General features: G+C 43.0%; 1 protein-coding gene across 6 annotated transcripts; it reads left to right on the top strand.

The window, feature by feature from the left end:
• The first annotated feature begins 35,607 nt into the window (after nucleotides 1-35,607).
• On the top strand, nucleotides 35,608-51,273 carry LOC121003394 (oocyte zinc finger protein XlCOF22-like). 6 transcript variants are annotated; one of them, XM_040435226.1, is made up of 8 exons: nucleotides 35,629-35,644; nucleotides 36,878-37,006; nucleotides 37,558-37,680; nucleotides 37,804-37,965; nucleotides 40,054-40,171; nucleotides 41,548-41,642; nucleotides 44,543-44,654; nucleotides 49,840-51,273. In XM_040435226.1, exons 3-8 carry the CDS (start codon nucleotides 37,603-37,605, stop codon nucleotides 51,255-51,257), a joined length of 1,983 nt encoding a protein of 660 aa, XP_040291160.1. In that variant the 5' UTR covers nucleotides 35,629-35,644; nucleotides 36,878-37,006; nucleotides 37,558-37,602; the 3' UTR covers nucleotides 51,258-51,273. The 6 variants fall into 6 exon arrangements, with proteins under 6 accessions (XP_040291158.1, XP_040291160.1, XP_040291159.1 ...); XM_040435225.1 differs by having other exon boundaries at nucleotides 49,786-51,273; XM_040435222.1 differs by having other exon boundaries at nucleotides 49,783-51,273.
• Nucleotides 51,274-72,089: the final 20,816 nt, after the last annotated feature.

The raw sequence follows: 72,089 nt of genomic DNA, 5'->3' as shown, positions 1-72,089 counted from the left end.
GTTGGCCTGTATTTGACTGAAATGGGTGGTTAAGGGGTTGTCCAAGTTATATTTATTGATGACCTACCCTCAGGATAGGTCATCAATATCAGATCGGCGGGGGTCCGACACCCGGCACCCCCGACGATCAGCTGTTTGAAATGAATGGGACGGCTTGGGTGTAATTACACCTGCTCACCACTGCAGATGCAACGGCGAGAAGGTAAACAGTGAAGAGGAGGCAGCACTGGCACGGCGCGCGCCTCCTCTTCAAACAGCTGATCGGCGGGGGTGCCGGGTGTCAGACCCCTGCCGATCTGATATTAATGACCTATCCTGAGGATAGGTCATCAATAAATATAACTCGGACAACCCCTGTAAGTCCGCCTGATTTTTTTATACACAGTGATCTTAATAAAATATTCATAATTTTGTTTCTTTTTAACGTTCTACGAGGCTGTGAATTAATACTAATCGTTGAGCGTATACTTTCTAACGTGATTTTGGAGTGTTACTGAGTAGAGTATGTGTGCATAATTATTGGGCAACTATTTGTGTGCAGAATTATTATGGAACTAAAGGAAAATCTTCCATCTCACTTTTTTTTTATCTGTTAAAGTAACAATACTAAACAAAGAACTCAAAATTTACAAATAAACATTTCTGACATTTCTGAAAATAAATCAGTGTATAATACAGCCTCCCTTTTTTGTGCAGCAGCAACCACAACCTCCCAGACCCTGTTCAGTGCGCACGTGCCGTCTTCTTTCCTCTTCACTGCTTTTTCCTGTACCACTGCTTTAAGAAAGTGTCTTCTAAAAACTGGCAGTTGGTTTGGAAGTTGATTTTGAGTCCATCTTTAATATGGAAAAGTCCAAATAGCTCATCTTTAATAATACCAGCCCACAGCAGTGCCCCACCTCCACTGTGCTGTTGTCTCAGTCGAAGTGGAGCTCTGTGCTCATTACTGATCCAGCCACAGGCCTATCCTTCTGGTCTGTCAAGAGTCACATCAAGAGTTTGATTCTTCTCAAAGCTTTAGCAGTTAATTTGCGTTTTTCTTCTCTACACATTTCTTGCAACCCCATTGGCTATTTGCAACAATATCTTAGCAATTTCTGGACTGCTACAATTTCAGGACTTTTTAGAGTCCGTTAAATATCTTTCCCCAGTCGTCTCCACAACCGCACCCCTGAGATCACCCTGCCCTGCCAGGGACTGGAAAAACATGCAAAAGATGTTAAAAACCCCTCCCCTCCCCCCACCTTCGGTGTTTTTCCTGTCCCTGTGCCGGACAGATGTGCAGAGAGGTCTTTTTAGATAATGTGATCTACAGCATGAGGTCTGGCATAGCTAACTGCTCCCTGCCTTTCCTTACAGGTACCTGCTATGTCGGCGATACTTGTCATAAGTAAGCCCTCGGATCCATTGTCAACAGCGCCAGCTGGTTCGTAAGTAGAAACCTGGGCATCGGTTAGAAATTGGGACGCGGGAGACAGGGGCTAGTGTCACTTTCGATGACACGCTTCTGGTATACTGTGGAGCGCATCAGTGCAACAGAATGCACACGGAGTACCTTTATTTTTTTTTGCGGACCCATTGAAATGAATGGTTTTGTAAACGGTTCGCAAAAAAACGGAACGTACAAGAAAATACGTTAGTGTGCATGAGCCTGTATGGAGATATCTTTTTCTCTTTACTCCTATTTTTTATGTTTTCTTTTCTCTTTTTGCTCATTCAGTTTGAGCAAGAGATGGGCCCAAAGTGTAAGCCTGCTGCATCTAAATGTGCCATATGTGGAAAGAAGCAGGATTCATTATATAAGAAGCCGCTTTGTCCTGGGTGTATTCTAAAAGTGGTTCAGGATGAGACTCCAGTGTTTATGAATTACATTAATTTTTGGTTAAAGATGAGATTCAGTCAGCCATGTCTGGATTATCTGCATCTTTAGCACCTAAAAAGAGAAATAAGAAATCTAAAGAGCATGTATCGTCTGATTCTACTATTTCCTCTGAGTCGGATATTTGGGAAGAAAGAGAGGAGGGAGAACAGGAGGATTCTTCCTCGGATGAAGAAGAAAATAAGTATTTTTTTCTCTTCAGACAATATAGAGCAGTTACTTAAGGCTGTTAGTAGCACTCTGAAGATGTTAGAAAACCCAGATCAGTACAAGATACTATGTTTGGGAGGAAAGCAAAATTATTAAATGCGTACTACAATAATATGGATGGAATATACTAATCTATGAATTTATGGACTTACTGCTACAGGGCTACATTGTTTTTTAATAATTATTTAGAAGAGAAGTACTACTAACTATTTACTAATTGCTTAGAGTGTCCTGAATATCCATTCATCCAATATATAGCACATCATATATTTATTATAGTGGTCCGGGCCTATTATGTGCTTTTACTTATAAAAATCGCTGCTATACCAATTGTCCAGAACTGCTGGTTTTGCCAATTCAGCTAGGAGAGTATTATGGCTTAGATCAGGGGTGGCCAACCTTACAGGCACAAAGAGCCAGAAAAAAAAATCGTATGACTGCCAGGAGCCACAAGCTTTCCGTTTACACAAATATGCGTGCACATAACAGTATTACTGCAATTGAGTTATCAAACATTTAAAAGTGCATTTAAACCACCTTTCCTACCTGTAGTGTAGACAGCTTTAGTGAGACTTCTGGCAATCTTTGTTTTTCACAATGTGTTTCAAGATTTCTCAGATGATACCCCATGCTCAGATGACCGCCACATACTCAGATGACCGCCCCTTGCTCAGATGACCGCCCCATGCTCAGATGACAGCCCCATACTCAGATGACCGCCCCATGCTCAGATGACCGCCCCATGCTCAGATGACTGCCCCATGCTCAGATGACCGCCCCATGCTCAGATGACCGGCCTATGCTCAGATGACCGCCCTATGCTCAGATGACCGCTCTATGCTCAGATGATCGCCCCATGCTCAGATGACCGCCCCATGTTCAGATGACCGCCCCATGCTCAGATGACCGCCCCATGCTCAGATGACCGCCCCATGCTCAGATGACCGCCCCATGCTCAGATGACCGCTCTATGCTCAGATGATCGCCCCATGCTCAGGTGACCGCCCCATGCTCAGGTGACCGCCCCATGCTCAGGTGACCGCCCCATGCTCAGGTGACCGCCCCATGCTCACGTGACCGCCCCATGCTCAGATGACCGCTCTATGCTCAGATGACCGCCCCATGCTCAGATGACCACCCATGCTTAGACTACCACCCATATGCTCAAACACCCTTGGTGTGCTGGGCAGTGGCACCTGTGAAAAAAAGGCAGAGCAGCAGTGGCAGAGAGACTGAGGCCAGCAGCAGCCATTTCAGTCAAATTAGAGCCAAAGCTGCAGAGTGGCTGTAATCGGACTAAAATGGCTGCTGCTGGCCTCAGTGAGTCTCTCTGCCACTGCTGCTCTGAGTGCCCACTGACCTGCTGTCCACCATTAACATTCATTAAAATTTACTATGGAGCTGGAAGCAGGTCCTCCTTGCTTGCTGCGCCACTTCTTGCCGCCCCCATAGCCCCAGCCCGCGGTCTGATGAATCTGGCTGCTGGGCTGGCACTGAGAAGACTGGGGGCAGGCATTAGGTCACACACAAACACACTCACAGATGGGGGTGTGGGGCCGTGGGCAGGCACATCGGTGGCTGGTGGCTGGTGGCGGGGTTAAGCACTGCAGCTTCGCCTTCTCTGCCGGAGGAGGGGGCGGAGCTGCAGTGAGTGACTGAGTCACGTGCCCGCTCTCGGCGCTCTGAGTCCTCTCCACTCTTCCACCTCATTCCAGCGCTTGAAGTTCACTTACACGCTGCAGAGAGGAGACTGTAATCTCTGGCCGCACCGCTCCCCTGTGAGCCGCAAATTAAGGCTCAAGGAGCCGCATGCGGCTCGTGAGCCGCGGGTTGGCCACCCCTGGCTTAGATCATAGAAAGGTGATATGGCATTTAAAAATAAAAATCTGCTCTATCCCTTTTCATGGTCAATATGTTTTCGGACCAGATCGAGATAAAATTCTAGAAACAGCGTCAGACAAGAATAGAGGTTTTCCTGAACAGAAGGATCAAATGGATAGGCCTAATAAGAGATTTAAATTTCAGCCGCAATATAGATCTGATAGAGGTAAGTTAGGCAGATGGAGTTTCAAAAAAGGGGGTAAGAGTAGACATTCTCTTTGTGGTTGCTCCCAACCATCCACATCCAAATTACACCATCAGAGTACTGGGAATATTGAGATAATTTGTGCCAGCTTGGAGGAACATTACAAAAAAATCTGTGGATCCTCCAGACTTTAGAATCAGGTTACAGAATAGATTTTCTTTCTCCTCCCCCCGTAAGATTCAGGTTAACAAATCTCCCATTTACTCTTCAAAACAAAAAGTTACAGGAGGGTGTTCAGAAACTTCTTCAATAAGGAGCAATTTAGCCAGTTCCGTTAAAGGAGCTATTTGCGTTACATTATTCGACCCTTTTTCTTGTGCGGAAACCAAACGGATCATTTCAGACAATCATAAATCTAAAATATCTGAATAGATTTATTGTATAGAAAAGGTTTAAAATGGACTCATTGAAAACCGCAATTCCTCTGATAAGAAGAAACTCGGAGATGGTCACGATAGATCTGAAGGATGCGTACTTTCACATACCCATACATCAAAGTCATTGGAAGTACCTTTGCTTTTCTATCAAGGTAGGACAAAAGATTTGTCATTACCAATTTGTGTGCCTACTGTTCGGGATGTCTTCAGCACCCCGTCTGTTCACAAAAATTATGGCAGAGGTGTCTGCGTATCTGAGATTGGAAGGTATCAAGCTGGTCCTGTATCTGGACAACCTGCTGATTATTCAATCTCACCCTGTTTCACTCTCCAACCAGGTCCTTTTAGTGTTAAAAACTTTACAGGATTTGGGTTGGGTAGTGAATTATGATAAATCAAATCTAGTTCCCTCTTCCAAGATAAAGTTCCTGGGGATGTTTCTGGACTCTCGGTTACAAAAGGCTTTTCTTCCTTCAGAAAAAATACAAAATCTGAACTCTCTTATAACGACCAGATTTACCAAAAGGAAAGTAACCATCAGATTGGTAATGAAACTATTGGGACATATGACATCATATTCCAGCTGTTCCGTGGGCCCAATCCCATTCAAGGCCATTCCAACATCTGATTCTAAGCCAATGGAATAGATCCATGCAACATCTGGACCACAGCATAGTATTACCGCATGTAGTAAAGACATCACTAAATTGGTGGTTAGTCAGGAATCACCTTCAAAAAGGCGGAGATGTGCTTAGGGGATTACCTAGAGTTACCTTTGCTTCCGGATCTGCTCAGGCAAGGTCCAGTTTTTCACCCAGACGTAAAAACCTTAAGATTGACAGCTTGGTTGCTGAACGGACAATCTTGAAAGTGAAAGGGCTTTCAGATAAGGTAATTTATTCCCATAGTTCTCAGCCATAAACGGTCAACAAATAAGATTTATTTTATGGTGTTCTGAAAATGGTGAACATTGTGTCAGCCCTTCTGTTCCAGATATCTTAGAATTTCTACAGAATGGATTAGATTTGGGTCTAAGCCCTAGTACCTTAAGAGTTCAGATGGCCACATTAAGTACATTTTTTGACATTCAGCTATCAGATCACTAATCACAAATAGAAATAACCCCAAATATTTAATCTGGTCCCTCCTTGGAACTTAAATCTGGTTCTCAGAGCATTAATGGCACCTCTTTTATGGTTCATTCCTACCTAAAGTGTCCTCTTCCTTCCATAGGTCTCAGAACATAGTTATCTCCTCTTTTTGTGAAAATCCGAAAAATGATAGGGAAAAAGAGTTCCACCATTTAGATGTTTGGAGGGCCGTACTTAGCCAGTTTGCTGGCACAAATAAAGGGAAGAGAGATTCTAAGGCTTCCATATTAAGATGGATTAAACAGGCTATTTCCAGATGTTACATCTCTATGCAGAAAGAGGATCCGTCCGAGCTTAGGGCTCACTCCAAAAGATCTTTTTCGTTTTTTTGGGCAGAGAGGGCATCAGCATCTAAAGAACAGATCTGTAAGGCAGCCACTTGGAAGAGAGTCCGCAAAGCATTATAGGGTTCATGTTTCAGACACTAAGGATTTGGCCTTTGGACGTAAGGTCCTGTCCTCAGTGGTCCTTCCCCTAAAAACTATTCCTTTGTTAGTTCTTAGGGGTGCCGTCGTGAAGACGACTGGGGAAAAGTGTTATTACACTTACCGGTAATAGGTTTCCGGAAGTCTCCACGACTGCACCCAGGAATTGTGTGGTATAGTATTTGTTTGAACCTAAATCTACTTTTTTGATATGGGTCTCCTACCGGTTCTTGGGAAATCACTGAAGGTGGTGGGGGGAGGGGTTTGTAAATGTTTTTTCTGTCCCTAGCAGGGCGGGGTCATCTCAGGGGTGCTGTCGTGGAGACTTCTGGAAACCTATTACCGGCAAGTGTAATAACACTTGTTTTGGCCCATTTTGCCAGAGGAAAATAATAATTATGCACACCTTGATATAGGGTTTTTATCTCCTTAGGCCACACCCTCCGTCATTACACAAATACACATCACCTGATATTCTGCAGTCCAATAAGCATTACAGTTTATACAGCTTGAGTTGGAGATTCTGCATAAAAATTCAGATATGGTGAAATACTCACTTGCACACAGTGTATTTCTGAGCCATAGCGTAGGCACCAGAAGACAGGGTGTCTAGCCCTGTCAACCAAAACAGTAGTGGTGCTCCAAGAGCTACGGCCGGCTCCTCTGTGCTCAAAACTTGCAATTTGCCTAAATATAAAAAGTATTAGATCTTGGCCACAATGATGCTTGGTTTAGTAGGGTAGATCATGCTGACAGAGGGTCTTTATTGAGGACGTTTCATTGGATTTATTTTTAAACAAATAACTTGGTAAGCAAGAGAGTTTAGACTGGCACATCCAAAAAGGCTCATTAAGGTTTGGTCCCGCATCCGAGCCGCATTTATTGCGGCTTGGGTGCGGACCCATTCACTTCCGTGGGGCTGCAAAAGATGCAGACAGCACTCCGTGTGCTGTAAAACTCGAGGGCCACAGCAGCATATCCAACCAGAATCTTCTTTATTGTTCAAAAACTCCCAAGTACAGTGTAAAAAATAGCAACGTTTCGGCTATATCTAGCCTTTGTCAAGCATATGTTCCACGGTGGTCGGCCTGTAGCAGTCATTATCTCCATTTTTATGACATGTGCCTCTCCTTACCTATAAATATATAACACACTCTGGAGGTCTCTATCTGCATAATGTATTAATGTAGTACTGTTATGTTATAGCAACATAGCGCGGCTCATAATAGGATACATATTTACAGCGGTCATGTGACGGAGCTTCTCTGGTCACGTGACTTGCACGTCGGCTATGACGCCGTTGGTGCAGGCGTATTTCGCCGCTGGTCTAATCTCGCGCGACGCTGCTATACCTTGCATAGTCGCGGACAAATGACGTTGCTTGGACATGCGCAGTCGCTGTAGCGGGACGCTGAGTACCATGCTAGTTGCGATTATGGAATATCTTATGCAGGTGAGATAGATAGGCGTATCTTTAGTAATTAGAAACTGCTGTGGGATTTGATTGTTATTGGTCACAATTTGATCTGTGTTCGCTGACCTAGTTGTTAATTGGGCTACTAATATTGTGGGTGTGTCTTTACTACTTATATGTGAGTACTAACATTTGGAACATATGCTTGACAAAGGCTAGATATAGCCGAAACGTTGCTATTTTTTACACTGTACTTGGGAGTTTTTGAACAATAAAGAAGATTCTGGTTGGATATGCTGCTGTGGCCCTCAATTTTTACTGCTTATCTTTCAACCACCTTGGATCTGGGGTCTCCTGCCCAGCTGTTGCATTCATACCACCACAGCTCTGTAAAAGCCGAGTGAAGTGCTGCTCCTACCTCCTTTCTTCCTTAGCACTCCGTGTGCTGTCCACATCCGTTGCCCTGTTCCGTGGCCCTGTTTTGCGGACAAGAATAGGCATTTCTATAAAGGGCCACCCGTTCCGTAAATTGCGGAAGGCACATGCAATCAAGAAGACAAAATAACCTATAGGGTATGAATATAATCAATAATCAAACTGGTATCTTGGTAATAACTGACACAAAAGAAAACTTGATATTGACACTTGATTTTTCACAGAGAACAAATTTTCCTGTTTCAAAGTAAAGTTAGGCTTTCACCATGTTATATAATATATATCCATTCAATTAGACCATCTGACTAGAACTACAGTCAGTTCTCTGGAGATTACACAACTGTGTATATATATATATATATATCAATAGTATAGATTAATCTCCCTAGATTGATGCTGCAGGTACAATTATCTCTAATCAATCTAGATCCTACAACGAACAATATGGTCTATTTAAAAAAAAAAATATATATATATATATATATATATATGTATATATATATATATATGGGTATGTGGCAATCAGTTGCCTAATATAAAGTCAAAAATGTATACTATACTAAAGAATCTGTCTGGAAGTTATCAGCGTCAATGTTCAAATTCAAAGTTCAAGGTTGTGGTTTTCCTGGATTGATCTGAGGGATGGATCGATCTGATATGATGATGTCTGCTGGCTCCTACCAACTTTATCTCTGTGACGGCCTGAATCGTCACTGGGGCTGCTGGAGAGGCCTGAGGGCTAGCCTCCTTCCTACGGACTATGGACCCAGAATTATGGAGCCCCCCTTTGACCTTTTGAGGTTACAAGGAACTATAAACCCTGATTTATGTGTGGAATTTATATGCCACATATTTCCTATTGCCCACTAAAGGTGCAGTGTGTGAATCCAGCAACACAAAAAAGGTGAACTCTGCACTAAGACTCCCACTGATTGTGTTAGTGATGGGATTAAGATAGCTGACTCTAGGAGTAGCCGACTCCAGTGTAGATGAGTATCTCACCCTATGATACACTCAGGAGATAATCCCATCACATGTGTATCCTCTCTCCCTTTTCATTCATTAAGATACTGGGGGGAGGGGTTGTGATGTCTGTTTGCATGTTGTTCATGGTTGATTGATTTATGTTGTTAGACTTCTTGAACTGTATATATACTGAGTTAGTCTTAAATAAAGTCAGTTCCTGTTTTACCCTCAACATAGAGCCTTGTCTCATGTGTGGGGGGAACAGCTATATTTACTTGGGGATTGCTATCAGTATTATACTCCCCTGGGCTTACAACACGGGTTTACCTACTGGACACTGGATCCTGGTCTTGGGCCCAGGGTGGGTGGAGGACAGCGAGACCCCAACCAAGCTGTAACACTGGAAGTGGGGACTACAGTGCTGATGGTGTCCGGTGGAGTGCTTGGAAGTACTCGGTGAGCACTAGGAAGCATCGATTGGCGGAGGCACCCAGTCGGGGTGCCAAGCGGACTGTCACATTGGTGGCAGCAGTGGGATGGCTTCCTAGGAGTATAGAAGCATCCTGGAGACACCGTTCATAGATTTATATTTGGGGCAACGCTAGTACCCGTACAGCGCCCCTGGCTACAGCAGTATGGAATCAGCTAGTTCCCGAACAGCGTTCCACTACGAGGAGGAGGATGACCCGGACTGGAGGAATGCAGTCCGGAAAGGCATCTGGCACGAGTCCCTGGAAGATGTACAGCATCGGCGGGGCAAGAGTCTCCCCAGTGAAGAGCATCGGTTGCAGATGCGAGTGGCCCTGCAAATGCCCCTTCTGGGAGAGCAGCCCCTGGATGAGTGGGTGACAGAACTCGAGAGCCTGGTATGGAAGGAGCTTTGGCTAGACAACGCCAACCAGGCACTCTACTAGTACTCGATTCGGCACTCCCCCTGGATGGCTGAGCACAACAGGCCTGAGGGTAAGGATTACGAGGGCCCTGGCCTGTTGTTTGAGGCCTTTGCAGAACCAGAGTTCGGAGATGCTGGAGAGTCCCGGTTCTGGGATATCTGTGACTACAGGGATGGTATGCATGATTGGGCTACAGCGAGAGAGGTGAGACAAGACCTGGCATCTTTAGTGACAATGGAATGGGAACCGGTAGCAGGATTACCAATGCCTCCTCAGCTCAATTCGGCCCAATATACACTGCAGGATAGCTGGGTGGCAGTCCCAGACCTACAACCCTATAGCTGGGAAGAGCAGACTGAGGTATTCCCTGCTTCACTACCAGCTGCGGAGGTCAGGGACCTCATAGGCTGGTCCTGGGAGGACCCCCAGTCAGCAGGTGGAGATGAGACTGAGATCTCTCTACCAGCCCTTCAGGGATGCTGGGCAGCCGGCCCACATCCCCAACTACAGCCAGAGTTCCCGAGAGTAGGGACAGTTGGTCCTACTCCCCAGCGGCCAAGTATGTTATTGGGAGAGCAGACAACCAGTCTCTCTCCCCAGCGGCAGTCAGCGTCACAGGGAGAGGACATTGTAGGTCCCTCGTCTCCGCACCAACAAGCATCACTGAGAGTGAGACGGTCGGTCCCACTACCCAGCAACAGGTCGCATTACTGGGAGTCGAGACAGTCGATCTGACTCCCCAGCGGCAGCTTACCCTACATGGAGAGGAGACAACCGGTCTCTCTCCCCAGCGGCAGCCTGAAATTGCGGAAGAGGAGACAGCTCGTTCTTCTTCTCAATTACAGAGGGACCTCCTAGACTGGTCCTGGATGGAACCCCAACTAGCAGGTGGAGATGGGACCGAGGTTTCTTTACCGGCCCTTCAGGGATGCTGGGCAGCCAGCCCAGATACCCAACTGCAGCTGGAAGTATTAGGAGGGAGGACAGTCGGTCCTACTCCTCAGCAGCAGCTGCTCAACTGGATCCTGGGGGTATTGGAGGAGACAGCAATACCCACTGACCCCATCCCAGTGGAAAAGCTAGCATCCGGGCAGAGAGCAGTTGGCCTATGCCCACCAAGTACCCACAGTTCCAAGCTAGAGAACAACAATGCAGCTGTAACGGGGTTCCGAAGGTGCACTCGGTCCCCCATTACCCGCAGACCTGTTGCTTAGCTTTGGGAATGAGGATCTGTGTTTGACCTCATTCCCAGGGCGGCTTTACTAGCTGGGTGGCTCCCTGCTCCTAGTCTGCCTTGAGTGCCGAGCTGATCACTCGGTGCATGACTGGTTGGTCTGTCGGTCATGTGACGCTGGCCACGTCACATGACCCTCACTCCCCACTATAAATACAGGCAGCCTGCTGGCCACAGGTTGCCTGTTAATTTAGGTTCCACCTGTGATTTGGTCTTTCCTGGCGTACTTACCTCCTGCTGAATTCCTGACGATCCTCTGCCTGCTCTTTGTGTACTTTGCTGCTATCCTGGTATTCTGACCCCGGCCTCCTCCTGATGTTCCTCTGCTGACTCCTTTGGTACTTCACGTCTCTCCTGGTATTTATGACCCCGGCTTCTCCTGACAATTCTCTGCTTGCTCCATTTGTACTTTGTAGCTTTCCTGGTATTGACTCGGTCCGTTCACGTCCTGTTGTTTGTCTGTCTGTCATCCCTGCACTTATTCCAAGTTAGGGATTGCCGTCCAGTTGTCCCCTGTCATTAGGACTCGCGAGGCAAGTAGGCAGGGCCAGGGGTAAGGGTGGAGCGCAGTGGTCACTTCCCTCTTCCCTGTGTGTGTGTGTACGCGACCGTTACAGCAGCGAGGAGTAGCAGACGCCCACTCAACAGCTGGGGACATACAGAACAGAGCCAGGCCCCAGAGTTCAACAGGACCAGTGTTTGTTTATGGGTGGGCTACTCGACTAACTCAGGCACCGACCGACAGGAGATCAGGTACCTGGTTAGTCTACTGTTGGGAGGGGAGAAATATGATGGACTGAATCGTCACTGGGGCTGCTGGAGAGGCCTGAGGGCTAGCCTCCTTCCTACGGACTATGGACCCAGAACTATGTAGACCCCGTCAGACCTTTTGGGGTTACAAGGAACTATGAACCCTGATTTATGTGTGGAATTTATATGCCACATATTTCCTATTGCCCACTAAAGGTGCAGTGTGTGAATCCAGCAACAAAAGAAGGGTTAACTCTGCACTGAGACTCCTACTGATTGTGTTAGTGATGGGATTAAGATAACTGATTCTAGAAGTAGATGAATATCTCACCCTATAATACACTCAGGAGATAATCCCATCACATGTGTCTCCTCTCTCCCTATGCATTCATTAAGATACTGGGGGGAGAGGGGGATGTCTGTTTGCATGTTGTTCATGGTTGATTGATTTATGTTGTTAGACGTCTTGAACTGTATATATACTGAGTTGGTCTTCAATAAAGTCAGTTCCTGTTTTACCCTCAACATAGAGCCTTGTCTCATGTGTGGGGGGAACAGCTATATTTACTCTGGGGATTGCTATCGGTATTATACTCCCCTGGGATTACAACATGGTTATACCCACTGGAAGCTGGATCCTGGTCTTGGGCCCAGGGTGGGTGGAGGACAGCGAGACCCCAGCCAAGCTGTAACACTGGAAGTGGGGACTACAGTGCAGATGGTGTCCGGTGGAGTGCTTGGAAGTACTCGGTGAGCACTAGGAAGCATCGATTGGCGGAGGCCAAGCGGTCCGTCACAGGGGGCTTGACCTGAATTTTCACGTGACCACTGACATCATCTGTATTTTTTTTCAATACTGTTTCTTACTTATTACCACCACCAGAGGGCACTTGCGTTCTATGTAAGAGTTGGTGTAATTACAAATCAAATCTTCTATTTTCTTCTAATTTCATTAAAGATAACCTCTGACCTAGATCTAGGACCATGTTATAAATATAGATAAGAATGGCATTTAGACTTACTACTGTCAGACATCCAGTCTACTAGAACGATATACGATTTGAAACAACTCTTTCACAGGGCACTTATCTCCTTATCTGTGCATTCTTCAGACATGTGGTAATTAACTTCAACCATTCTTGTTCACATACATAACAAGTCTACATTGGAAACCTCACCTAATTCTATACTCCATGAATATATTTTGATTACCAATAATGAATTCTAACTGATTTCAGTTTCTTAGAATACAATATATATAGGATAAAATATATAATACACAATACAATCACTTTATAGCTACATACTCCATACAATAAATATAAAATTGATCCCCTTCTATTAATTGGGATGGGGGGAAAAAAACTTAGCACATTAGACCATTGTTTTGCAGGGGCCTGCATGTTTTATGGTACATCCTTACCTCCCCCATTCAATTTATGACCTGAGAATTGTTTATGGAAGCATTCCAAATTTTTTAAATTAGTAATTCTCTGTCTTGAGAAAGCTGGAAATCACACTGCCCTTTCAGAAAACAGACAAGGTGGCTACCAGAATGTCCATAGATATTCCCATCTTTAAATATAATCTATATAGAGGCTTTTCTTAATATTGATTCCTTTTCGGCTCAATATATCTGACAAAACACGGCACGTTCGTGTGAACAAGCCCTAACACAGACTTTTCCAGTTTTGCATTCTGCAAAACACGGATACCAGTTGTATGCCCCATAATGGAACTGTCCTATCCTTGGTCGTTGTAAAGACAGAATAGGACATGTTCTATTTTTTTGCAGGTGCCATGAAATGGAGATACAGATGGACAGCACATGGTGAATGAGTCCGCATCCAAACAGCAAAAAATGAGGTTTGGATGGAGACAAAAACCACGTGCACACGAGCTCTAAAGCTAACATGCAGACAACAAACAAACAGTATATGGCACACTGTTATACATGCAAACAATATAACTAGGCATTATTGTGAATTGTACCGCAGCAGACCATTTCACAGCCAGGGAGAAAATGAGCTATTCAAATCTCGCGAGAACAGATTACATATAAGAGATTGGTATAGCATCACAGCCAGGGGAAAGGAGATGCCCACTGAGGAGAGCTGAGGTCTCCTCTCCGCGTACCAATACTGCTAATTAGCATATTCATACCCAGCTGGAGACATAGCGCCGCAACAGAGGGGACTGTCTGGAAAAAAAGCAATGGCATCTGCTGGAACCTACAGAGAAAAAATACAATGGAAATATCTGAGTCTCTTCTGTGTTTTGCATCAATTTCTGGTTTGGGCTTGTGCTAATGAAAAATACTGATAAAAAGTGTAAAAAAAAACAGGGCGGAGTCTAGCAGCCAAGCCGGATGCAGGCTGTGTGAGGAGCTCCGCTGCAGACCGAGTCCCTTTGAGCTATTTTAAGCTACAATTACAGCACAAAAATGGGCAAACCAGTAAAGAAAAGCCCAAAGACACCCCAGGAAAGCTAAAATCGGCAGTTGGCCAGGGTGATTTGGACAGATTCATCAGAAGGACGGACATGCGGTCCGATGCCAAGATGGCGCCAAGCCGACAAGCTGCTCTCATTGATGAGGAAGAGGCCGAGTCAGAGGGAGAAGAAGAGTGTGAATCGGAGGTTAATACACCTGCAGATGACTTACCCCTCACCAGGGACTTTATGAAAGACCTTAATGAAAGCTGCTCTGGAGCCTCTCTCTGAAATAAAGTCAGAAGTACGGCAGTTAAGCGTCAGAGTGGACGAAATTGAAACTGCGCAACACAAGATCATTGACTTCAGTGAACAAGTGTCCGATAACCTGGATAACGCGCAGGCTCATATTAACTATCTTTATTCCCTGGTGGAAGATCAAGACAGAGATATAGGCGGTGTGGAGAGGACAAAGGAAGAAAAGCCCTTCACACCCGTGGAGAAAAAAGTTTGAAACACGTAGAAGATCAAGACAACAGGGGCTGCCGGAACAACATGAGGCTAAAAGGCATACTGGAATTGGTGCCCCTGGAGTCTCTTCAACAAGAAGTCGTACAATTGTTCGCTCGATTAGTCCCAGACAGCCAAGGAGCGATTTTTGAAATGGATCGGATCCACAGAGCCTTGAGGCCGCTACCAAAACCACAGGAACCCCCTAGGGATGTAATCTGCCGTATGGTTAGCTACTCAACAAAAGAAAAGATCATGGCAGCAGCCAGAGCAGACAAGACGGCTGAAATAGAGGGTTCCATAGTAGCGATCTATCGCTCATGACCCTAAAGAAGAGGGGACATCTCAAACCCCTTCTGGAAATCCTCCACCTGAAGAAATTAACATACAGATGGCTGCACCTGTTCGGCCTCTTAATTAATACCCCGCTGCACAAGCAAATAATAAGGAGCCACGTTGACCTTCTGAGAGTCTGTGAAGCCCTAGAGATACAAGATCTGGACATTCCGGACTGGGTCCCAGCTCAAAACCTAGCTATTTTGCCCTCATTTCCTGCAAAGAATGTCTGGCAAGACGTCGTACCCAAACAGAAGAGGCCCAAGAGGTTCCCCCGGCACTCACCCACATGAAAGATGGACTTAGCCTGGTTAAACCCTAGTCTTTTCTGATGTGTGGATCCATCTATAACATCGGCGATGGATCACACCAACTATGTGAGATTAACATTTACCTGTATGCAGTGGCGTACATACAGGGGTCGCAGTTGCGACCGGGCCTGGCACTCCAGGGGGCCCGGCTGCCTGTGGACCCCCCCAGGCCGCTGGCAGGGGCTCCGCTGTACTCACATGTCATGGAGCGCTCTGATGGGGCCCGGCATGAAGTACAGTGTCAATTTCGGGCCCCATCACATGTATAATATGGGGAGGGGGGGGGGGGCGGAGAGTCAAGTAAGAGAGGGGGGGGGGGGGGCGCTCTCACTCACACCCGGCCGGGCAGTTCCGTTTCTACAGGGAGTGCAGAATTATTAGGCAAATGAGTATTTTGACCACATCATCCTCTTTATGCATGTTGTCTTACTCCAAGCTGTATAGGCTCGAAAGCCTACTACCAATTAAGCATATTAGGTGATGTGCATCTCTGTAATGAGAAGGGGTGTGGTCTAATGACATCAACACCCTATATTAGGTGTGTATAATTATTAGGCAACTTCCTTTCCTTTGGCAAAATGGGTCAAAAGAAGGACTTGACAGGCTCAGAAAAGTCAAAAATAGTGAGATATCTTGCAGAGGGATGCAGCACTCTTAAAATTGCAAAGCTTCTGAAGCGTGATCATCGAACAATCAAGCGTTTCATTCAAAATAGTCAACAGGGTCGCAAGAAGCGTGTGGAAAAACCAAGGTGCAAAATAACTGCCCATGAACTGAGAAAAGTCAAGCGTGCAGCTGCCAAGATGCCACTTGCCACCAGTTTGGCCATATTTCAGAGCTGCAACATCACTGGAGTGCCCAAAAGCACAAGGTGTGCAATACTCAGAGACATGGCCAAGGTAAGAAAGGCTGAAAGACGACCACCACTGAACAAGACACACAAGCTGAAACGTCAAGACTGATTTTTCAAAGGTTTTATGGACTATGAAATGAGAGTGAGTCTTGATGGGCCAGATGGATGGGCCTGTGGCTGGATTGGTAAAGGGCAGAGAGCTCCAGTCCGACTCAGACGCCAGCAAGGTGGAGGTGGAGTACTGGTTTGGGCTGGTATCATCAAAGATGAGCTTGTGGGGCCTTTTCGGGTTGAGGATGGAGTCAAGCTCAACTCCCAGTCCTACTGCCAGTTTCTGGAAGACACCTTCTTCAAGCAGTGGTACAGGAAGAAGTCTGCATCCTTTAAGAAAAACATGATTTTCATGCAGGACAATGCTCCATCACACGCGTCCAAGTACTCCACAGCGTGGCTGGCAAGAAAGGGTATAAAAGAAGAAAATCTAATGACATGGCCTCCTTGTTCACCTGATCTGAACCCCATTGAGAACCTGTGGTCCATCATCAAATGTGAGATTTACAAGGAGGGAAAACAGTACACCTCTCTGAACAGTGTCTGGGAGGCTGTGGTTGCTGCTGCACGCAATGTTGATGGTGAACAGATCAAAACACTGACAGAATCCATGGATGGCAGGCTTTTGAGTGTCCTTGCAAAGAAAGGTGGCTATATTGGTCACTGATTTGTTTTTGTTTTGTTTTTGAATGTCAGAAATGTATATTTGTGAATGTTGAGATGTAATATTGGTTTCACTGGTAAAAATAAATAATTGAAAATGGTATATATTTGTTTTTTGTTAAGTTGCCTGATAATTATGCACAGTAATAGTCACCTGCACACACAGATATCCCCCTAAAATAGCTAAAACTAAAAACAAACTAAAAACTACTTCCAAAAAAATTCAGCTTTGATATTAATGAGTTTTTTGGGTTCATTGAGAACATGGTTGTTGTTCAATAATAAAATGAATCCTCAAAAATACAACTTGCCTAATAATTCTGCACTCCCTGTATAGTGAAGCAGGGAAACCTCTCTGCTCCCTGCTTCACTGATCTTCAGAGCGCAGGAGCTCCCCCTGCTGGCCCCAGATCGCACTGCTGGCTGTGGGAGGAGAGCTGAAAGCCCGGCAATCTGCCTCCTGTCATCAGGGAAGAAGGTAAGTATGTGTTTTTTTTTCCCCTAACACTGCAGACTGGGGGCAGGGGGGGTGTTTGATGGGCACAACTAGAGTGAGAGGGCACAAAAGTTGGCATCTCTACTGAGGGGCACCTAATCTGCCATAGCTAATTTGAGGGGGCACCTAATCTGGCATAACTACTGTGAGGGAGGGGGGCACATATGAAAGCATAACTATGAGGGGGCACATATGAAGGCATAACTATGAGGGGGCACATATGAAGGCATAACTACTGTGACAGGGCACGTAATCTGGCATAACCACTGTGAGGGGCACATATGTGGGCATATCTAATGTGAGATGCACATAATCTGGCATAACCACTCTGAGGGGGCACATATATCTGGGCATATCTACTTTGAGGGGGCACATAACTGGGCATAAATACTGTGAAGGGGCACATAATCTGCCATAACTACTGTGAGAGGCACATAATCTGGCATTACTGATGTGAGGGGCACATAATCTGGCATTACTACTGTGAGGGGACACATAATCTGGCATTACTACTATGAGGGGACACATAATCTGGCATAACCACTCTCAGGGGACACATAATCTGGCATTACTACTATGAGGGGGCACATATCTGGGCATAACTACTGTGACAGGAACAAAGGTGGGCATAACTACTGAGAGGGGCCACAAGGTGGGCATTAGTACTGTGTGGTTGCCCTTAGGGGAAATGTCCTAGATTACCCTGCTATAGATTGGCGTGGCTCAGTCTTACAGGGCAGCACAGCGCCCCCTGCTGGTGATTTCACAGGGGCAGTCACCATCTCTTCCTTATTTGATTTTTTTTTTTTTTCTCACCATAGGGACCTTGTTCTGGATCCAGCGGACATCACGCCGATGCCAGCGACACCCTGGATGAGGTAGATTTTATTAGGATTGGGTGAGTGTAGCTATGCATTGGGCTTAGGGCTCTTTAACACGAGCGGATCCCTTGCGGGTAATCCGCTGCGTGAAAGAGTGCCAAGCCCCGTTCCGGACAGCAGAGACACGGAGCATTAACATGATTGATAATGCTCTGCGCCTCTCTGTGATCTTTTTACTACAAAATAACAGTGAGATAAAGTTGTCACCGTGATTTTGTAGTAAAAAGATCACAGTCAATAATGTTACTGCTCCGTGTCTCTGCTGTCCAGAATGGGGCTTGGCTCTCATTCACGCAGCGGATTAGCCGCACGGAAAGAGCTCTTAGTAAGAAAATCTGCCGCTTCTTTGTAAAAATGTTTGCACTGTGGCCCATAACACTATAGTTACACTACTGGTAGGGGAGGTAGTGGGGGGGGGGGGGGGCTTGGAGGCAGGTTGGGGGAGGGCGACGGGGAGGGGGCCCCATAGATCAGTTTCGCACTGGGGCCCCATGGATTGTGTGTACGCCACTGCCTGTATGAGCTGTACTTTGATTCTTGCTCTTTGCTAACTTCCTTGCCCCTTTTATTTGTGTTGCGTCTCCCCCACCCCCAATTTATCATCTTCCGTCCACTAACTACCTTACTACACTACCTGTCCTCATTCCGCGCTGTCATGTACAATTATTCGGACCACCTTCTTCTCGAAATTCTGTCCTCTGAAACCCCGTTATCTATTTTCAAGATCGACGCCAAATGTGGAGATAGGGTGACATCTAGTGGCCAGCACTAGAATTACATCCAACTTCCTTATTTTCCTCTTTCATCTCCACCTATCTATTGTATACGAAGTGTTAATACTGCAATCGTCTTTACCTTTTACTCAGCTAAGTATTGAATGTTGTATATCCCATAGAAGCTAGCTCAAAGGTCTCCTTGGTCACCTGAGTTGACACCTCCCCCAGACTCAGATGTTGACCAATTGGTTTTTGTGTTATTGTTGCATTTATGTTTGTTTCCAGATCCTTTTTTATTTTAGGTCCCTCCCACCCATTCCTTTTCCTTTACTCCCTCCCCAGAATTAATATACAGTACAGACCAAAAGTTTGGACACACCTTCTCATTCAAAGAGTTTTCTTTATTTTCATGACTATGAAAATTGTAGATTCACACTGAAGGCATCAAAACTATGAATTAACACATGTGGAATTATATACATATCAAACAAGTGTGAAACAACTGAAAATATGTCATATTCTAGGTACTTCAAAGTAGCCACCTTTTGCTTTGATTACTGCTTTGCACACTCTTGGCATTCTCTTGATGAGCTTCAAGAGGTAGACCCCTGAAATGGTTTTCACTTCACAGGTGTGCCCTGTCAGGTTTAATAAGTGGGATTTCTTGCCTTATAAATGGGGTTGGGACCATCAGTTGCGTTGAGAAGTCAGGTGGATACACAGCTGATAGTCCTACTGAATAGACTGTTAGAATTTGTATTATGGCAAGAAAAAAGCAGCTAAGTAAAGAAAAACGAGTGGCCATCATTACTTTAAGAAATGAAGGTCAGTCAGTCAGCCGAAAAATTGGGAAAACTTTGAAAGTAAGGGCTATTTGACCATGAAGGAGAGTAATGGGGTGCTGCGCCAGATGACCTGGCCTCCACAGTCACTGGACCTGAACCCAATCGAGATGGTTTGGGGTGAGCTGGACCGCAGAGTGAAGGCAAAAGGGCCAACAAGTGCTAAGCATCTCTGGGAACTCCTTCAAGACTGTTGGAAGACCATTTCAGGGGACTACCTCTTGAAGCTCATCAAGAGTGTGCAAAGCAGTAATCAAAGCAAAAGGTGGCTACTTTGAAGAACCTAGAATATGACATATTTTCAGTTGTTTCACACTTGTTTGTTATGTATATAATTCCACATGTGTTAATTCATAGTTTTGATGCCTTCATAGTCATGAAAATAAAGAAAACTCTTTGAATGAGAAGGTGTCTCGAAACTTTTGGTCTGTACTGTATGTCTTACTAAGACTGATCAGGTGCTTTTTCCAGAATGTATACCTAGCTGAATATGGCTAACCTACAGATCTGTTCCTATAACGTCAAGGGACTGAATGCCCCTACTAAAAGGAGCCAAGTCTGTCATCACCTACACAAACTGAAGGCTCAAGTAGCCCTCCTACAAGAAACCCACTTCCGGAAAAATCACATACCCAAGCTCTCACATCAACTTTATAATCAATGGTGTAATAACCCATCCCCCACAACAGCCACTAAAGGTGTTAGTATTGCCATACATAAAAACACACCATTCATACACCAAGATACATTAAAAGATACGGAAGGCAGATTTATATTTATCAAAGGCACGATAGGACCCCAATTATTCACTCTAGGTAGTATTCACGCCCCCAACACATAACAAGCCGAATGGCTTTCGGATTCTATTGGGCAATTTGGGAATTTTGCAGAAGGCATAGCTTTTCTAGGTGGAGACCTTAACGCTACAATAGTCCCCTCGTTAGATTCCTCAACAGGTTCATCGACATTATCTAAAAAGTCGCTGTATAGAATCAACAAGGCTATATCCCAAATTGGTTTAGTAGACTCTTGGAGAGCTCTGCATGCTAGTGATAGGGACTACACCTTTTTCTCTGCAACTCACCAAACATACCATAGACTTGACTATATTTTCCTGTAGAAGCAGTCCCTCCAAAATTGATTAGCCACAAAAATCGGAAATATACTACTATCAGACCATGCACCAGTTATCCTTTCATTTACTATACCAAATATGCCTAAAGCTGAGTTTAGATGGAGACTTAACGAGACGTTATTACATAGCTCTCAAATACCGAAACTGGCTAGCATACTGGAAGAATATTTCTGATTGAATGAGTCTACAGATATGTCACCGATCTCGTTATGGGACGCCCATAAAGCGGTCATTAGAGGTCTCTTGATCTCACTGGGATCTTTCATAAAAAAAACAAAAGCAAAAGAAAATAAATTAAATTACAACAGAGATCTCAAGACTAGAAATGCAGCATAGAAGATTTCTGAACCCAGAAACACTAGCACATCTGGACACCTTGAGATCAGAATTGAAAAACATTCTTAATGCTAATACGGCCAAACTTTTTTTATCAACTCAATATTACACTCACGGCAATAAAGCTACTAAAGTACTGTTGTCTCAAATCAAGAAAAGGAAAGCAGATCCTATATATCCCAGATAAAAGCATCGGATTCGAGATTAGTTCATAAAACAGATTTAATTGCCGAACAATTCTGCAAATATTATAACCAGCTATACAATTTGAGAGAACCACAGACCGAATCTCAGACAAACCTGAGAACTCTCCAAATACAGAAGTGATTACACAACCTGAAATTACCCTCCCTAGCAACAGCTCAAGTATCCGCATTAAACACCCCTTTTTCAATTATGGAACTGCATACAGCCCTTAAAAATTCCGCTATTAATAAGAGCCCGGGTCCAGATGGCCTTCCCATCTCCTATTACAACAGCTTCAAAGATACACTCTTACCCAGGCTATTAAAGATATGCAACATGACAAGGGAGGGAGTTGCTTTTTCTAGAGATATGTTAATGGCACAAATCACTATCATCCCTAAGCCAAATAAACATCATACATTTTGTTCGAATTACAGACCAATCTCGCTCCTTAATAACGATCTGAAATTATATGCGAAAATGTTAGCTAACAGGTTAAAAATATACTTACCGGAGCTTATATCAGCAGAACAGGTGGGCTTTATACCCGGAAGGGAAGGAAGAACAACATTATTAGAGTTATCCAACTAATGCAACTGAAAAAGAAAACAAAGTCACCGTTAGCTATTCTTAGTATGGATGCTGAAAAAGCTTTTGACAGAGTAGACTGGTTATTTATGACCCTAACTATGACCAAATTCAGCATCCCAGACACGTTTATAAAAGAGGTTATGGCAATGTACAAAGAGCCTACAGTACGTATTTTAGTAAACTGCACCATCTCCCCCAATTTCAATATTTCAAATGGCACACGCAAAGGATGTCCCCTATCCCCGTTGTTGTTTGTTTTAGTAATTTAAACACTTTTACAATCATTTCGACAGCACCATGATATCTCTGGTGTGACAGTTGGCACCACAACCCATCAAACTGCGGCCTTCGCAGATGATGTGTTATTGCTGATCTCGAACCCTAAAGTTGCCTTCCCAACAATTGTTTCTACACTTCAGACATTTAAAACTCTTTCCAACTTTTTGGTAAATTTGTCCAAATCCACGGTCCTGAATGTTTCGCTCCCTCTGAAAGACATGGCTGAAGTGCAGAAACTCACTTCCTTTCAGTGGACCACTCTCTCTGTAACATTTCTAGGAGTGAAGTTCACCCCAGATTGTTCCCAATTGTTTAGAGAAAACCTCCTTCCACTACCCAAAAGGTTAGAAGATCTAATAGGTTCATGGGACATACCATATGTAACGTGGTTTGGTCGCAGAACACTTCTTAAGACCATTCTGATGCCCACCGTACTTTACTATCTTCAGGCTCTACCTATATCAATCCCCAAGTCTTATTTTAAAAAATTACAAAATATCTTCTCAAAATTCCTATGGGCAGGTAGGAAATCCAGATTGCCATTCAAACAAATAGCACAACGCCCTGCCAAAGGTGGGCTTGGGGTACCTGACCTTTACGCTTACCATAAAGCGATAGTATGCTCCAGGTGCTTAGAATGGTTGAGACCAAATGGTAATCGTTTAGATTTATTGGTTGAAAATGATCTGTCATCCATCCCACTTCGTTCCCTGCTTTTTCTAGACCGTACTAAGGCAGATAAACTGCTTCGCACTCATAGTCCGATTACTAGATACACGCTTTACATATAGTTAAGCTCTAACTGGTTGAATCAGCTCTCCCCTAATTATCTTACACCCATGCAAGTAAGAGATGTACTTTTTCAATCTACTACCCATTTTCAAGAGACCCTACCTGAAAGAGTGAAAACTTTCGACAGCCCGGCCTTAGAGTTGTGTCCAGATAATAATGTCCCATCCTTTGCTGTTTTGAAAACTCACCCCTTGATGGGCAGCCTATCTACCTTTCATTTGGCCCACTTTATTCAGACCATCTAAAAAATTGTTAATAAATTTCACTGACCCACAGGAACTGTCACGGGGTTCCGAAGGTGCACTCGGTCCCCCATTGCCCGCAGAACTGTTGCTTAGCTTTTGGAATGAGGTTCTGTGTTTGACCTCATTCCCAGGGCGGCTTTACTAGCTGGGTGGCTCCTTGCTCCTAAGTCTGCCTTGAGCGCCGAGCTGATCACTCGGTGCTCGACTGGTTGGTTTGTCGGTCATGTGACGCTGGCCACGTCACATGACCCTCACTCCCCACTATAAATACAGGCAGCCTGCTGGCTACAGGTTGCCTGTTAATTTCTAGGTTCCTGGTATTTGTTGGACTGCTGAATACTTACCTGATCCTGTTCCTTGACCATCCTTTTGCCTGATCCTCCTGTACTGCGCATCCGTCCTGGTATTGTGACCTCGGCTCCCACCTGACTACTCTCTTAGGACTCCTCTTGTACTTCTCTGCTCTCCTGGTATTTATGACCCCGGCTTCTCCTGACAATTCTCTGCTTGCTCCATTTGTACTTTGCAGCTTTCCTGGTATTGACTCGGTCCGTTCACATCCTGTTGTTTGTCTGTCTGTCATCCCTGCACTTACTCCAAGTTAGGGATTGCCGTCCAGTTGTCCCCTGTCATTAGGACTCGTGAGGCAAGTAGGCAGGGCCAGGGGTAAGGGTGGAGCGCAGTGGTCACTTCCCTCCCCCCTGTGTGTGTGTGTACGCGACCGTTACAGATTAACAGGCCCAATAACCACTGTATTATGAATCCTCTGGTGACCCTGACTGACTATGTCTCTAATCTGACGCAGATGGTGCAGGAGTTAGGGGAAAAACTCAGCTCTTTTGAGTTAGGGCAAGGCTCTTCCACTCCTCAGGCCTCCAGTCCACATTTTGAGCCCCAGATTAAGCTCCCAGAAACCTTTTCTGGAGACCGGAAGAAGTTTCTCTCTTTTAAGGAGAGTTGCAAACTTTACTTCCGTTTGCGCCTCGTGTCCTCTGGCCCCGAGAGTCAACGCGTGGGCATTATCATTTCCCGATTACAGGGTGATCCCCAGGACTGGGCGTTCTCTTTACCTGCTGGCGCCAGTTGTTTATATTCTGTGGAGGGGTTCTTTCAGGCCCTAGGTACCCTCTATGATGAACCAGACAGGGCTCTAGTAGCCGAGACGGCTCTAAAGGCACTGGTTCAGGGCAATTTACCAGCGGAGGATTATTGCACCCAATTCAGAAGGTGGTGTGTCCCCTCAGGATGGAACGAACCAGCCATGAAGAGTCAGTTCAGGTCAGGTCTGTCTGATAAATTAAAGGATCTTCTGGTCAGTTATCAACTTCCAGAGACCTTAGAGGAGATGATGACCCTTGTTGTCCGACTTGACCGACGGGTTAGAGAGAGACGACAGGAACAACAGTTCTCTTCCCAGATGGTGGTCCAGCCAGAGGCCTATCCCAGAGACAATATGGGGTTCAGCGGCACTCCTTGTTGAAGGTTGGGAGGTGCTCAGTGGTAGGGGTACGTGCAAATATTATCAAAAGACCACGGCACTCTGTAAATAGTTTTAGTTGCTTATTTTATTTCATATCTTTTGTATATATATTTTTCTTTTGTATATCCATCCAAAAGTAATAGCCACTGGCCAACGTTTCGGTCTAATGTTAGACCTTGTTCACGGCCTTAGTTCTGTGGAGTAGGGAGAATCGTGGATGGCGTTCACGATTCTCCCTACTCCACAGAACTAAGGCCGTGAACAAGGTCTAACATTAGACCGAAACGTTGGCCAGTGGCTATTACTTTTGGATGGATATACAAAAGAAAAATATATATACAAAAGATATGAAATAAAATAAGCAACTAAAACTATTTACAGAGTTCCGTGGTCTTTTGATAATATCCCAGAGACAATGCTGAGGTCTCCACCGAGGAACCCATGCAGGTTGGCATGACCCGAGGGAATCTTCGCCGCAGACGTGGAGAATGCTTTTACTGTGGAGATTCTGACCATTGGATCAACCAGTGTCCTAAGAAGGTCCTCTCTGTCAAGTCTCCTAAGGCAAGGCAACCTAAAGACCAGGTACACCCTGAATTTTCTAAATGTAAGCTTTCGGTACCCATTACGATTTCTCTGGGAGTAGATAAATGGGCAGGTAAGGCCTTTATTGATTCTGGCTCAGCGGCTAGCTTTATTGACTCTGAGTATGCTGTTAGATTGGGTATTCCTATGTTTGCCTTACCAACTCCTATCCATGTCATGGCTATTGATGCTACTCCTCTTATTGGTGGTACGGTGAGCTTATGTACCTCGGAGATTTCTCTAACCGTGGGTGTGTGCCACTCAGAGAGATGTTCGCTTCTAGTCCTGGAGAACCTACCTGCTGAGGTGGTACTAGGGTTGCCTTGGCTCCGACTACATAACCCCACTATAGATTGGTCCAATGGGGAGTTGGTGAGATGGGGGCCTAAGTGTGACTCGTGCCTGTCCGTGGTACAGGCTGGGGTCTCAGTAAAGTCTGATACTTTACCCTCTGTTGTTAGAGAATATTCTGATGTATTCTCATCACCAACCCCAGAGGTTCTACCCCCCCATAGACCTTATGATTGTACCATAGAGCTAGTAGAGGGGGCCAAGTTTCCTAAAGGACGAATTTATATTCTTTCTATGCCCGAACGCAAGGCCATGGAAGATTATATTAAGGAGAGCCTTGGTAAAGGGCATATTAGACCTTCTGTCTCTCCTATGGGGGCGGGGTTTTTCTTCGTTAAGAAAAAAGATGGTGGTCTTAGGCCATGTATCGATTACCGGAGATTAAATAAAATCACTGTCCAGAATAGATACTCCCTCCCATTGATTCCGGATTTATTTAACCAGGTCCTGGGGGCAACCTGGTTTTCCAAAATTGACCTGAAAGGGGCATACAATCTAATCCAAATCAAGGAGGGAGACGAATGGAAGACGGCATTCAATACTCCGGTAGGACACTTTGAATATCAGGTGATGCCTTTTGGACTCCGCAATGCCCCAGCTGTGTTCCAAAACTTCATGAATGACATTCTTAGGGAATTCTTAGGTAAATTTGTTATTGTCTATCTTGACGACATTTTGATATTCTCTCCTGACTTCGAATCCCATGTGTCTCATGTTAGACAAGTATTAGAGGTGTTGAGGGAGAATCAGCTATCCGCTAAACAAGAGAAATGTGTCTTTGGTGTGCAGGAGATTCTGTTTCTAGGGCATGTTATGACTCCTCACGCCTTCAAGATGGATCCTGGTAAGGTACTAGCGATTAAGGAATGGGTAAGACCTTCATCCTTAAAGGCCTTACAACGGTTCTTAGGTTTCGCCAATTACTATCGTAAATTTATTATGAATTTTTCCGTAATTGCTAAACCGTTGACCGACCTTACTAAGAAAGAGGCGGATTTGGAGAATTGGTCTACTGAGGCCATTTCTTCATTTGAAAAATTAAAAGAGGCATTCAGTAGCGCTCCCATTCTGATCCAGCCTGATCAGGAGAAATCTTTTATTGTGGAGGTGGATGCGTCCGAGGACGGCGCAGGAGCAGTCCTTTCACAAGGTCCTGCCAGCCTCACTAATCTGAGACCATGTGCCTTCTTCTCCAGGAAATTCTCTCCCACGGAGAGAAACTACGACATAGGGAATAGGGAGCTGCTGGCCATTAAATGGGCATTTGAGGAGTGGAGGCATTTTCTGGAGGGGGCAAGGCATTGTGTAACTGTTGTCACTGACCATAAAAACCTTATGTTTCTCGAGTCTGCTAAGAGGTTGAATCCCCGTCAAGCCAGATGGGCTCTGTTTTTTACTCGTTTTGATTTTACCATCACGTTCAGGCCGGGAAGTAAAAATGTGAAGGCGGACGCATTATCTCGGAGCTTCCAGGCTTTTCAACCTACTGAGGTACCACCTGAATCCATCCTACCAGCAAAAATCTTCTTAGCAGCTCTTACCCAGGATATCTCGGCTCGCTTTAGGTCGGAACAACATCTGGCACCGGTATCCACCCCAACAGATAAGTTGTTTGTTCCCGTACAATTTCGTCTCCAGCTGTTGGGTGAGTGTCACGATTCTGCCTTTTGTGGACATCCGGGTGTTGAGGGCACTAAGGATCTGGTTTCTAGATCTTATTGGTGGCCCACTCTAACTAGGGATGTCAAGTCCTATGTGTCAGCCTGTGAGGTTTGTGCCAGGTCCAAGACACCTAAGACTCGCCCTGCTGGTAACCTACGACCCCTACCCATTCCCAGTAGACCCTGGTCCCATATCTCGATGGACTTTATAACTGACCTACCGCTGGCGGAGGGTAAGACTGTAGTGTGGGTAGTGGTGGATACGTTTAGCAAGATGGTCCATTTCATTCCCCTGTCTAAACTCCCGAATGCCAAAACCCTGGCGTCTATTTTTGTGAAAGAAATTGTTCGATTGCATGGTATCCCGGAAAATATTGTTTCGGACAGGGGTGTGCAGTTTGTGTCCAAATTCTGGAGGGCCTTCTGTCAAAGATGTAAAATTTCGTTGTCTTTTTCTTCCGCCTACCATCCTGAGAGTAATGGGCAGACTGAACGCCTTAATCAGTCTGTGGAACAATTCCTGAGGTTGTATGTTGCTGATGACCAGCAATTATGGGTCAAATTCCTTCCGTTGGCTGAATTTGCTCTGAATAACCGTGTCAATTCTTCTGCTGGGGTCTCCCCTTTCTTTTGTAACCATGGTTTTCATCCCCGTTTTCATTCTGGGTCGTCCGTCTCCTCCTCTAACCCTGAAGCTGATAAACTGTCCTCCGAACTGTGCACAGTTTGGGCCCGGGTTCAATCGAACCTAGAAAAGGCTCAATGTTCTCAAAAACTCAAGGCCGATAGGAGACGTTCAAGGGGGGTAAACTTTCAGGTTGGGGATAAAGTATGGTTGTCCTCCAAGAATCTATCTCTCAAGGTAACTTCTAAAAAATTTGCTCCTCGTTTTATTGGACCATATAAGATCACGGAAGTGATTAACCCGGTATCTTTTAGGTTGGAGCTGCCTGAGTCATTCCACATTCATAATGTGTTCCATAAATCTCTGCTTAAAAAATATTTTGAACCGGTAGTACCATCAAAAGCCTCGCCTCCGCCAGTTCTTGTTAATGATGCTGTCGAGTATGTGGTGTCTAAAATAGTGGATGTCAGGAAGGTGCGTAATTCCTTGCAGTACCTGATTCACTGGAAGGGGTATGGACCTGAAGAGAGATCTTGGGTACCTGCCAGGGAGGTTCATGCTCCTAGACTTGTTCGTAAATTTAATTTAGAACACCCTGAAAAGCCATCGCCTGAAGTCTTGGGTCCGGTGGCCCCTCGTAAAAGGGGGGGTACTGTCACGGGGTTCCGAAGGTGCACTCGGTCTCCCATTGCCCGCAGAACTGTTGCTTAGCTTTTGGAATGAGGTTCTGTGTTTGACCTCATTCCCAGGGCGGCTTTACTAGCTGGGTGGCTCCTTGCTCCTAAGTCTGCCTTGAGCGCCGAGCTGATCACTCGGTGCTCGACTGGTTGGTCTGTCGGTCATGTGACGCTGGCCACGTCACATGACCCTCACTCCCCACTATAAATACAGGCAGCCTGCTGGCTACAGGTTGCCTGTTAATTTCTAGGTTCCTGGTATTTGTTGGACTGCTGAATACTTACCTGATCCTGTTCCTTGACCATCCTTTTGCCTGATCCTCCTGTACTGCGCATCCGTCCTGGTATTGTGACCTCGGCTCCCACCTGACTACTCTCTTAGGACTCCTCTTGTACTTCTCTGCTCTCCTGGTATTTATGACCCCGGCTTCTCCTGACAATTCTCTGCTTGCTCCATTTGTACTTTGCAGCTTTCCTGGTATTGACTCGGTCCGTTCACGTCCTGTTGTTTGTCTGTCTGTCAACCCTGCACTTACTCCAAGTTAGGGATTGCCGTCCAGTTGTCCCCTGTCATTAGGACTCGCGAGGCAAGTAGGCAGGGCCAGGGGTAAGGGTGGAGCGCAGTGGTCACTTCCCTCCCCCCTGTGTGTGTGTGTACGCGACCGTTACAGGAACTTTCAGTATTCGAGAAATTAGCTTTACAAACCAAAGAGCCAAAGAGCAAAATATTCAAACTATACAACTTGCTAATGTCACTGACAGAACCCAAAACCCTCCCATGCTTTGAACGGTGGGAGATGGATTTAGATATTTCTTTTACCCCTAATGACTCTAAGCAAGCATTGTTGAACTTCTCAAAGGTGTCCAGATGTGTGAAGTTACAAGAAAATAGCTATAAAGTACTAATGTAATGGTACTATACCCCGCAGCGACTAAGCCGTATATTCCCTGACTGTAGCCCTGAATGCTAGAGATGTAATAATGGCACAGGGACACACAGGCATATATGGTGGACCTGCTCAAAAATTCAACCCTATTGGCAAAAGATATGCAAAACCATCTCGGATGTGTGTAAGGACTCGGTTCCAGTTTCTTTAAAATTATGCCTTTTTGGAATAGTTGGAGAGTTCCAGTGTGCTAAACACACCCGAAACCTGACTAGTACATTGTTAGCGGCGGCCAGACTATTAGTAGTGGTGCACTGGAAGTCTCCAGACCCCCCCAACTTTCTACACTAGATACAGAAATGTATCCCCTGGGATGCCCGCACCGCTTTTCAATTCGAGAGAATCTGGAGCCCTTGGCGATCATACAGACACTTCTCAGATACCTAAATCCCTAATAAAATGATTGTAGCAAGCAGGACCTGGATTGTACAGTCGTGGCCAAAAGTTTTGAGAATGACACAAATATTAGTTTTCACAAAGTTTGCTGCTAAACTGCTTTTAGATCTTTGTTTCAGTTGTTTCTGTGATGTAGTGAAATATAATTACACGCACGTCATACGTTTTAAAGGCTTTTATCGACAATTACATGACATTTATGCAAAGAGTCAGTATTTGCAGTGTTGGCCCTTCTTTTTCAGGACCTCTGCAATTCGACTGGGCATGCTCTCAATCAACTTTTGGGCCAATTCCTGACTGATAGCAACCCATTCTTTCATAATCACTTCTTGGAGTTTGTCAGAATTAGTGCGTTTTTGTTTGTCCACCCGCCTCTTGAGGATTGACCACAAGTTCTCAATGGGATTAATATCTGGGGAGTTTCCAGGCCATGGACCCAAAATGTCAACTGTCCCCGAGCCACTTAGTTATCACTTTTGCCTTATGGCACGGTGCTCCATCGTGCTGGAAAATGCATTGTTCTTCACCAAACTGTTGTTGAATTGTTGGAAGAAGTTGCTGTTGGAGGGTGTTTTGGTACCATTCTTTATTCATGGCTGTGTTTTTGGGCAAAATTGTGAGTGAGCCAACTCCCTTGGATGAGATGCAACCCCACACATGAATGGTCTCAGGATGCTTTACTGTTGGCATGACACAGGACTGATGGTAGCGCTCACCTTTTCTTCTCCGGACAAGCCTTTTTCCAGATGCCCTAAACAATCGGAAAGAGGCTTCATCGGAGACTATGACTTTGCCCCAGTCCTCAGCAGTCCATTCACCATACTTTCTGCAGAAGATCAATCTGTCCCTGATGTTTTTTTTGGAGAGAAGTGGCTTCTTTGCTGGCCTTCTTGACACCAGGCCATCTTCCAAAAGTCTTCGCCTCACTGTGCGTGCAGATGCGCTCACACCTGCCTGCTGCCATTTCTGAGCAAGCTCTGCACTGGTGGCACTCCGATCCCGCAGCTGAATCCTCTTTAGGAGACGATCCTGGCGCTTGCTGGACTTTCTTGAAGCCTTCTTAACAAGAATTGAACCTCTTTCCTTGAAGTTCTTGATGATCCTATAAATTGTTGAATGAGGTGCAATCTTAGTAGCCACAATATCCTTGCCTGTAAAGCAATTTTTATGCAACGCAATGATGGCTGCACACGTTTCTTTGCAGGTCACCATGGTTAACAATGGAAGAACAATGATTTCAAGCATCACCCTCCTTTTAACATGTCAAGTCTGCCATTTTAACCCAATCAGCCTGACATAATGATCTCCAGCCTTGTGCTCGTCAACATTCTCACCTGAGTTAACAAGACGATTACTGAAATGATCTCAGCAGGTCCTTTAATGACAGCAATGAAATGCAGTGGAAAGGTTTTTTTGGGATTAAGTTAATTTTCATGGCAAAGAAGGACTATGCAATTCATCTGATCACTCTTCAAAACATTCTGGAGTATATGCAAATTGCTATTATAAAAACTTAAGCAGCAATTTTTCCAATTTCCAATATTTATCTAATTCTCAAAACTTTTGGCCACGACTGTACATAGGGCCTGGAATCAAATAAGGCAAAGATAGTCCATTAGTGACAATTAGATGATTAATGCAACCGATGTAGGGTTTTGATGTTTCGGCAAGACGGTCAAATTGTGATGATATATAACAGACCTACACCAATCACATCTAACCCCCTCCCCCCCTTTTTTTCCCCTCTGACCTCCCTATATCCCCGGTTATGTTCCTTTAGGACTCATTACTTGTTACCTATATTGAACTGTAAAAATACATTGTCGAGAGGTCAAGCTAACACCTAAGCCATTTGAATATAACTACCTCATTGCCAGTGTATATCTGATATATTCTTATGTCTTAATGGCGCATATTTTTATATACGCTTGTATTTCAATGTATGTTATTTAAGACTTCATGTAAAACCCTTAATAAAAATAATTTTACAACAAAAAGTGTAAAAAAACATGCAACTCCTCTTCCTTTTTTTTTCTTCAGGGCACAAAAATGCACCTACTCAGGTTCTTTCACATCCATTTGGAATCCTCCTTGAAACTCTTTCCTTTGTTGTTAGGGATCACTTACCCTTCAGCACGACACTCCTTCGAATACTTGCAGCTTCAGCATTTTTACTCTTCTCTGCACTTGACCCATTCCTTCTCTCGAGCTTTGTCTCCCTTTAAACAGTTTTGTTTGGCTCCATCGGCGGTGTTTCTAGACATATCATCCATATATAAATTGCTCTTGCATCAACGCTCCTCATTTTCCCCTTCCTTCTGTTAGGCCTGGGAGCGTGACCTGGGTCTCTACCATACACCATCTCATGGGAATTAGTGTTTTCTTCTATCTCATAAAGCTTTGATCTCCACAAAATTTCAAGAAACCTGTTGCACGATTGTCTCACGAAGTGCCATCACTTTTCAACAAGTGGTTTCCAGCGGTCTCAGACAGATGTTGGAGATGTAATACGGAAGAAGGCACACTTCTACATACTTGGTGGCAATGTACCGCTTTACGCCCTTTTGGGGATTCTGTGCACAAGATAATTTGTGAAGTGATGGGCATCCCTATCCCAAACACTCCGGAATCTCTTCTACTGTATGTGTTTGATCTCAACATCCCCGCCTATAAGAACTTGCTTGTGGTGAAAATAACCTCCCCACTGGGTTTTGGAGGGGCCTGGTTGCCAGCCTCTTGCCCCAGGATTATGGGCCCTCTCATCAGCCCATGCAAAACTTAAACCCCATGGCGATTTGACTGTGTTTGTGGCATCTGAGCGCTCAGATCCAAGCCATATGGGGATATGTGGGGTTTTGAGGCGTGTGACAGACCCATCCATATGGACTAAAAATGATACCCAGATAGCTAATTTTATTGTATTTGTGTATTCTGAGTGCCATTCACCTAATGATATGCACTCAGACTTGAGCTATCTGGGAATATGTTAAATGTCTGTGTTTGCTGTGAGGGTGTGACATTGTGTGTTTGGGTGGTGATTCCTGTCCTGTTGTTCCCACATGTGTATTGGTGATTTCCCTTTGTCCTGAGAGATAATTGAATTGCTCCTCGGGTGTCTCCAGGGCAGAGAGGAGGAAACCATGATGTGTTGTGTCTGTGTATCCTGAGTGCTACGTATCTGTCCTGTGTCACAGTCTTCCTTCTGGTCCCCTAGGGGCATGTACACCAGATGGGGACCTGCATAAATACGGGCGGGTAGCCCTCAATAAAGTGTTCCTGTTTTACACTCAACATAGAGCCTCGTCTCATGTGTGTGGGGATTGCTATACTTGTATACTCCCCTGGCTATTACTCCTAGCTCTTGTAAGAGCTGTTCCTGGTTCCTGTGGTGGTATCGGTGTCGAGCGGAGTGCTTGGAGTCCTCGGGAGGCACTGGGAGCATTTATCAACGGAGGTACCCGGTCGGGGTGCTAGGAGATCCGTTACATTGCTTATTGAGTATTTAATTCAAGCGGCAAAAGCGGTTATTCCACAACATTGGAAATACCCTACCTACACTGGATGAATGGTTTGAAGAGGTCACTCTATGCCAGCAGATGGAAGAACTAATTGTTTAAACCCCCCCCTCCCCACACACACAGATTCTTCTCAATTTCTGAGAACTTGGAGTCCATGGGACTCTTTTCGTTCCTCGGAGACGTTTCGTTCTTGCAGTTGTTAACCTTTTGCCCACCCTCCCTTCCCTTTTCCTGCCCTTCTCTATCCCCCCTTTTTTTCTCCCCTCTCTTTCTCCACTGCTTTTACTATTATTGTGTATTATGTGGTGCAGTCTTTACCCATTCGGGCTCTCTGCCTGGTTTCTTAATCATTAACTGATTGTTTTATTTGTCAAAAAACTATATCAAAACCCAATAAAACATTTGAATAAGAAAAAGTGTAAAAACCATAGATTCTATGGTGTCCTAGGTTCAATTAATTGAACTACAGGGAGTCCCATATGGATAATGCAGTCCACAAAACACAGATCTGCAAAAAATGCAGATGACGTCCGTGTGACATCTGGATTGCATCTGTTTGTTTGTTTTTCGGATCCATTGTAACGATGCCTATCCTCGTCTGCAAAACGGACAAGGATAGGACATGTTGTATCTTTTTTGTGGAATGGCCATGCAGACATACGGAAATGGAATGCACACGGAGTCATTTCCGTTTTTTTTTGCGGACCCATTGAAGTGAATAGTTCCGCATACTGGCCACAAAAAAATAACGAATGGACACGAAAAAAAAAAAAAAATGTTTGTGTATTTGCAATTCGTTTATGGGCCAGATTTAATGTACTGGAATCCACTGTTAATAGGGCTATTCACATGGATGTATCATTTCCGCCAGTATTTGTATAATGTCTAAGTTTTGTGGGAATTTGTTTCCAAATACACCCATTATAATCCATGGGAATGCATCAAAAATGCAGAGAGGAAAGAATCCTGATAAAATACTGAAGCAATACGTGAGATAAAATACTGAAGCAATATGTGAGCAAATTGTGGTCCACAATGCACGGGCACCGTCCGTGGGGCAGGCGCATGGGGATTGCAGACCCATTAACTTGAATGGGTCCGCGATCCTTCCGTTCTGCAAAAAGCTAGAGCAAGTTCTGAATAGGTCCGCATCCGTGATGTGGAATGGCCACGGAACGGTTCCCGTGTATTGCGGATCCGCAAATGCGGTCCGCAATACGGCAACGGGCATCACACGTTCGTGTGAACGAGCCCTAACCCAGAGCCAGAATACGGATGGATTTAAATACGCTTGTGTGAAAGCTGCCAAAACCAGGATTGAAGCCTACACAGAAATCAGGTATAAGGCCTAATGCACACGAACGTATTTTCTTTGCGTGTCCGTTCCGTTTTTTTTTTGTTTGTGGACCGTATACGGAACCATTAATTTCAATGGGTCCGTAAAAAAAAAAACGGAAGTTACTCCGTGTGTATTCCGTTTCCGTATGTCCGTTCCGCATTACGGACAAGGATAGGACTGTTCTATTAGGGGCCAGCTGTTCCGTTCCGCAAAATACGGAATGCACACTGACGTCATCCATATTTTTTGCAGATCCGTTTTTTTTGTGGATCGCAAAATACATACAGTCGTGTGCATGAGGCCTAAGGGAAAGATCTGCAACTGTTCTGTGTTTGGAGCCGCGCCTGGTTCTGGAAATCACCTACCAAACACTGACTGTGTGAATAAGGCAGCAGTTATATGGATGCTAAAATGTGTCTGCATTTCAGCTCTCTGAATGCAGCCATCATGTATATAGCACTGCTACAAGCACAGTATCTGCAGCACATAGAACTACAAGAGCCGCACAACCCTGTGCCTGACTCCTCCCATGTAGATCACATGACTGTGACATCATGAAAGGTCCTGCAGTCACTAGGAATTAGTGGTTCGGGTAAGTGTTCCTTGTTTTCATTGTAAATATATACTGGGCTTCTTGGGTATATATATATGGTAATAGCTGTGAATGGAGTATGTGTAGTATATAGTACAGAGAATAGACCTATCTATGCCTATAACATGTAGGGGTGTATGTTGTGCTAGTATTTACATATTTCTAGTGTGTGCGTGCATACAAAGTACAAGGTGGTGTTTAATATTAGGAATTCATATATCTGTGTGTATTATATGTATCTGTCCATTGTGAGACAGGGATGCATACAATGTGAATATCTAGTAACATGTAAAGGCTATATAAAATGTTAGTATTTACTGAAGATATATAATCATATACAGTATTTATAGGCAGGGCTGTGCAGTCAGTTTTGGGTGGAGAAGTAAAATGAATTATACTTCAGACATTTATGAAATTTGGCTTGTGGGTTTATATAGGAATGTAAAAAGATATGCTTTTACATTGCAAATTTTGAACATTTTCTAGGAGGGGTTGTAAAACATTATATTTTTGATGCAAAATATTTTTTATAAAGTATGGCGTCCACAAGGTGGCATAAGGTAAAGTGTCCAGCAAACATTACTGCGGACCCAAAGGTCCATCTGAACAAGGGTATACTCAACTAACAGCATTTACATTGCAGACCATATGACCTAATAAGATGTAACAAACCTAGTGCAAAGCAAAAAGCAGAGTTGCCCATAGTAACCAATCGGTGCGCTGCTTTTATTTTCCAAAGGACCTTCAAAAATGAGAGATGGAATCTGATTGGTTGTCATGGGCAACTACACCACTTTACCTTTGCATCCATTTTGATAAATCTTCCACATTAAGGGCTCATTCAGATGGCCGTATGCTGTCCGAAAAAATGCGGATCTGTTTTTTTGCGGATCAGATGCAGACCTATTCACTTCGATGGGGCCCTTTTCTTCCGTTTTACGGCTCCACAAAACAAATAAAACATGTCTTATACTTGTCTGTGAAAATCAGGATGTGGCCCCATTGACGTCTATGGGTCTGCAAAAATGCGGAATACAATCCAATTTTTTGCAGACATGCTGAACTGTCCGCAAAAAAAAAAACATCCGCATTTTTGCGGACAGCATACGGCCGCCTGAATGATCCCTTAAGCTATTAAAAGTATGTGAATTCACAAGTGATCAGAAAACCCTATAATAAACATATCAAATAACATGAGAACCTTTCATACTAGTATATTTCCTAAATTCAAAGCCAGCTGAAAATAAGCATCCAATGAGAAGAAGGAGAAATGAGGAGTTGGAGCCGCGTCACCAGTGGCATGGCACAGAATCATCTTTAAAGATGAAAGCCTTATTGGTGACAATGAATTTCGGCACTGAACCAGTGCTTTCATCAGGCCATAATAAATAATAATTGGGCGTAAATTTTAGTGTCTCCCCTCCGTAAAGAGGACCTTTCATGGAATTTCTTTTGTTTAATTAAGTACCTTTACTTGCGGGGTACCCTCCGCTGATGCTGCCATCCTTGTTTTTTTTTTTTTTCAAATACCAATCGCATGACCCGCTGTGCCCCCCTGCAGTTTTCGCGCATTGATACAGCGAGGAGAAGATGCCAGGGTTTCTCAGTGGGTATCTCCTCCCTGGCTGTGCCACGGTCCAATTGCAGCAAGGCACAGCTGGATGATCTCTTGTTCATATAGGGTGGTCACTGGACAGAATGAGGGTTTTTTTTTGTTTTTGGTTTCAAGAGGACCTTTGTACATAGATTATGTAATTGCAAATATGTCACAGAAAAATATGTTTGGTGGGGTGCTCTATTTTTGGCCAGTTTGTACAAGTTATCATGCATCTGTTCTTCTATAAGATTGATGGGATATTATAATTCATATAGGATGTTTCTCCAAGTGTTATTTTCACTCTATTTCTTCGCCCTTCAGCTTTCTAAAGCCAAAAAATAGATATTTTTCTAATTGAGGGATGGACAAGGACAGAAAACAGATGTCTGAGAGAATATTAAACCTCACCCTAGAGATCATCTACCTGCTGACTGGAGAGGTGAGGGATTCTGGTGGAAATTATGTCATATATAATGTCTTGTATTTCTAGATAAACCAAGGACATAACTGGAGAGGTGAAGGGAATGTATACAGTGATATCATTGTCTCTCTCCATGCACAGGATTATATAGTAGTGAAGAATGTAACCGAAGAGGGAGAAGAATGGAGCAGGAACCAGGATCCTATCATGATGTCTCCACCTCATTCACTGACACATGAGAGAGACAACTATCAGGAGATCCTGGACCTCACCAACAAGATCACAGAGCTGCTGACTGGAGAGGTGAGCAATTCTGGATCAGTGATTTTTTTATTTGTGTGCGTGTGGAGGTAGTTAAAGAGCTTTTCCTATCTAAGCCATTCATGGCTGAGATTAGAATATCAGTCTTATGTGGCAGTCAGGAGGCCAGAGTTATGGAAACGGGTAAGCAGGCTCTGCTACACGGTTTACTCCACCCACCTTGTCCGCTACATTTGGCAGGTATTCAGATCTCAGCCATCAATGGCTGAGATAAGAAAAGCTTTTGAAAGTTTAACTGCACACCGTCTAGATTATAGCACCAGTGCAGTGTAACTAAAACTATTCGTCCCATTCACTATGTCTCTCATCCTAAAAGGGTGGGCCAAGATTAGGAAAAGTGTTGCATCTGTCCACAGGATGTGTTTGGTATTGCAGCTGAGCCTCATTCACTTCAGTGGAGCTGAGCTGCAATACCAGACATCATAACTAGGGATGAGTGAATCGACTTCAGATGAAACATCCGAAGTCGATTCGCATAAAACTTCGGTCCAATACTGTACGAAGCGAGCGCTCCGTACTGTATTAGAATATATTGGCTCAGATGAGCCGAAATTATTAGTTCGCAAAGTCTCGCGTGACTTCGCGTAATAATTTCACAGATTTAATTTTTACTGTAGAAAAACAATTCCCGAACTCAGGTTCGGTTCCAGTATTGGACCGAAGTTTTATGCGAATCGACTTCGGATGTTTCATCCAAAGTCGATTTGCTCATCCCTAATCATGACCCATGGACAGGTGTGGTCAATAGGAAATAATGAAATGCAGTACAAACAGTGCAGGCTTTTTTTGGGGATATTTTTCTTCACTTGCATTACCTTTTTTTGGACCCATAGTTTTATTTTATTCAAGGGCTTTTCATGCCCTGGGTATGGTGTTTTTTCAGGCATTTCCCATAGACTTCTCTAAGGCTCAGTTCACACCTGAGCGTTCTGAAAGGAGCGCTCTGTATGCGCGATTGTACGGACGTTTACAAGCGCGCATACAGAGACAAGTGTGCACACAGTGTCGCGCGTTCCCGAAAGTCTATGTACGGGAACGCGCGACAAGCGCCCAAAAAAACGCTCCTGTACTTGTGTGAGCGTCGGGCGTTTTACAGCGCGATCGTACGCGCTGTAAAACGCCCAGGTGAGAACCATTCCCATAGGGAAGCATTGGTTTCTCCTTGTTGAGCGTTTTACAGCGCGTAGGAACGCGCTGTAAAACGCTCAGGTGTGAACTGAGCCTAAAAGAAAAAGAAAGTCATGTCAAAATGTATGACCAAAAAATCACTTGTAACAAAAAATAATTTTTTCACAAGTCCAAAGAATGCCACTGAAAAGACTATGGCCCAGATTTACGAATGTGTCTGCACCTAGAATTTGTCTAAAAAGTAGAGCAACTTAGCACAAATAAGGTTTCTACACTTTGACTTGCTCGAAAAGGGTGTGCAGCTTGGTGGAAGGGGAGAAGCAATTCACAGGGAGGGGGCATGACCTAAAATTTGACTATCTGTACCATCAGTCTCTGATTAAGCCAAAACAGTAGCTGGCAAAGAGTTTTTTTTTTTAAAAGTCTCTATACCTGCACCAGATTTACCATCCAGCCTGGGCCATTATGATAAATCTGGTGCAGATCTAGGCAGCCTGTCTAAGCTTAAGTCATCTACGCACTTAGTAAATCTCTGCCTATGTTTGAAGGAAGCCTTAAAGGGGTATTGCATTATATGAAGTTATCCCCTATCCACAGGATAGCGAATAAACTAGATTGGATGCAGTCCGACCACTAGGACTTCCATGATTGCAAGAACAGTCAACTGAATGGAGTAGCTGGTCGAGCATGCACCCTGCAGTAAAGATTGTTCTCATGGTTGTGGGGGTCCCAGTGGTCATACCCCCACTGATCTAATAGTTTTCCCCCATCCTGTGGATAGGGGATTACTTCCTATAATCCCTTTATACTGTAATTCAGAAGTTGATTGTATTATCAGTACATTTGTAGATCAGTAGTATATACAGTATATGGCCTAACAAAACAGTGTGAAGTAAACCACTAAACTATGGGTGTCCTTTTTCCCACTCTGTAATGTTTCAGATTTCCATAAGATGCCAGGATGTCACCGTCTATTTCTCCATGGAGGAGTGGGAGTATTTACAAGAACACAGGGATCTGTACAAGGATATTATGATGGGGAATCACATTGCTTCACCAGGTAAGAAGAGACTTTCCTTGTTCTTAAAATACTGAGTACCTCCAGTTCTGATATGCGGCCCACAGGGACATCGGACATGGACAGATAGTACTACTCCTTGGGTGGTACAGTTTCCATGGCAGTTGTACAATGCTCTGAAAGTACTGTGCATGAGACCTGTTATTTTGCAGATGACCAGTGCGTGACACTTGTTGAGTGTCTCATAGATGCTTAAAGGGGTTATGCCATGATTGATGTAAAAAATTTAAATCAGACATTATATACTACATGACAATACCTTTCTAACAAAGCTGGAACCAGCCTGTACTGCAAAGAGCAAGTATGCTCTCTGATTGGTGAAGGGGGTTTATAACATGCACAGAAGTCTATGTTATCCTCCTCCTGGGGACAGGTACAGGTACACAGGGAGAGACAAGCTATGTCTCTTCACTGTGCAGCCTCTCACCACACTGCCCACTGGCCCTCCTCTCCTCCTTGGCTGGCTCACATCTCAGCTGGCTGAAGAGAGGAAGGGCTGCTTTCTTCTGGCATGTCTCGGGCTGAGTAACATTCTGGTTTTGTTTTAAAGCTGACAATCTCTTAGAACTCAGATTGGGAATGAAAGCTGCAGATATATGCAGCTTTTACTGAGACTCTACTAAGGGCTCTAACTCTGATTTATTGCAGCTAGTCCTGCGATCTTGGGCTTGTTTCAAAGCTTAGATTGTCAGGTTTTGTTAAACAGCCTGAGATCCAGGCATCAGTTGCAAGGAAATGCCTTCTCTGGCTACCGAATTGCCACCCTGCATATGACATATGAGACACACCTTTGGCAGGAAAAGAGTTAATTAGTTTGCCTCCAGATGTATCACAGTCAGGGACATTTATCAAGCCCTATATGCCATAATTGTGGCATAAAAAAGTCACACATTATGGCGCACGGCATATGTGCACCATAATTTGCAACTTTTTAAGCTTCTCAACACAAGTGCTGAGAAAAGGGGGTGTGGCTTATGGAAAGGAAGCATGGCTTTGCGCCGCCACCACATTTGCTATAACTTTCGCCAGAAAGTAGTGGAAGTCATAGCTGAAGTCTACGCATGGCAGGGCTGAGATGAGCCTGATTTGTTAAAAGGCTTCTCCCATCTCACGCCAGCCCAGGGAGATCCATCCGCCTGTCTTGATATATCTCCCCCACTGACTTTTTCTTAAAAGTGGCAATTTCACTCCTATGGGGGGTAGCATGGAAAAATGGAGTAGCATTTCTAGACAAAAGTGTGCCAAGTGTAACAGGCAACGTTTGATACATTTTGACCCATGCAAAAACTGACTTCAAATATTACCCTCATGATATATCCCCTCCATATTTTCAGTCACTATAGGTGTGTCTTTTACAGATGAATCCAGTAAGGAAGAAATGCCACATATATCTCCCAATCTATATTCTGAGGTTTATCCAGAGAGAAATCAGAAACTCTCAAAGCTTGATCAGGTAGATGGAATTACCAAATACTGTCTATGATATGGTGTCAGATTTCAGGTCAGTAAAGGGTCTTGTCGGGCTCCTGATATTGATAACTTACCCACAGGACAGTACTTCCAGGACCAGCTATAGCACTCTAAAATTAGCTGAAGCCTTGAAAATTATTTTATTTATAGTATTATTCTGTGTATATATATATATATATATAGACCAAGGAATGTGGGCAGCACCACTGTCTGAATGGTACAGACGGAGTGCCAGCGGCTGAGTCGGCGATCCACCTCCAAACAATATAGAATAAATGAACTCCGCAGCACATCCGAGTAGTGAAGAAGTAAAAGAAGCTTTAATCACCAAGCATGCGACGTTTCAATCCTCTCAATGGGATTTTTCTCAAGCAGTGACATTGTGGGCAGTGCACAGTACATATTTAAACACATTGACATAATTAAACAATCAATGAGTAAATTACAAGCATTTAAAGTGATATATTAAAAAACTGACAACAACAGTGTTATCATTACAAAATAGCATTTCATGAAATTACATACAGTGTTACAGTGCAAACGATACCTGTATCAAATCCAACGTACAGTGTACAGACAAAATACTTTACTAACAATCATGATTAATTCAGGTGTATGCCATTATAATAACCAAAAATGTGCAGGTGTACCTCAGTAGAATGATGAGTTAGATCACAGGAGTGTGCGATGGAGTCAGAACACATGGGTCACGGCGTCTCAGACATGCCAATGCGCATGTCGCAGGACCTTCCTGGGGATTCCGATCACATGATCACCCATTCTGGTCATTCGATGTAGTGCGCATGTCGCAGGACCTGTGAGCATGTGATCACAGCATGTGATCACTCTTCCGGTCATGTGTTCAGGTAAATCATCAGGTCATGTGATTCAGTGTGTCACATGATCGGAATAAACGAACTTAAAGATTCAAGTGTTCAGTGGTATTCAAAACACATAGGAAAGCATGATTCCACAGCTATATTTCCAAAAATCATTATAGGGGACATATATATAACACCTAAAGTAAGCTATAAATATGCAAAGTATAAAGAAATATGTCATCTTACAAATATACGAATATGTATGCAGGCATAAGCAGTAGCGGAGTACATATGGCAGTGTGGGCACCCGGTATAGGATCATTGCCGACCCAGGCGCATCGAATCACATGGACAGTACCATTTATGAGTCACCCATCAATCTGGGAGAAAAAATAACTGTATACAACTGGAAGTACCATTGTTGTGTACAGGAAAGCTATATGTACTGTGCGGAAGTACCGCCGCTTTCCTTGCTATATAAGGACTTAGTTTATTAGTTGTTGAGTAGCCCCCTAGTCTAAACGAGGAATTCAGTATATGCGACTTATGTGGTTATCACAAAGTCCCAACCTGACTAGTCCCCCCTGTCCGTTGGATACCATCCCTGGAAATCCAACATGGCAGACCCGGGATCATCCTCTAGATTCCGGGGGCACATTAAGGAGAAGATTGACATATTTTATGGATATATATTAATGTGCCCCCGGAATCTAGAGGATGATCCCGGGTCTGCCATGTTGGATTTCCAGGGATGGTATCCAACGGACAGGGGGGACTAGTCAGGTTGGGACTTTGTGATAACCACATAAGTCGCATATACTGAATTCCTCGTTTAGACTAGGGGGCTACTCAACAACTAATAAACTAAGTCCTTATATAGCAAGGAAAGCGGCGGTACTTCCGCACAGTACATATAGCTTTCCTGTACACAACAATGGTACTTCCAGTTGTATACAGTTATTTTTTCTCCCAGATTGATGGGTGACTCATAAATGGTACTGTCCATGTGATTCGATGCGCCTGGGTCGGCAATGATCCTATACCAGGTGCCCACACTGCCATATGTACTCCGCTACTGCTTATGCCTGCATACATATTCTTATATTTGTAAGATGACATATTCCTTTATACTTTGCATATTTATAGCTTACTTTAGGTGTTATATATATGTCCCCTATAATGATTTTTGGAAATATAGCTGTGGAATCATGCTTTCCTATGTGTTTTGAATACCACTGAACACTTGAATCTTTAAGTTTGTTTATTCCGATCATGTGACACACTGAATCACATGACCTGATGATTTACCTGAACACATGACCGGAAGAGTGATCACATGCTGTGATCACATGCTCACAGGTCCTGCGACATGCGCACTACATCGAATGACCAGAATGGGTGATCATGTGATCGGAATCCCCAGGAAGGTCCTGCGACATGCGCATTGGCATGTCTGAGACGCCGTGACCCATGTGTTCTGACTCCATCGCACACTCCTGTGATCTAACTCATCATTCTACTGAGGTACACCTGCACATTTTTGGTTATTATAATGGCATACACCTGAATTAATCATGATTGTTAGTAAAGTATTTTGTCTGTACACTGTACGTTGGATTTGATACAGGTATCGTTTGCACTGTAACACTGTATGTAATTTCATGAAATGCTATTTTGTAATGATAACACTGTTGTTGTCAGTTTTTTTATATATCACTTTAAATGCTTGTAATTTACTCATTGATTGTTTAATTATGTCAATGTGTTTAAATATGTACTGTGCACTGCCCACAATGTCACTGCTTGAGAAAAATCCCATTGAGAGGATTGAAACGTCGCATGCTTGGTGATTAAAGCTTCTTTTACTTCTTCACTACTCGGATGTGCTGCGGAGTTCATTTATTCTATATATATATATATATATATATATATATATATATATATATATAATACTTGGTGTAAAAATGTACTGCTGCCATCAAATAGTTTATAATAGTTGGTCAGTTTTTTTTTTTTTCATCTTCTTAGTCGTAATTTTTTTGTTCCATATATGGTAAATTAGGTTGCAAATGTGAGCGATATAAAACCTGAAGATATAACAGAACAGGAAGAGAGATGTGCGACTGTGACCCAGATGTGCAAGGAGGAAGAAATATCTGAAGAATTTGGCATCGGTGAGTGATAAGCATTAAAGGGAATCAGAAAACATTGTTTAATCCTTTCACTGTGACGTGCATATGTAAAATGCCATGAAGCCCAGAATATAAGTTATCATCCTGTGATCATATTAGAGCTAATATTCTGGGTAGAACAGTCCTAATAGTTTGATTTAGTTAGTGTGATCTCTCGCTGTGACTTGGGTGTGATACAGGAACTTTTGTTTGTGTTTTCACCCCCTTACCCAATTAAAGAGGATATGTGACAATGGTCACGTTTCAGCTTCTGTTATGTACAGTATGTTGGGCCAAGCCTAACAGTGATCTCATTTTCAGAGGGCAATATTTTAATGAAGGCCGACACCACCATAAACCTGGAGGCAGGTAACATAGGCTCACTCCATTGACAGTAGTTGATGGAAACAGCTCAGCTCCTCCTCACCACTGTCAGCACAGTGACCTCTTCTTAAGTTAAAGGCATTGTCTCACTTCAGCAAATAGCTTTTATCATGTAGAAAAAGTTAGTACAAGGTACTTACTAATGTATTATGATTGTCCATATTCCCTTCTTTGCTTTGATTAACTTTTCTATTACATTATACACGGCTCGAATCCAGGGGTTATGCAGTGCAAATACGAGGTGGCCAACGCTTAACACATAGTGTGCAAGCAGGGCCACCACTGCTGGATTGCAGGGTGGTCGTAACCATGGAAACGAGATGTGTATAATGGGATGGAAAATGAATCAAACCAGTAAAGGAGACAATTTGAACAACCACAATATATTAGTAAGTGCCTTGTATTAACTTTATCTACATGATAAATGCTATTTGCTGAAATGAGACAAACAGCATACTCATGATATTCCCCCAAGTCAATGATTGTTTGTATATTTTTTTTTTCTAAATATTAAAAGGAATTACATATTGTCCTGAATGGCCTTCACATTAAACTTTTAACTTTGATTTACTTTAATATGAAGCTATTGTCCAAAATAGTAGTGAACAGATTGGAATACCTGCTCCCAGGTCTTATACGCACATCACAAATGAGTTTTGGTAACATTTTTTATTCATGGGTGATCTCCAGGCTCATTTGTCAAAGGTGCTATATTTTTTTAAGGTAATCACATTAATGTAGCGAAAAGCAAAAATTTTAGAAACAGGCTGACGTAATCATCTCTGACTTGTTTGGGAATAATAATAGGTAAAATACTGCATAGTCTGTATATTTTAAATTACCCTCTCCATATATTCTGAGCTAAATAGTTGGCAACATCCACCCCTTTCATTTTTAGGCAGGTGTCATTTAAAGGGTTTCTGTCACCCCACTAAAGTGATTTTTTTTTTTTTGGGCTAGTTAAATTAGTTATATAGCGATATCTGAAAATATAATAGTGTTCCTTACTTTGATCCAGCAGTTTAGTCAAAAAACGAAGTTTTATCATATGCAAATTCGGTCTCTACCAGCAAGTAGGGCGTCTACTTGCTGGTAGCTGCTGCAGAAATCCGCCCCCTCCTCTTGTTGATTGACAGGGCCAGCCGGGATCTCCTCCTCCGGCCAGCCCTGTCGGCATTTCAAAAATCGCGCGCCCGTGTTGAATCTGCGCAGGCGCTCTGAGATGAGGAGGCTCGTCTCCTCAGAACTCCCTCAGTGCGCCTGCGCCGATGACGTCTTCTATTTCGATGATGTCATCGGCGCAGGCGCACTGAGGGAGCTCTGAGGAGACGAGCCTCCTCATCTCAGAGCGCCTGCGCAGATTCAACACGGGCGCGCGATTTTTGAAATGCCGACAGGGCTGGCCGGAGGAGGAGATCACGGCTGGCCCTGTCAATCAACAAGAGGAGGGGGCGGATTTCTGCAGCAGCTACCAGCAAGTAGACGCCCTACTTGCTGGTAGAGACCGAATTTGCATATGATAAAACTTCGTTTTTTGACTAAACTGCTGGATCAAAGTAAGGAACACTATTATATTTTCAGATATCGCTATATAACTAATTTAACTAGCCCAAAAAAAAATATCACTTTAGTGGGGTGACAGAAACCCTTTAATTAAAATGATCACCTTTCGTTATTATATCTTCTTTAAACAATTCCAGTTCTGCTTAAAAATATTGATATTAGGGCCCTAAACACATTGGCCTAGATTTACTAGTCCTAAAGATGGTGGGAGCTTAGGCTGTCTAGACCTGTACCAGATTCATCACAGTGTCTTAGGCTGGAAAATAAATTAGATGCAAGGATAAACACTTTTCTCCTACTTTATATCATTTATTGGTTGGCTTTACTTTAACGCCAGAATTGTGGTACATCTTAGCCCCCACTTTCTTTCTGCAAAGCCCAACCCTCTTGTTGAGGATGTTGGAAAAAATTTAAAAACCCAATTTGCGCCACTTTTTAGACAGGTAATTGGTGCAGAGACATTAGTAAATCTGGGCCATTGATCAAATTTATTTATGCAGCTTAAAGGACTTAGGTAATTCTAGAGAAGCTTTTGATTGGAAGCCCAGATGGTGGGCCAAATATCAGAGGCTATAATGTGGCTTGCCTACTTAGACTCTGTCTGGATGAACTCCCATTCTCATTACTCAACTCCCTTATTAGAAAAAGAACAGGCATCATCATGGGTAAGAATTTCCTACTGCACACACGGCTTTCCATATTATATAAAAGTATTAAACATTCAGTTGGGTTAAGGGGCACCATAATTTCCTGGAAGGAAATATGGAAGTATTTTAAACTCCATGGACACCCAGTTTGGTTTTCCTTCAGGTGTCTATTTTTTTAGTAGAAAAAATAGTCCTGGATTCTATCCGCTATTTTTCATAGATATGGAGTTATGGAGGCCTCTTTTTCTTGCTACTTCTAAAGTCGTGAGAAGCAGAAATAGTGACAAATTATGGCGCAAATATGGTATTTGCTATGAAAATTCTTTATTAAAGAGGCTCTGTCACCAGGATCAACCCTATTAAGCCAGACATACTGCCTTATCAGGCTGACTAAAACAATACTTTTCTTTTGTCTGTACGATAAATAGCTGCAGTGATATCTGTGTTTTTATTCATATGCAAATTAGCAATTGGAGCAGCAGGAGGCAGGGCTGAATCGTCTGAGCACTGCTATGTAACACCCCCTGTGCTCTGCACACTCCCCCTCCCATTGATTGACAGGGATAGACATGCTGAGGGCAGAGCTGTGTAATATATGATCACACAGACACCAGTAATGTGTTGGCTTATAAGCATAGAAAAAACTGATACATCTAGATCTATGTGGTAATGCTAAAGCTTAGTGGTATAGTGTTTTACAATGTATGTATGTATCCTTGGTTCAAGTCTCAGAAGAGATGTACATTTTCTTAGTTTTTTTCCCTCTTATTCAAAACCATATGGAAATGCTATCCTATAATAAATAACATATAATAATAAAAAGGCCTTACTATATTGAGCATCGTGTGTTTTTTCAGGCTAAGACCTATTACTGGTTTATTCACAGACATACAGTACAGACCAAAAGTTTGGACACACCTTCTCATTCAAAGAGTTTTCTTTATTTTCATGACTATAAAAATTGTAGATTCACCCTGAAGGCATCAAAACTATGAATTAACACATGTGGAATTATATACATAACAAACAAGTGTGAAACAACTGAAAATATGTCATATTCTAGGTTCTTCAAAGTAGCCACCTTTTGCTTTGATTACTGCTTTGCACACTCTTGGCATTCTCTTGAAGAGCTTCAAGAGGTAGTCCCCTGAAATGGTTTTCACTTCACAGGTGTGCCCTGTCAGGTTTAATAAGTGGTATTTCTTGCCTTATAAATGGGGTTGGGACCATCAGTTGCGTTGAGGAGAAGTCAGGTGGATACACAGCTGATAGTCTTTTAGAATTTGTATTATGGCACGAAAAAAGCAGCTAAGTAAAGAAAAACGAGTGGCCATCATTACTTTAAGAAATGAAGGTCAGTCAGTCAGCCAAAAAATTGGGAAAATGTTGAAAGTAAGGGCTATTTGACCATTAAGGAGAGTGATGGGGTGCTGCGCCAGATGACCTGGCCTCCACAGTCACTGGACCTGAACCCAATCGAGATGGTTTGGGGTGAGCTGGACCGCAGAGTGAAGGCAAAAGGGCCAACAAGTGCTAAGCATCTCTGGGAACTCCTTCAAGACTGTTGAAAGACCATTTCAGGGGACTACCTCTTGAAGCTCATCAAGAGAATGCCAAGAGTGTGTAACGCAGAAATCAAAGCAAAAGGTGGCTACTTTGAAGAACCTAGAATATGACATATTTTCAGTTGTTTCACACTTGTTTGTTACGTATATAATTCCACATGTGTTAATTCATAGTTTTGATGCCTTCATAGTCATGAAAATAAAGAAAACTCTTTGAATGAGAAGGTGTGTCCAAACTTTTGGTCTGTACTGTACATGATTATATAGAAACCAGTAATATTTATTAGCTTTCTAAAGAAAAAAAATATATATATATTCTCAATGTGATAAGGACATAGACATTATGGGATAAATGTGGAAGAAAAAAAGGTATCTGAAGAATTTTTTTTTTAACTCTCCCAAAATTCAAACCTGGGATCTCTGTAATCATTTAGCCACCATGCTATAACATTACCTCATAGAGATTTATGTTTTTCCTATGCTTTTGAGCTAACACACGTTACTGGTGTCTTTATGATCATATATTGTGCTGTGATTAAAACAGTAATATGTAGATTAGCTTTCTGCGCATCTCAATGTGTTGAAGCTATAATCTATACAGAATATATGATATTTACTCGCTAGCACACAGATCTTGGACAGGGTTCTGCCCTCAGCCTGATGGCTAGCCCTGTCAATCAATCAGAGGGGAAGGGTGCAGAGCACAGGGGGTGTTACAAAGCAGTGCTAAGAAGATTCAGCCCCGCCTCCGAGTGCTAGAATTTCACATTAGCATATGAATAAATGCGCAAATATCTCTGCAGCTATTTATCATATGGACAAAAGAAGAGTACAGTTTTAATCAGCATGATGCGCCCTACCAGCCAGTATGTCTGGTTTAATTGGGTTGATCCTGGTAACAGAGCCATTTTTAAATCTGCCAGAGTATATATATTTTTTTTTTGACAGACTAATATCTGTTTCTATTTACAGCAGATCCATGCACCCAAGATTTTGTGCAAAGTGTCCCTAATGTCCTTTTATCTCCAGATTTTGAACTACAAAATAACAATATCAAAGAAGACAATCATAGAGAACATTCCTCAGCACTTCTCACCGCAAACATGCTGTTTATCCTTCACAGCAGAGATCTGTCTACTGATCCCACCAATCACAAGGAACCTTCTTCTGGTCAATCACAGATTATTAAACAAAGTGCAGGTGATACAGGGTGTAAACTATTTCCATATTCTGAAAGTAAGCATCTTTTTAAAATGAAATCCAATATTTCTATGCACAAAAGAATTCATAGATATGAGAATCAAAAAGGGCCCAGAGGGGAAAAGCCATTTTCTTGTCCAGAATGTCAAAAACGTTTTTCTCATAAATCCCATTTTATTGTACATCAGAGAAGTCACAAAGGGGAGAAGGCTTTTTCATGTTCAGAATGTGGGAAACATTTTACTCGGAAAGCAAATCTTGTTGAACATCAGAAAATTCACACAGGAGAGAAGCCATTTTCATGTTCTGAATGTAAGAAATGTTTTATCCAAAAATCAGATGCTGTTAAACATCAGAAATCTCACACAGGGGAGAAGCCATTTTTATGTCCAGAATGTGGGAAATGTTTCGGCCAAAAGTCAAATCTTATTAAACATCAGAAAACTCACACAGGGGAGAAGCCATTTTCATGTTCTGAGTGTGGAAAAGGTTTCACCAGAAAATCAAATCTTACTGAACATCAAAGAACTCACACCGGAGAGAAGTCGTATTCATGTCCAGAATGTGGACAATGTTTTATCCAGAGATGGGATGCTATTAAACATCAGAAAGTTCACACAGGAGTAAAGCCATTTTCATGTCCAGAATGTGAGAGCAGTTTTTACCATAATTCACAACTAATTATACATCAGAGAACTCACACAGGGGAGAAGCCATATTCATGCTCAGAATGTGAAAAATGTTTTACGAGGAGATCAAGTCTTATTGAACATCAGAGAATTCACACTGGAAAGAAACCATTTTCTTGTTCTGAATGTGATAAATCTTTTATGCACAAATCAGTTGCTGTTAAACATCAGAAATCTCACACAGGGGAAAAACCATTTTTGTGTTCAGACTGTGGGAAATGTTTTTTCCAGAAGTCATATCTTGTTAAACATCAGCGAACTCACACAGGGGAGAAGCCGTTTTCGTGTTCTGAGTGTGCAAAATGTTTCACCAGGAAAGCTAATCTTGTTGACCATCTGAGAACTCACACAGGGGAGAAACCATTTTCTTGTTCAGAGTGTGGAAAATGTTTTCGTCAAAAGTCTGATGCTGTTCATCATCAGTTAATCCACTCGGGAGTGAAACCATATTCATGTTCAGACTGTGGGAATTGCTATAAGTATAGAGCAGCTCTTGCTAAGCATAAGAAGCAGAGCCATTTAAATGTTCAGACTGTAAATGCTTTATCTCAAATGTAGTGCTCTGGAGAAATATGTTGGGTAAAAAAATAAAATAAAAAATCATTAGTTCTTTTCTTTTTGTTTATCACAAGTTTTTCAACTGGCTGCTGCACATGTTAGGATATGGAGCAAAGAACTCTGGGAACGAGGGATCACCCACAATGCCATGTATGCAGCTAATCAGCAGCCAGCCCCTGTGATGTCACAGCCCTATAAATACCCTGAGCCATTTTGGATTCTGCCATTTTCCAGTGTACTTAAAGGGATTCTGTCACCAGGTTTCACCCCTGTCAGCTAAACATATGCTGATGTTCAGGGCCTTATCAGGATTCCTAATGTGGGCTTCTAAATGTGATCCGTAGCCTTATTTTGCTAAAAAAAAACTGGTTTTATTAACCTGTCACTTAAAGAAATAAGGTGCCCAAGGGGATGTCAAGGGATGCAAGGTGCCGGCCGCACCCACCGCCGTTCGTGCCAAGCGCCGCCTTTCCAGACTTCTGCACCGCCTCCTAATCCTCTGTGCCGCCTCTCGCTCTCCCTCCATCCCCCCTCCTCCCTCCTTCCTCCACCTGTTGTAAGATCTCGCGCGTGCGCACAGGGCTCTGCCTGATGCGCCCGTGCGGACTTCTCGATTTGGCTTCTTAAAGCGAAGTGCGCATGCGCCGGCACTTCGCTCAACCCAAGTATGACCTGCACTCTGGCGCCAGCCTCTCAGAGCCCTGTGCGCAAACGCGATATCTTACAGCAGGAGGAGGGGGGATGGAGGGAGAGCGAGAGGCGGCACAGAGGATTAGGAGGCGGTGCAGAAGTCTGGAAAGGCGGCGCTGGGCACGAACGGCGGTGGATGCGGCCGGCACCTTGCATCCCTTGACATCCCCTTGGGCACCTTATTTCTTTGAGTGACAGGTTAGTAAAACCTATTTTTTAGCAAAATAAGGCTACGGATCACATTTAGAAGCCCACATTCGGAATCCTGATGAGGCCCTGAACATCAGCATATGTTTAGCTGACAGGGGTGAAACCTGGTGACAGAATCCCTTTAATGCAGGGAGAGACGTCAGCAGGAGCTAGGGACAGTGCTAGATAAACTAGCATTTACAAGTTCAGGGAAAGATTATTCAAGGTGTAGGGAAAGCATAGGGAGGCATCATCCAGGCTATAAAAGGAGAACAGGGTGCAATAGGAGTGTGTACAGCCTGGGTAATAGGAGCGATTCTATTACACCTTGCTGCACTTTATTGGGGATCCAAATTGCTATTATACTGCTGCTTTTAGGTTTGCACTAGATGATACCTCTAATTCCAGCAAACCTTATTTGTTATTGGAGTGCAAATGCTGTGTTGCAGGGTGTATTTATAGGAAATATAAGTACGTCATATTAACCGTTCTGCAGTGCATTTAAATTGTTCTACAGTTTATTTTGGGGTGTATTAGTGTAAAAACAAGGACGTCTTATTTGCCACTCTGTGGTGCAGTTACATTGTACTACACACTTTTTGGGGGGTGTTTTAATAGTCTAAAAAGTACGCATTATTTGCCGCTCTGCGGTGCAGTTACATTGTACTACAGCCTTTTTTGAGGTGTATAAGTGTAAAAATAAGTACATCTTATTTGCCGTTCTGCGGTCAAGTTACATTGTACTACACACTTTTTTTGGGGTGTTTAAATAGTATAAAAAGTATGTATTATTTGCTGTTCTGCGGTGCAGTTACATTGTACTACAGATATAAAGAAAAATCCGCCTAGATAGGCGTGATTTAGTAATCAATCCAAAAGTACCTCTAACAATAATAACCGGATACATAGAGATACATTTGGATAAATAGGAGGAGACAGGTGTTCAACATAGAACACATAACCAATATGTACTGGAAATTCTTGAATTTATATTATCACATAACTATTTCATGTTCGACCGCCGTTTCTCCCACCAGCTCAGGGGGACCGCAATGGGTAGCCCTTGTGCGCCCAGCTATGCGAATCTCCTCCTGGGCTGGTGGGAAGACACTATTGTTTTCAATAAACCGTGTGAACGATGGACTTCCCATATCCTTTTTTGGGGGCCATACATTGATGATATTTTGATCTTGTTGGATGGGTCTGCGAATTGCTTAAGGCAGGGGTGTCAAACTCAAATTCATCGGGGGCCGCATCAGCAGTTTGGTCACCCTCAAAGGGCCGGTTGTATCTGTAGGACTATGTGTCCTCTCTTTATTATCATAAATTATTGTCACTGCATTCAATTATTACTGTTTTTTGTAATAATGTAAGTAATAACTAGCTCTGAAAGCAGAAACATAGTCAGAATAATGGCAAGTAGATATTCAAATGTACAATTATTGTACAATTTATTAAAAAATTATTTTTGGTAACAGTAATTTTTTTTACCCCCTATTCCAGTTTGTCCATTCATATTCTTAATAATCTAACCAATATATTTTACATTGATATTGATTCCATACCATATGCCTCTCAACCCCTCATGTTATTGTTTATGCTCTGTGCAACGTTGCGCCTTGATTTGGGGTATTAATTCCTCTGTGCCGATGTGCTGTGCATGTGGAGCGCTGTCTGCGTTCCATATACTGGAAGTACGTCAGCGGTGGAACGCATCTTGCGTTCCAAATACCGGAAGTGATGTATCGTCACTTCCGGTTTTTGATTTTTGAGCGGCGGCACCTGGAGAGTGTCATCTGTATAAAGGTATGGTTAGTTTGGACATTCTTTGCAGTTCTTATCATCTAGGCGGCCAGTATCTGGGACATCACCACCAGTTTACTATTTGTCCCCTGAGGAACCTTCGCTACCTGTTGGAGAAACGCGTCGGGACGTATTCTACTATCATTCATGTGGTCTTTTTAGGGGCATACAGGGCACATTAGGGTGAGACGTCGATTGAGTGGGGTCGCCATTTTTGGGGCGGGTGCTCCACAGTTAGGTAGGGAGACCCCTAGGGATATTTAGGGATATACCTTCCCAGACCCACACTCAGCTGGCCTCAACTATACCACCTCCGCATCACTTAGTTGTCACCGGCATCAAGGTGAAAAAGAATTTTCAATCATCGACTACTAACATCTTCTCACCTGTGATCACCACCTGGGTACCGTGAGTAACTAGCACATGGCTGCCAACAGTTATATCAATCCTGTTATGTATTTTTAGCCGTCTGTTACTATAGGTTATTAATTCCTAATATAAGGTATCTGGTCATTATGTTATTGGTGCCCTGTCTCCTCCTATTTATCCAAATGTATCTCTATGTATCCGGTTATTATTGTTAGAGGTACTTTTGGATTGATTACTAAATCACGCCTATCTAGATGGATTTTTCTTTATATCTGTGCAAATATATGCATCACTTGTTTTGAGGGAATATCTATTTTATTATCGTATTTAACAAAAGTTATATTTTAAGGGTAATTTACTTCTGTGACCTTTATACCTATTTGCCCTATTTAGTGGAATATTTACATTGTACTACAGCCTTTTTTGGGGTGTATTAGTGGAAAAAACAAATACGTTTTATTTGCCGCTCTGCAGTCAAGTTACTTTGTTCTAAAGCTTTTTTGGGGTGTATTAATTTCCTTTCAATTTAATTATTTTATCTAACAGTATGTCAGACAAGTGACAGGCCCTTCAAAGGGAACGGGCAGTGGCCAAAATGGTAGATTCACTCTGTTCACGAACCTATGCCTATCTCTCCTTAGTAGAAACCTGAGCAAATTCCAACGCGTTTCCCCATATTAGGTTCATCAGGGGATATATTGAACAGTTAATCTAGAGTCAAACATACAGGTATATCAAAGAAAAAAGAAGATATATATAAAGATATATATAAACATATGATAAAGGGAAAAATGAGACAAAGATGTTACCAACAAATAGGCCCATAATTGATGACGATACTTAGTACGTGAGGGAAAAGACCTAGATAAATCTGTAAATCACTCATATGCATTTCAAGAAAAACAAGCCAACTGCATATAATTAATAACAGTATTTCATACATACAAATAAAGATTTAGGTAAGTGTGTACAGATACAGGTCCATTGGACCACTCACGTGCAGCAGAGGCTGTGATAACTCCATGATAGTAGCCACAAATCCGGGTGGCGTGGTGGTGATTTATAGAAATGGCCCAGGAAGTAATCATACTCACAGGTTCTCAGAATGTGTCCTCTAAAAAGATTCCCCTGAAGACACCAGTATAATTGGTGAAATATGTCGGGGGGCAGTGTTTGAGAGTTTCAAAACAGAGTGTGCACATAGGCGTCCATTGAGTAGGATTTAGATAAGAAGTGTTACAGCACATGAACAGTTAGACCCTTAGGGACTATTTTATGTTCAAAGTAACTCTCCAATGATCTAGTTTCCGACCATGATTTTTATTTTTATACACAATGTAAAAGTCTTTAAAGGGAACCTGTCATGTGGATATTTGATTATAATCTAACTAATTATATACAATCATTAACTACTAAAATGTGCCTTAGATGTATTCACTTACTGGTGTGACAGATGGTTACCTCATAATATACACACAAAGATGCCACATGCTAATGAGCTGATTTGAGTCCAGCGTGATGTCAGTGAGTCCAGCGTTTTTTTAATTCAGAGCTATAGCCACTCCCCTGCTCACCTGCTGCTGATTCATATGGAAAATAACTGTCAATCAGCAGCAGGTAGGCGGGTAGAGTCAGGAGCTCATGAATATTCACGACTCATCATTATGAGCTGGAGCTTTTCAATACAAGATGTTAGCAGATTGACTGGGTCAATTAAAGAAAGTGACCCAGCATTTTGCTAAGAGAATCAGTCACTTATTTATGTTGCCCTTAGTTAGGACACCATAAAACTGGTGACAGGTTCCCTTTAAAGGCTAATTTGCACTCGGCTGTAGTAGACAGACCCGGTATCTCCTTTTCTGAAAATATGTCCTTAGCTTGGTTAAATAATGCTTCAGTGAATAAGGTACCAGAAAGAAAGCCGGCCACAGTATTATTTCAAAATTCAATGACCATAAACTACAATTGCTTGTTGTGTCATGCAAATTAGAACATGTCGTACAGTAGGCATGAACAAATTAAGACTTAACTTTTAATAATTCAAAAATTAAAAAGAGGCTCAGAGATGTGAGCTATTCTTCACCCAAATCCTAAATCAAACAAAATGAGTATACAAAAAGAAGAGCCTAAATGAAACCAGTCTTCGCAAAAACTACACTGTGCATAGGGATACAGATGAACGAATTTCTAAAAAATTAGATTTGTCCGGTTTGCCGAATTTAAAAAAAAATTTGGTTCGATCAGAATTTATTTGCTGCGAATCGCATTAAAAAACAGCTACCGTATTTTCCGGCGTATAAGACGACTTTCTAACACAAAATTTTTTTTTCAAAAGTCGGGGGTCGTCTTATACGCCGGGTATACCCAGATCCAATGGTATATTCTAACCCCCAGGCGTTCCCATGGGGACGGGGACGCTTGCCTGGGGGTTAGAATACACAGGGCCCCGCCGCTCACAGGAGTATACATTTATTAACTATAATCTGTAACTTTAACTTTAAATGATCTCTCATCTCTTTACTAGGGTACCTTACTCTCAGCTCTGCTAACAGGCAGTGCGGGCGGCGCTCACTCACTGACGTTACGTGGTGGCGCAGGCGCGTGACGTCAGTGAGTGAGCGCCACCCGCACTGCCTATTATCAGAGCTGAGAGTAAGGTACCCTAGTAAAGAGATGAGCGCTCATTTAAAGTTAAAGTTACAGATTACAGTTAATAAATGTACACTCCTCTGAGCGTCGGGGAGGGGGATCTGTGGATGGTACTGTCATGGCGGGGTGGGGGGATCTGTGGATGGCACTGTCATGGGGGGGATCTGTGGATGACACTGTTATGGGAGGGAGATCTGTGGATGGCACTGTTTAGGGGGGGATCTGTGGATGGCACTGTTTAGGGGGGATCTGTGGATGGCACTGTTATGGGGAGGGGGATATTTGGATGGCACTGTTTAAGGGGGATCTGTGGATGGCACTGTTATGGGGAGGGGGAATCTGTGGATGACACTGTCATGGGGTGGATCTGTGGATGACACATATAGCATAAGATGCTATATAGTGTCATCCATAGATCCCCCCATAGCAGTGTCATCCACTGATCCCCCCTCCCCATAGCAGTGTCATCCACTGATCCCCCTCCCCATATCAGTGACATCCACAGATCCCAGTAAGTTCCCTGGACTGGAGAAGATCGTCTTGAAGACAGAGAGGGCTGGGCATTCAGGGGTAGTCTTATACGGCAAGTATAGCCCAAACCCTATATTTTAAATGGAAAAGTTGGGGGTCGTCTTATACGCCCAGTCGTCTTATACGCCGGAAAATACGGTATTTCCAGGCTGCAGAGAGTCTTTATAGTGGTGTAGAACACTGTGCCTTGCAGTAACACGCATAGGGAGTCTGCTGTGGTAGTGAAATAATACTGTGAGTCAGTATGACATGTAGATGACAGGCGTCACTCTTAGGCCTCTTTCACATGGACGAGTTTTCCGTGCGGGTACAATGCGTGAGGTGAACGCATTGCACCCGCACTGAATCCGGACCCTATCATTTCTATGGGGCTGTGCACCTGAGCGGTGATTTTCACGCATCACTTGTGCGTTGCGTGAAAATCGCAGCATGCTCTATATTGTGCGTTTTTCACGCAACGCAGGCCCCATAGAAGTGAATGGGGCTGCGTGAAAATAGCAATAATCCGCAAGCAAGTGCAGATGCGGTGCGATTTTCACGCATGGTTGCTAAGGAGACGATCGGGATGGGGACCCGATCTTTATTATTTTCCCTTATAACATGGTTATAAGGGAAAATAATAGCATTTTTAATACAGAATGCTTACTAAAATGTCCATTGAGGGGTTAAAAATAATTTAACTCACCCCATCCACTTGGTCGCGTAGCGGATCTCCTCTTCTTTCTTCAGGACCTGGGTAAAGGACCTTTGATGTCACTGCGCTCATCACATGGTACATCACATGATCCATTACATGGTCCATGTAATGGACCATGTGATGATCGCAGTGACGTCATCAAAGGTCCTTTACCCAGGTCCTGAAGAAAGAAGAGGAGATCCACTACGTGACCAAGTGGATGGGGTGAGTTAAATTTGTTTATTATTTTTAACCCCTCAATGGACATTTTACTAAGCATTCTGTATTAAGAATGCTATTATTTTCCCTTATAACTATGTTATAAGGGAAAATAATAAAATCTACAGAATACCGTGTGAATCTGTGAAGAAGTCCGTGTTTGGGTCTGGGTACCAAACATGCAGATTTTTCTCACGTGCGTGCAAAACGCATTAAAATGCTTTGCACTTGCGCTGAAAAATTGCGCATTTTCCCGCGACGCACCCGCATCCTATCCGGTGCTCACACGCGATGCCCGTGTGAAAGAGCTTTTAGAATCACTGCACACTTCACTTATTTGGGCAGTCACGGGGCCAAAACTGACCAAATAACTCAAGTATCAACTCAGCCTTACAGGTCGATGTTAGCATCAAGAAGAAGCGCACTCCTTTTACACCCTCATCAGCTGATTCCACATAGATGTCTACAGAACATGTTCTATTAAGCGCTTATACAAGTAGAGCCCCCCGACAGAGTGGAGAGGGTGTCAGCAGTAAGTTTGGGTTATGTGACTGATTATTTTGCCCTTCCTCTGATCCATCAGAACAATAACCCCAAAAAAACGAATCCTTTCTGTTGAGCACCCGCCTTCAATCGGTCAGCATTTGGTCAGTAATCCATCAGTATTCAATTGTCCCTGCAGTGGAGGCTGAGGACACGGTGGAGGATGAGGAGGTAGAGGCGGACATTGTCACAGGACCAACGGCGTGAGAACATGGATGTGGAAGCGGCGTCACCTGGCCAAGTTGCTGGTGTGGCTGTGCACATTTACCCAGTGGGACGTAAAGGGCATATATTGTCCATGACCATAGTTACAGCTACCGACCAATTTTACCAAAAAAGGCTGTATCACAAACAAATTTCACCACTGAATGGATAATCTATGAATTCAGTTCATACAGAAAGTCCACAATCAGCCATAATTTTTCCCAAAAAAGGCAGTTTCACAAAAAAATGTCACCACTGAATGACGATGTAAATTCACTGCACGTACTTATTTTTCCCATTAATACACCCCAGCCATGGCTGTATAACAATGTCGGTTCACTGCAAACCGGCTAATAAGACGGATTATTTTTCCTATTAATACACCTAAAAAAATATATATACCAATCACAATTCACCGCTGCACGGCAAATATATTTTTCTTTTGCCACTAATACACGCCACAATAGGCTTTAGAACATATAACTGCACCGCTGAACGGTAAATATATTTTTCTTTTGCCACTAATAAGCTACAAACAGGGCTGTAATTTTCTCACTTTACACAACGGCTAATAAGCCCTTTTTTCCGTCACTAATACAAGCCCAAAAAGGCTTTAGAGCATACAACTGCTCTCTATACTTTCTCCACACCTTGAATAATCTTTCCCTGCACTAGTAAATCTTTTTTTTTTTAGCATAATGAAGTTTTTTTTTCTAACACTGTTCTTAGTGCCTGCTGACGTCTCTCCCTGCACTAAGTACAATGGTAAATTGCAGAATCCAAGATGGCTGAGGCTGTTTATAGGGCTGTGACATCACAGGGCTGGCTGGCTGCTGATTGGCTGCATGCGTGGCAATATGGGTGATCCCGCCTTCCCAGAGTTCCTTGCTCCATGTCCTCACACGTGCAGCAGCCATTTAAAAAAAATGGAGTTACCACAAAGCATGAGGAAATTTGGCTTCGGTGTGAATAAAATTTTTCCAGAAATTCGGATCGAATTCCACTTCGTCAGCTTCGATTCGCTCATCTCTACATAGGGACTGTCATCCTTAGGCCCCTTTCACACGGGTGAGAATTCCGCGCGGGTGCAATACGTGAGGTGAACGCATTACACCCGCACTGAATCCGTACCCATTCACTTCAATGGGGCTGTGCAGATGAGCAGTGATTTTCACGCATCACTTGTGCGTTGTGTGAAAATCGCAGCATGTTCTATATTCTGCGTTTTTCACACAACGCCCCAATGAATGGGTCTGCGTGCAAGCATCCGCAAACAAGCATGGTTGCTAGGAGATGATAGGGATGAGCAACCCCATTAAAGTCTAATCACTGTATTATTTTCCCTTATAACATGGTTAGAAGGGAAAATAATAGCATTCGTAATACAGAATGCTTACTATAATGTTGCTTGAGGGATTAAAAAATAAAAATAAATTTACTCACCTCATCCTCTTGTTCGCACAGCCGGCATTGTCTTCTTTCTTCTTCTTTCAGGACCTGCAAAAGGACCTTTGATGACGTAATCGCGCTCACCACGTGGTGAGAGCGGTGATGTCAGCACAGGTCCTGCTGAATGAAGATAGAAGGATCATCTTCTATCTTCATTCAGCAGGACCTGCGCTGACCTCACCGCGCTCACCACGTGGTGAGCGCAATTACGTCATCAAAGGTCCTTTTGCAGGTCCTGAAAGAAGAAGAAAGAAGACTATGCCGGCTGTGCGAACAAGAGCATAAGGTGAGTTAATTATTAAAAAATTTTAACCCCTCAAGCCACATTTTAGTAAGCATTCTGTATTAAGAATGATATTATTTTCCCTTATAACCATGTTATAAGGGAAAATAATAAAATCTACACAACACCTAACCCAAGCCCGAAATTCAGTGAAGAAGTCCTGGTTCGGGTCTGGGTACCACATTGCACCCACGCGATAAAAACTGAACAACGCTATCGCAGTCAAAACTGACTGAAACGCTGGTTTCCCGCAATGCAGACGCGATGCATCCGGAGCAAATCCGGGACGCCTGTGTGAAAGAGGCCTTACTGTTAATGTTTAAATATATTGCTGGACTAACAGATGCTTAACATGCTTCTTTTCTTGTTCATAAATGTAGACACATTCTAGTTCTCATGTTATTTTCAAGTACCTATAAAGCTATAGATATAATTGGGGTCAATTTATCAGAACTGGCTTAGTTGCCCATAGCACCTATTTAGATTCCACCTTCCATTTTCCAAAGGATCTGTCAAAAATGGGTGGAATCTGATTGGTTGCAAATTTCAGCAAACCAGTCATTGATTGTTGGAGATTGCTCCTGGAACCACAACCTTGGGATCATTGCCTTCATAGTATTAAAAGGGTTATCCAATATCATAACCCCCCCTCCCCCATTTCCCCCATGTACCGACCCCTCACAGGGAATATGCTTACCTGGCTCCATGCTTCTCCCTGTACACGGATGAAAACATCCTGTGTTGGGGGTAGCAGCCAATGGCAGACGGGGAAGGGGACGAGCCTCCCTAGCATCATGGGTGACACTAGTATATTCCCTGTGAGAGGCCCAGCACATGGGGGGCTATTTATAATATTGGATAACCCCTTTAATGAGGGAGGGGAATAATCTGTCTCTCAATATAAGGTTTTCTTTATTATGAAGGCTCAGAAGTATCAGTTGTTAAGTTAAAATGACTTTGGAATGATATATTTCCTCTATTATGCATGTGAATTTTTGCCAAAAGGTGGCTAGTTTAGGGCAGGTAACCCAAATGTGTGTTAATGTTCCCTCGGCTATTTTGCATCTCCAACATTTCTTTGAGATGTCTGGGTTTACTATGTAATAGAACCAACCAACAAGAAAAAAACAATAACCCCATAGAAAATGAGAGAACACAATATATATGTAGTTTATTAAGACACAATACAATTAATATGTATTCTCCCATCCTTATGCAGTCCTACACCCAGTGTTTATAACACTTTTGCCTTGTTAGTTGGGTATATGTGAGGGTGGTTGTTTATGGTCCCTTTACACGGGGCGTCCCACCGACCTTTACCTTGTGCCTTCGTGTCATATTAATTGTATTGTGTCTTAATAAACTACATATATATTTTATATGTGTGTTCTCTCATTTTCTATGGGGTTATTGGTTTTTTCTTGTTGGTTGGTTCAGTATATTATACTAGACCCCAGTGTATCTTGTACACCCAATTTGAGTTTTTCCTATAGGTTGGTCTAACAATTTATTATGTAATAGGACAGGGGTCCTATACCATCTGGTTAGTAATTTATAATGGGTTTCCTGGAGTTTAGAAGATGTTACATATGGCACTGAGCTATTTAAAATGGATTGACTCTCTTGTTCGTTGAAAGTTTTTCCTCACTACTTCGCCCATCCTTCTATGTAAGACGGGGTAGTTTCAGCGGAAATGAGCTTGGAATATATTTTGGAAATGCTGTTATCCATGAAAGTCTGCTTCTGAGATGTCTAACCAGACTACTGCGTATTATCAGAATTGCGTTTGTGAGGGGTAGGCTGGAGATGTGCCGAGATAGCTGAGTGTATTCCTTTTGAGAGAGGTTGTGTAGCTTCACAGTTTCTCATAAAGTGTTTAGTGTAATAATTTTGTTGTCTTTTAGTATTTCTTTGAGTGTTGTCATGTAGGATTCTGCGTTGTGCATGATTTTATTCCTCAGGATTTTGTATTTTTTTAGTATGCTTACAAAAAGAGGGAGGTCTTTTATATCTGGAACTTGTAGCTTATGTTTTTTAAAGGGGCACTGTCACTGGATTTTACTTACTGAGCTAATAACATCACCACATTAGTCTCCACGATTTACATGAAAAAATACTAGTATTACTGCCCTGTGTCTGTTATGTGGACTATAAAATCGGTTTTATTAATATGTAAAGTACCTCAATAAGGAGCACAAGGGGACGTCCCTCCGGTAGTTGGAGCCTCTCCTGGCATTGGCCTCACAGAACTCATTGCGCATGCACCAGCTGCACAAACGGGCACTGCACAAACATTACGTTGGCGCTGAGCAGTGAATAAATTAGCAGTGGGGCGGTTCTGGGCTCTGAAGTAATGGGAGCGGTTGGGCTCCAACTGCCGGAGGGACGTCCCCTTGAGATCCTTATTGAGGTACTTTACATATTAATAAAACAAATTTTATAGACCAAATAAAAGACACAGGGCAGTAATACTAGTATATTTTAATGTAAATCGTGGAGACTGATGTGGTGATGTTATTAGCTCAGTAAGTAAAATCCAGGTGACAGTGTCCCTTTAACGGTTTTAAACCATATTTTAAGTGTGTATTTAGTGATTGGGTTTCCTATCTCCTTATTTAAGGACAGGTTATATCTTGTTTTCCAGGTTACATAACCCAGTGGAAATGGGGCACATCCTTCTTCCAGATCTACCCAGAGTCTTCTTCTAGGTGTTGAATACCATTCTAGAACTCTCGTTATTTGAGAAGCGTCTCTGTATTTTTCAAAGTCTGGAAGACCAAGTCCTCTATCTCTTTTTGTTCTAGTTAAGGTGTGAAATGCTAATCTATTTTGCCCCTTGTTCCAGATACAGGATAACACTAGTCTCTTGAGCGTAGTGAAAAAATGTTTGGGGATGTCTATAGGCAGGCATTGTAGTACTTGTAGGACTCTGGGGAGGGTTATCATTTTTATCAAATTTATATGGCCAAACCATAACACAAATAATTCCCCCCACTCTGCTAAGTCTGATTTTATCTTCTGTATTAAGGGGGTAAAGTTTTGTTTGTATAGTTCTGTTGTTGTGGTGGAAAAATTGATACCCAGGTATTTGAAGAATGTGGTAATTGATTTTAGATCGCTCAAGTAATTGACCCTAGCCCATGTAGTTGAATCTACATTAACATTGAAGATAATAGAGTTAGAGAGTCACCTTGAAATCTGAAATCTTCCCATAATCAAGTTACTTGAAGAGAGTCGGTAGAGAGTGTAAAAGGGTTTGAAATCATAAAGAGGATGTCATCCGCATATGAAGCTGCCTTATGTTCTAATCATTTAGTAGTGACACCTTGGATATTTTTGTTTTGCCTTACTTTTGCTAATAATGCTTTTAAGGAAATAATAAATAAAGGGGATAGTGGACATCCTTGTCTTGTTCCATTTTTGACAAAGAATGTAGACAAGATAGTACCGTTGACCTTAACTATAGCTAATGGGGTAGTGTAGAGAACTCTGACCTTGTTTATGTTATCCAGGGGGAACTTTAGTTTCTCTAAAGTGGACATGAGGAAGCACCAATTAAGTCTATCAAAGGCCTTTTCTGCATCTGTGGAAATTAAAGTTGTTGGGATTTTTTTATGTTTACTATATTCTATTGCGTTTAATACCTTTATAACATTATCTTTAGCCTCTCGGCCAGGGGTGAAACCTACTTGTTCCAAATGTATTAACTGGGGGAGCATGTCTTAGATGCGCAAAGCTAATAGTTTAGCGTATATTTTGATGTCATTATTGAGTAAGGATATTGGGCGGTAACTGGAACATAATGTTGGGTCTTTGTCTTCCTTTGGGGTGACCGTTATGGTAGCTCTGAGAGTTTTTTGTCTGAAGGAATCAGTCGTGCCTATCCCATTAAAGTATTTTATCATATGTGGCATTAGGATTTGTGAGTATTTATTATTGTATTGTATACGGTATCTGTCCAGACCTGGGGATTTTCCAGTGGGAAGTGATTTAACGACTTCACATCCGCCCATAGGATATAAATGTCCTATGGGTGGATATTTATCTCTGAATGGACGCTAATCGTGCAGCTGCCGAGCGGGGGGCCCGCTGTCAGTGACAGCAGGGCAAACCCAGAGAGAAGGCAGGGACAGTTCCCAGGTGTCCCTGCCTTCTAGATCTCTATGCCTATGACCGTCGGGGCCGGGAGAGTGCAGGAGCTGTCAGGTCTTCCAGCAGAATACAATGCTGTACAGCCTCTCTGGGGGCTGTATTTCTCCTGTAACTGGGGCTACTATGTCAGCCCCAGTTACAGGAGAAATCAATAGTAAAAAAAAAAAAAAATAGTGAAGTTAAATGTCCCCCAGAGGTTTTGTATGACCTTATGGGGGACGCAAAATGTAAAATAATAAAAAGTGTTTTACAAAAAATGGTAAAAATAGAAAAAATAAATAAATATAGACATGTTTGGTATTTATGCGTCCGTAACGACCGGCTCTATAAATATATATCACATGATTCACCCCGTCCGATAAACACCGTAAATTTTAAAAAAAAAAACAGTGCCAAAAAAAGCAATTTTTTGTCACCTTACATCACAAAAATTGCAACACCAAGCGATCAAAAAGGCTTATGCCCCCCAAAATAGTACCACTCAAACCATCACCTCATCCTGCAAAAAGTGAGACCCTAACTAAGACAATCGGTCAAAATATAAAAAAGCTATGGCTCTCAGACTATTGAGACACTAAAACATCTTTTTTTTTTGTTTCAAAAATGCTATTATTGTGTAAAACTTAAATAAATAAGAAAAAGTATACATTTTAGGTATTGCCACGTCCGTAACGATCTGCTCTATAAAAATGTCACATAACCTAACCCCTCAAGTGAACGCTGTAAAAAAAAATAAACAAAACTGTGCTAAAACAACCAATTTTTTTTGTAACTTTGCCCCATAAAGTGTAATAATGAATGATCAAAAAATCATATGTACCCAAAAATGGTACCAATAAAAATGTCAACTCTTCCTGCAAAAAACGAACCCCTGCACAAGACGATCGGCAGAAGAAAAAAAAATATGGTGTTCAGAAAAGGGAGACACAAAAACATAATTTTTTTTCAAAAATGCTTTATTATGTGAAACTGAAACAAGCAAACAAAGTAGACATATTTGATATCATTGCGTCCGTAACAACCTGCTCTATAAAAATAGCACATGATCTACCCTGTCAGATAAATGTTTTTAAAAGATAAAAACAGTGCCAAAACAGCCATTTTTTGGTTACCTTGCCTCACAAAAAAGGTAATATAGAGCAATTAAAAATCATATGTACCCCAAAATAGTACCAACAAAATTGGCACTTTATCCCCTAGTTTCCAAAATGGGGTCACTACCACTAAAAAATGATTTTTTTAACTTATTTTTACCACTGTCATGAAGTACGATATGTGACGAGAAAACTGTCTCAGAATGGCCGGTATAAGTAAAAGCGTTTTAAAGTTATCACCACATAAAGTGACACATGTCAGATTTGCAAAAAATGGCCTGGGCAGGAAGGTGAAAACAGCCCCGGGGTTGAAGGGGTTAAACAATGATGGCAACATAAAGTAGACATATGGGGAATGTTAAGTAATAAATATTTTATCACTTTCTGTTTCAAAAGCAGAGAAATTGAAATTTAGAAAATTGCTAATTTTTTAAAATTTTTGGTAAATTTTGGATTATTTTATAAATAAAGGTGAAATATATTAACTCAAATTTACCACTGTCATGAAGTACAATGTGTCACGAGAAAACTGTCTCAGAATGGCTTGGATAAGTAAAAGCGTTCCAAACTTATTACCACATAAAGTGACACATGTCAGATTTGCAAAATTAGGCTCTGTCAGGAAGGGGGTAAATGGCCCGGATGTGAAGTGGTTAATGGCTTGTTCTATCTCGTTTTGTTTGAAGGGAAGTTGTAAAGCTGCTTTTTGCTCGTTAGATAGACTTGGCAACTGAGTCCCTTCTAAATAATCATTTTTTTTCTCTTTTTTTATTATTCTTTATTCCAACAATAGTTTGTACAATCAAAGTTAATAAAACATGCATAAATATTTTATACTTATATCCCAATAAAGCCCACCTCCACCCTGGAAAAAGAAAAAAAAGAAATTTCTCTTTTTTTTTTCTTCTTTTCTTTAACCCTACAGCTTATCCATAAAAATCTTCAATTTACTCCAAAATCTACTATGAATATGCATTTTATTTAATATATAATTTAATATACCCTGCTTTCTCAATGTATCTATGTAAATTCATCATGTTTATCCACTCATTGACGGTGGGCACATCAGTTCTCATCCATCATCTGGCCACTAAGAAGCGGCCAAAAAAAAAGATTTATACAACATAAACTCGTTATCTTTTGATAAATTGATAAGTAATTTCACCCAAAACACAAATAAGAATCAACAAAGATAATTTAACCACCTCAGCTCCACCTAGCTTAAACCCCCTTAATGACCCTTAAGTACAATTCTGCACTACACTACTTTCACGGTTTATTGCTCGGTCATACAACTTACCATCCAAATTAATTTTACCTGCTTTTATTCTCACTAATAGAGCTTTCATTTGGTGGTATTTCATTGCTGCTGACATTTTTACTTTTTTTGTTATTAATCGAAATTGACCGAAATTTTAGCAAAAAAAATACATTTCACTTTCAGTTGTAAATTTTTTCAAATAAAACTACATTTCTATATACATTTTTCTCTAAATTTATTGTTCTACATGTCTTTGATAAAAAAAATGCAATAAGTGTATATTTATTGGTTTGCGCAAAAGTTATAGCGTTTACAAACTATGGTACAAAAATGTGAATTCCGCATTTTGAAGCAGCTCTGACTTTCTGAGCACCTGTCATGTTTCCTGAGGTTCTACAATGCCCAGACAGTAGAAACACCCCACAAATGACCCCATTTCGGAAAGTAGACACCCTAAGGTATTCGCTGATGGGCATAGTGAGTTCATGGAAGTTTTTATTTTTTGTCACAAGTTAGCGGAAAATGATTTTATTTATTTTTTTCTTACAAAGTCTCATATTCCACAAACTTGTGAGAAAAAATAAAAACTTCCATGAACTCACTATGCCCATCACGAAATACCTTAGGGTGTCTTCTTTCCAAAATGGGGTCACTTGTGGGGTATTTATACTGCCCTGGCATTTTAGGGGACCTAAGAGAGTGAGAAGAAGTCTGGAATCCAGATGCGTAAAAAATGCCCTGTGAAATCCTAAAAGTGCTCTTTAGAATTTGGGCCCCTTTGCGCACCTAGGTTGCAAAAAAGTGTCACACATGTGGTATCGCCGTACTCATAAGAAGCAGGGCAATGTGTTTTGCGGTGTATTTTTACATATACCCATGCTGGGTGAGAGAAATACCCATGCTGGGTGAGAGAGTCAACTTTTCCCATTTTTTTAATACAAAGTTGTCATTTTAGAGAGATATTTCTCTCACCCAGCATGGGTATATGTAAAAAGACACCCCAAAACAAATTGCCCAACTTCTCCTGAGTACGGCGATACCACATGTGTAACACTTTTTTGCAGCCTAGGTGCGCAAAGGGGCCCAAATTCTAAAGAGCACCTTTTAGGAGGGCATTTTTAGACATTTGGATTCCAGACTTCTTCTCACGCTTTAGGGCCCCTAAAATGCCAGGGCAGTATAAATACCCCACATGTGACCCCATTTTGGAAAGAAGACACCCCAAGGTATTCCGTGAGGGGAATGGCGAGTTCATAGAAGATTTTTATTTATTGGCACAAGTTAGCGGAAATAGATTTATTTATTTTTTTTCTCACAAAGTCTCCCTTTCCGCTAACTTGGGACAAAAAGTTCAATCTTTCATGGACTCAATATGCCCCTCGGTGAATACCTTGGGGTGTCTTCTTTCTAAAATGGGGTCATTTGTGGGGTGTTTGTACTGCCCTGGCATTTGAGGGTCTCCACAATCATTACATGTATGGCCAGCATTAGGAGTTTCTGCTATTCTCCTTATATTGAACATACGGGTAATGAGATTTTTTTTTTTTCGTTCAGCCTCTGGGCTGAAAGAAAAAATGAACGGCACAGATTTCTTCATTGGCATCGATCAATGTGGATAAAAAAATCTCTGCCAAAAAATGTGCAAAAAAAAAAGAGGGGAAAGGCGTCTGCCAGGACATAGGAGCTCCGCCCAACATCCAAACCCACTCAGCCCGTATGCCCTGGCAAACCCGATTTCTCCATTCACATCAATCGATGTGGATGAATAAATCATTGCCGGAATTATTATTTTTTTATATAAAAAATGTTTGCCAAAGCATATGAACACCGCCCCTCAGCTCATAAGCCTCGGCAAACGTATCTTTTTTACTGCAGAGGAGAAATCTCGTCTTGCAGCGCCGCATACACCGACATTTGTGTAATCTGACAGCAGCGCAATGCTTCTGTCAGAATGCACATCAGTGCTGCAGCTGGTTCATCGGTTGGTCCACCTAGAAGGTAAAAAAACTAAACCTAAAAATAAAAAAAACAGGCCGCAATGCAATAAATTTATTAACTTTATATAACATTTGAACAGAACATTAACTTTTATAAACTTTTTTGAACTTTTGGAACAGAACATTAACTTTTTTGCTTACAGGTGATTTTTTTTTTTGTTTTTTACCTTTTATAGGACAAACCTCTCCTTCCCCATGGGACAATGTGCAAAGCGCAAATTGCCCAGAGATGTGTCGAAGTATATTATGTACTTTGTCCCAGGTGAAAGGAGAGGTTTGCAGCAGCTCTGTGTGAAAGGGCCCTAAGACCCCTGTGTGCCTGTCCTGTGTCACGCAATCCCTATGCTAATAGTGTACCTGTGTGTGGTACTTCCGGAAACACTCCCCTAAGCATAGGGCAGGGTGGTCAGGACAGAAATAGCGGGTGTCACGCTTTATTCCACTCCTGCTACAGACACGACATCTTTTTTGGGGTGGCGCTTGGGTTGAGGTACCAGCAACGACATTGGGGAAATGTCACTTGTGTAGACGGCTCACTACACTGGTGGTTGGGGCCACGGAACCTCCTGGATACAGGAGGTTCTCGATGATCTCTTTCTGAAATTTGAGGAAGGATCTTGTTCTCCCAGCCTTATTGTAGAGAACAAAACTATTGTACATAGCCAATTGAATTAGGTATACAGACACCTTCTTATACCAGCGTCTGGTCCTGCGGGAAAGTAAATAAGGAGCCAACATCTGGTCATTGAAGTCCACCCCTCCCATGAGCAAATTATAGTTGTGGACACAGAGGGGCTTTTCAATGACTGGTTGCTCGTTCAATTTCGATTGTCGTGTCTGCGTGAATGGAGGAGAGCATGTAAACGGCACGCTTGTCTCTCCATTTCACCGCGAGCAGTTCTTCGTTACACAAGGCAGCCCTCTCCCCCCTTGCAAGATGGGTGGTAACGAGCCATTGGGGGAAGCCCCGGCGACTAGGTCGCGCGGTGCCACAGCAGCCAATCTGTTCTAAAAACAAATGCCTGAAGAGGGGCACACTTGTGTAGAAATTGTCCACATAAATGTGGTACCCCTTGCCAAATAAGGGTGACACCAAGTCCCAGACTGTCTTCCCACTGCTCCCCAGGTAGTCAGGGCAACCGACCGGCTTCAGGGTCTGATCTTTACCCTCATAGACTTGAAATTTGTGCGTATAGCCTGTGGCCCTTTCACAGAGCTTATACAATTTGACCCCATACCAGGCGCGCTTGCTTGGGATGTATTGTTTGAAGCCAAGGCGCCCGGTAAAATGTATCAGGGACTAGTCTATGCAGATGTTTTGCTCAGGGGTATACAAATCTGCAAATTTGGTGTTAAAGTGGTCTATGAGGGGCCGAATTTTGTGGAGCCGGTCAAAAGCTGGGTGGCCTCTGGGAGGAGAGGTGCTGTTGTCACTAAAGTGCAGGAAACGCAGGATGGTCTTAAATCGTGTCCTGGACATGGCAGCAGAGAACATATGCATGTGATGAATTGGGTTCGTGGACCAATATGACCGCAATTCATGCTTTTTTGTCAGGCCCATGTTGAGGAGAAGGCCCAGAAAAGTTTTAAATTCGGAAACTTGGACGGGTTTCCACCGGAAAGACTGGGCATAAAAGCTTCCCGGGTTGGCGGCTATAAATTGAGTGGCATACCGATTTGTTTCTGCCACGACTAAGTCCAAGAGCTCCGCAGTCAAGAACAGCTCAAAAAACCCCAGTGCCGATCCGATCTGAGCTTTCTCAACCCGAACTCCAGACTGGGCGGTGAAAGGGGGAACTACTGGTGCGGCTGAAGTTGGGTGCTGCCAATCAGGGTTTGCCAGCACCTCAGGGACTCTAGGGGCTCTACGGGCCTGTCTGTGCGGTGGCTGCGACGGGGGAACTAATGCATGTGCCACCGTACCAGCTTCAACTGCCCTTCTGGTGCTCGCCACTTCACCATGTTGTACGGCAGTGCTGGTACTAGGTCCAGGATGGGCTGCGCTGCTGGTGTATGCCTCACCACGTAATCCGACAGCGCCAGCCCCACTCTGCTGCCCTTGAAGCGGATCCTGCGCAACCTGTGGTCTAGCAACACGGGGCCGGGTATGCCTGGTGGTATCATGGACCTCAACCTCATCGTCCGAACTTTGGGTCAGACTGCCAGTGCTTTCTACAGGTTCGTATTCTGACCCGCTGGATTCGTCAGATGAGGGTTCCCATTCCTCATCCGACTGGGTCAGAATCCTGTAGGCCTCTTCAGAAGAATACCCCTTAGGCTACTTTCACACTAGCGTCGGGGCTCCGCTTGTGAGCTCCGTTTGAAGGGTCTCACAAGCGGCCCCGAACGCATCCATCCAGCTACCAATGCATTCTGAGTGGATGCGGATCCGCTCAGAATGCATCAGTCTGGCAGCGTTCAGCCTCCGCTCCGCTCAGCAAGCGGACACCTGAACGCTGCTTGCAGCGTTCGGGTGTCCGCCTGGCCGTGCGGAGGCAAGCGGATCCGTCCAGACTTACAATGAAAGTCAATGGGGACGGATCCGTTTGAAGATGACACAATATGGCTCAATCTTCAAACGGATCCGTCCCCCATTGACTTTCAATGTAAAGTCTGGACGGATCCGTCTGAACTACTTTCACACTTATAATTTTTTCTAAGCTATAATGCAGACGGATCCGTTCTGAACGGATCCAAACGTCTGCATTATAGGAGCGGATCCG

This window comes from Bufo bufo, chromosome 6, assembly GCF_905171765.1.
Source record: "Bufo bufo chromosome 6, aBufBuf1.1, whole genome shotgun sequence".
NCBI lineage: Eukaryota > Metazoa > Chordata > Amphibia > Anura > Bufonidae > Bufo > Bufo bufo.
Note: the sequence above shows the minus strand (reverse complement) of the source record. Positions and strands in the feature narration are given on the sequence as shown.

Excerpts from the sequence above, each read along its gene's own strand:
- LOC121003394 (XM_040435224.1), top strand. The coding sequence starts at position 37,603 with ATGGACAAGGACAGAAAACAGATGTCTGAGAGAATATTAAACCTCACC. Across the intron at positions 40,172-41,547 it reads GAATCACATTGCTTCACCAG|ATGAATCCAGTAAGGAAGAA; the intron begins GTAAGAAGAGAC and ends TGTCTTTTACAG. Across the intron at positions 44,655-49,782 it reads ATCTGAAGAATTTGGCATCG|CAGATCCATGCACCCAAGAT; the intron begins GTGAGTGATAAG and ends TTCTATTTACAG.